Below are 60948 nucleotides of genomic sequence, written 5' to 3' on the forward strand. Positions count from 1 at the left end.
CTGTCTTATTTTTGCATTATTTCCCTTCATTAGAATATAAACTCCAGAGCGGAGCAAGATGGTGGAGGATAGGAGACCTGGATTTCGTCTGGTCTCAGGAATTCAGCTGAATAGGGATCAAACCATTCTGAACACCTACGAACTCAACAGGAGATCGAAGATAAGAAGAGTAACAACACTCTGAACAGAAAAGCGACCACTTTCTGGAAGGTAGGACGTTCGGAGAAGTGAATCCGAGGCGATATTCGGGAGGATAGAAGGCGGGGGAGGGGGCCTCCGTCGGCCGCTTCTGGCAAGTGCTAGAGCCGCGGAGCACAAAATCAGAACTTTCAGAAGCGGGCTCCGCTGAGGGACGTCGCTCCAGTGGCTAAGCGGGGGGTGGAACCCTCGCAGGACAGTGTGGTCTCAGGACCCTCAGGGTCACAGAAAGACCGGGGGTGCCTGAGTGCAGCAGAGCTCCCAGGTATTGGAGCGGGGAAGCCAGCTGCAGAGACGGAGCCGAGGCATGGGTTCTCAGCTCAGGGTGGCCATAAACTGTGATCCGCGGCCCAGTCGGGCTACTGCTCCTCCAGCAGGGACCCAACAAGCAGCAGAGCCGGGGAGACTCCCCTTCCTCCTCCAGGAGGAGCGGTGCGGGAGCCCACTGCAGGGATCTGCTGGGTTTCAAGACTCCACACGGGGTCGGGTGCCAGAGATAGAAACGCTCGATCACAGGCCAGGTGAGCACGGAGTGCGGTCGGAGACCGGGGAGACGGGAGTGACTGCTTTTCTCTGGGGGCACACTGAGGAGCGGGGCCCCGAGTTCTCAGCTCCTCCGGGCGGAGATTGGGAGGCCACCATTTTCACCCTGGTCCTCCAAAGCTGTACCGAGAGCTTGCAGGGAACAAAAGCTCCTGAGAGCAAACCGGAGCAGCTTGCTTAGCCCGGACCAACAACGGGAGGGCAATTCTGCCTCCGGCAAAGACATTTGGGAACCACGGCAACAGGCCCCTCCCCCAGAAGATCAGCACGAACAGCCAGCAAGCCAAGACCAAGTTTACTGATCAAGGAGAACGGGAGAACTCCAGCGCTAGGGGAATACTGCACATAGAATTCATGGCTTTTTTACCATAATTCATTAGTTTTTCAAAGTTAACTTTTTTAACTGTTTTTTTTTAATTTTTCTTTTTCCCTTTTTCAAACAACATCTTATCAATCCCTTTTTAAAAAAAAATTTTATTTTTCATTTTTAGAGTCATATTTTTATCCCTTCATAGTAGTTACCCTTATTTTTGGCATATATATATAAGTTGTCCTCTCTTTAAAATTTTGAGATACAATTTCTTCTAACAGATCAAAATATACCCTAAATCACTAATGTATGGCTTTGTTCTAGTCTCCTGCCTGATCACATTCTCTCCCTTTTTTTTCCTTTTTTTTCTTTTTTCTTTTTCTTTTTAAATCTTCTTCTTTCTTTTTAAAAACAACTTCTTATATTATCAATTCCTTCTATAAAATCTTTTATAATTTTCATCTTTATAGTCATCTGCCATCCCTTCATTGTATCGACCCTTATTTTGTACATATATAAGTCTTTCTTCCTTTAAAATTTCAGCAGGCACTTTCTTCTAACAGACCAAAATATGCCCAAAAGCTAGTGTGTGGCACTGATCTATGCACTAGCCTGATCATCTTTGATCATATTCTGGTTTTTTTTGTTTTGTTCTGTTTTTGTTTGTTTTTATCTTTTTCTTTTTCCTTTTTTTTTCCCTCTTCTTTCTTTCCCTTTCTTGTCCCCTGGTTTCAGGTCTTTTCTGATTTGTATAGAGTATATTTGTTGGAGACGTTGTTAACCTGTTAGCATTCTGTTCTCTCATTCATCTGTTCTCCTCTGGACAAAATGACAAGATGAAAAAAATCACCTCAGCTAAAAGAACAAGAGGTAGTACCGTCTGCCAGGGACCTACTCAATACGGACATTAGTATGATGTCGGACCTAGAGTTCAGAATCATGACTTTAAAGATACTAGCTGGGCTTGAAAAAAGTGTGGAAGTTATTAGAGAAACCCTTTCTGGAGAAATAAAAGAACTAAAATCTAACCAAGTTGAAATCAAAAAGGCTATTAATGAGGTGCAATCAAAAATGGGGGCACTAACAGCTAGGATAAATGAGGCAGAAGAAAGAATCAGCGATATAGAAGACCAAATGACAGAAAATAAAGAGGCTGAGAAAAAGAAAGATACACAACTACAGGATCACGAGGGCAGAATTCGAGAGATAAGCGATACGATAAGACGAAACAACATTAGAATAATTGGGATCCCAGAAGAAGAAGAAAGAGAGAGAGGGGCAGAAGGTATATTGGAGCAAATAATAGCAGAGAACTTCCCTAATGTGGGGAAGGAAACAGGCATCAAAATCCAGGAGGCACAGAGAACCCCTCTCATAATCAATAAAAATAGGTCAACACCCCGACATCTAATAGTAAAACTTACGAGTCTCAGAGACAAAGAGAAAATCCTGAAAGCAGCTCGGGAGAAGAGCCGTGTAACCTACAATGGTAGAAACATTAGATTGACAACAGACCTATCCACAGAGACCTGGCAGGCCAGAACGGACTGGCATGATATCTTCAGAGCACTAAAAGAGAAAAATATGCAGCCAAGAATACTATATCCAGCTAGGCTATCATTGAAAATAGAAGGAGAGATAAAAAGCTTCCAGGACAAACAAAAACTAAAGGAATTTGCAAACACAAAACCAGCCCTACAAGAAATATTGAAAGAGGTCCTCTAAGCAAAAAGAGAGCCTAAAAGCAGCATAGATCAGAAAGGAGCACAGACAATATACAGTAACAGTCACCTTACAGGCAGTACAATGGCACTAAATTCATACCTTTCAATAGTTACCCTGAATGTAAATGGGCTCAATGCCCCAATCAAAAGACACAGGCTATCAGATTCGATTAAAAAACAAGACCCATCAATATGCTGTCTGCAAGAGACTCATTTTAGACCCCAAGACACCCCCAGATTGAAAGTGAGGGGGTGGAAAACAATTTACCATGCTAATGGACACCAAAACAAAGCTGGGGTGGCAATCCTTATATCAGACAAATTAGATTTTAAAACAAGGAATGTAATAAGAGATGAAGAAGGACACTATATCCTACTTAAAGGGTCTATCCAACAAGAAGATCTAACAATCGTAAATATCTATGCCCCTAACGTGGGAGCAGCCAATTATATAAGGCAATTAATAACAAAAGCAAAGAAACACATGGACAACAATACAATAATAGTGGGGGACTTTAACACCCCCCTAACTGAAATGGACAGATCATCTAAGCAAAAGATCAACAAGGAAATAAAGACTTTAAATGAAACACTGGACCAAATGGACTTCACAGACATATTCAGAACATTCCATCCCAAAGCAACAGAATACACATTCTTCTCTAGTGCCCATGGAACATTCTCCAGAACTGATCACATCCTAGGTCACAAATCAGGTCTCAACCAGTACCAAAAGATTGGGATTATTCCCTGCATATTTTCAGACCACAATGCTTTGAAACTAGAACTCAATCACAAGAGGAAAGTCGGAAAGAACTCAAATACATGGAGGTAAAGAGCATCCTACTAAAGCATGAATGGGTCAACCAGGAAATTAAAGAAGAATTAAAAAAATTCATGGAAACCAATGAAAATGAAAACACAACTGTTCAAAATCTTTGGGATACAGCAAAGGCAGTCCTGAGAGGAAAGTATATAGCAATACAAGCCTTTCTCAAGAAACAAGAAAGGTCTCAAATACACAATCTAACCCTACACCTAAAGGAGCTGGAGAAAGAACAGCAAATAAAGCCTAAACCCAGCAGGAGAAGAGAAATAATAAAGATCAGAGCAGAAATCAATGAAATAGAAACCAAAAGAACAGTAGAACAGATCAACGAAACTAGGAGCTGGTTCTATGAAAGAATTAACAAGATTGATAAACCCCTGGCCAGACGTATCAAAAAGAAAAGAGAAATGACCCAAATCAACAAAATCATGAATGAAAGAGGAGAGATCACAACCAACACCAAGGAAATACAAACAATTATAAGAACATATTATGAGCAACTCTATTCCAGCAAATTAGATAACCTGGAAGAAATGGGTGCATTCCTAGAGATGTATCAACTACCAAAATTGAACCAGGAAGAAATAGAAAACCTGGACAGACCTATAACCACTAAGGAAATTGAAGCAGTCATCAAAAATCTCCCAACAAACAAAAGCCCAGGGCCAGACGGCTTCCCAGGGGAATTCTATCAGACATTTAAAGAAGAATTAATACCTATTCTCCTGAAACTGTTCCAAAAAACAGAAATGGAAGGAAAACTTCCAAACTCATTTTATGAGGCCACCATTACCTTGATCCCAAAACCAGACAAAGACCCTATCAAAAAGGAGAATTACAGACCAATATCCTTGATGAACATGGATGCAAAAATTCTCACCAAAATACTAGCCAATAGGATCCAACAGTACATTAAAAGGATTATTCACCACGACCAAGTGGGATTTATCCCTGGGCTGCAAGGATGGTTCAACATCCGCAAATCAATCAACGTGATACAATACATTAACAAAAGAAAGAACAAGAATCATATGATCCTCTCAATAGATGCAGAAAAAGCATTTGACAAAGTACAGCATCCTTTCTTGATCAAAACGCTTCAGAGTATAGGGATAGAGGGTACATACCTCAATATCATAAAAGCCATCTATGAAAAATCTACAGCGAATATCATTCTCAATGGGGAAAAGCTGAGAGCTTTTCCCCTAAGGTCAGGAACGCGGCAGGGATGTCCACTCTCACCACTGTTATTCAACATAGTATTAGAAGTCCTAGCCACAGCAATCAGACACCAAAAAGAAATCAAAGGCATCCAAATCGGCAAAGAGGAAGTCAAACTCTCACTCTTTGCAGATGATATGATACTGTATGTGGAAAACCCAAAAGACTCCACCCCAAAACTGCTAGAACTCATACAGGAATTCAGTAAAGTAGCAGGATATAAAATCAATGCACAGAAATCAGTGGCATTCCTATACACCAACAACAAGACAGAAGAGAGACAAATCAAGGAGTCGATCCCATTTACAATTGCACTCAAAACCATAAGATACCTAGGAATAAATTTAACCAAAGAGGCAAAGGATCTGTACTCAGAAAACTATAAAATACTCATGAAAGAAATTGAAGAAGACACAAAGAAATGGAAAAACGTTCCATGCTCATGGATTGGAAGAACAAACATTGTGAAGATGTCAGTGCTACCTAGAGCAATCTACACATTCAATGGAACCCCATCAAAATACCATCCACCTTTTTCAAAGAAATGGAACAAATAATCCTAAAATTTGTATGGAACCAGAAGAGACCCCGAATAGCCAGAGGAATCTTGAAAAAGAAAAGCAAAGCTGGCGGCATCACAATTCCGGACTTCCAGCTCTATTACAAAGCTGTCATCATCAAGACAGTATGGTACTGGCACAAAAACAGACACATAGATCAATGGAACAGAATTGAGAGCCCAGAAATGGACCCTCAACTCTATGGTCAACTCATCTTTGACAAAGCAGGAAAGAATGTCCAATGGAAAAAAGACAGTCTCTTCAACAAATGGTGTTGGGAAAATTGGACAGTCACATGCAGAAGAATGAAACTGGACCATTTCCTTACACCACACACAAAAATAGACTCCAAATGGTTGAAAGACCTAAATGTGAGACAGGAATCCATCAAAATCCTAAAGGAGAACACAGGCAGCAACCTCTTCCACCTCAGCCACAGCAACTTCTTCCTAGAAACATCGCCAAAGGCAAGGGAAGCCAGGGCAAAAATGAACTATTGGGATTTCATCAAGATAAAAAGCTTTTGCACAGCAAAAGAAACAGTCAACAAAACCAAAAGACAACCGACAGAATGGGAGAAAATATTTGCAAATGACATATCAGATAAAGGGCTAGTATCCAAAATCTATAAAGAACTTATCAAACTCAACACCCAAAGAGCAAATAATCCAATCAAGAAATGGGCAGAAGACATGAACAGACATTTTTCCAAAGAAGACATCCAAATGGCCAACAGACACATGAAAAAGTGCTCAACATCGCTCGGCATCAGGGAAATCCAAATCAAAACCTCAATGAGATACCACCTCACACCCGTCAGAATGGCTAAAATTAACAAGTCAGGAAACAACAGATGTTGGCAGGGATGTGGAGAAAGGGGAACCCTCCTACACTGTTGGTGGGAATGCAAGCTGGTGCAACCACTCTGGAAAACACTATGGAGGTTCCTCAAACAGTTGGCAATAGAGTTACCCTACGATCCAGCAATTGCACTACTGGGTATTTACCCCAAAGATACAAATGTAGGGATCCGAAGGGGTACGTGCACCCCAATGTTTATAGCAGCAATGTCCACAATAGCCAAACTGTGGAAAGAGCCAAGACGTCCATCGACAGATGAATGGATAAAGAAGATGTGGTATATATACACAATGGAATATTATGCAGCCATCAAAAGGAATGAGATCTTGCCATTTGCAATGGCGTGGATGGAACTGGAGGGTGTTATGCTGAGTGAAATAAGTCAATCAGAGAAAGACATGTATCATATGACCTCACTGATATGAGGAATTCTTAATCTCAGGAAACAAACTGAGGGTTGCTGGAGTGGCGGTGGGTGGGAGGGATTGGGTGGCTGGGTGATAGACATTGGGGAGGGTATGTGCTATGGTGAGCACTGTGAATTGTACAAGACTGATGAATCACGGATCTGTACTTCTGAAAGAAATAATGCAATATAGGTTAAGAAAAAAAAAAGAAGATAGCAGGAGGAGAAGAATGAAGGGGAGTAAGTCGGAGGGGGAGACGAACCATGCGAGACGATGGACTCTGAAAAACAAACTTTGAGTTCTAGAGGGGAGGCGGGTGGGGGGATGGGTTAGCCTGGTGGTGAGTATTAAAGAGGGCACATTCTGCGTGGAGCACTGGGTGTTATGCACAAACAATGAATCATGGAACACTACATCAAAAACTAATGATGTAATGTATGGTGATTAACATAACAATAAAATTTATTAAAAAATAAATAAGAATATAAGCTCCATACAGGCAAGAATTTTTGTATATTTCGTTACCCATTGTATCTTAAGCACAAAGATTAGTTTTTATAATACATTAAGTACTCAATAAATATATAATGGATGGATGGATAGATGGAAAAAATCACCTCTTTCCCAAAACTTTCCTTAATGCATCTCTATTTTTTCTGCATCTTGTGTCATGGTACTGATATACCTTTACTGTTTATGTGTCTGTTTCTCTTTCTCTCTCTCTCACTGTGTGTGTGTCTGTCTCCCACTCGCACTCTCTCTCTCTCTCTCTCTCTCTCACACACACACACACACACACACACACACACACGCGTGCATATACATCAGGAGTTCTTGAATAGCAGAAATGTTTGTCTATCTGTGAGTTTCCAGCTCCCAATACTGGGCTGGTCACAGGAATTAACTATTTTAATGAACGGAAATTGCCATCTCAAAAGTGCAGTTCTCAAGAAAACCAGCAGAGGGCAACACAAGGCCATGCATGTCTTTACTGTTGCATCCCAGCGCATCTTCTCTACAAAGAGATTGGTCTCAGATGGAGCTGGACCTTCAGTCTTAGGCTTAGACGCACAGAATTAGTGCTATTCCCTCAGAAAAGGACTCAGGAGGGCCCAGGAAGCCTCCCGTAGGTTGTCCTGTCACATGGCTTTGCTGACTCACCATCCTCCATCATTTACTCCTTCATCCATAAATATCCAGCCTGATGGAGGAAGCCGAACACACACACACACACACACACACACACACACACACACACACAAAGTTCCTCTTCACAGAAGAGTCCTCCTTCATGATCTCATCACCTTCTCTCCCAGCCTGTGCTATTTAAGTTTCATGGTTCAAATGGTATTTCTCAGAGGTCTGTTTCCTGGCCTCCCCATGCACCCAGTGCACTTAGCAATTCCCTTGAAACTGTTAATGCTCAACATTTAAATTTAATCCTTACCACAGGCACTGTCAGGAGGTAAGTTTTGTTAGTTCCAATTTATAGATGAGGAAACAGGCTCAGAGAGGAAAAGGAACTTGCGTAAGATCACACCTCTAGTGGGTGGAAAGGGTGAGAACTGAACCCAAATGAGCTAGTCCAGGGCTCCTGTGGCCACTTGCAGCCCCTTCTCCAGCTCAAGCCGCAGGGGAAGAGAGTAGGTGGGCTGGAGACCCCAGTGCAGCTTCTTTCCTCTCAGGATTATTGTTCTCATCCTAAAATAAGCCCAGTCACTCCAGACTTGCTTTTTTTTTTCTTCCAGTATAAACCTCTTTTGTGCCATTTACCCCTGGGGGCCATGACCTACTTCCTGGGAACGCTAGCAGGGCAGAGCGTGGGTATTACTGGTGTGTTCCTGAGCTTCCCCTCCCCCGCGCCCCACCCCCCCCGACCCCCCCCCCCCCCCCCCCGACACACACAGCACACAGCAGGGACTCCCTCAGAGCAGGGTTGCTGGATGGATGGCTAGATGGATAGAGTAACCGAAAAAGACAATGCCCGGAAACTCCTTAGGGTTTCCTCTATTCCTCCAATAATTCAATTTAGCAAATAGTCCCTGAAGTCCTCCCAGCACTGGGTCCTGTTTGGGGGGCTAAAGACACAGTTGATAGTGGGGAAACTGAGGCTACTACACAGCCAAGGCACGAAAGCTTGCAGCAACTCAGAGGAGGCTGTGCCCAGAATAGAAGGAGAATCCCAGCGGGGGCAGCTCTCACCCCTGCCCACAATAATGCTGGGAACCAGTTGCTGTTTCCGGCTGCCTGGGAGCCACGGGGACAGAAACCATTGTTGAGCGTGGAGCTTGGCCCCTTTCCTACCACCCAATCCTTCCCCTTCCCATTGTCCTTAGGCCTCTCATCAGGGTACAGGATGCAGCTGCTGGGAAAGCAGCAAAAAGAATGGTGGAAAGGGTTGGGGGAAGCAGATGAGGCCATCCCAGGAGAGGAAAGACACTTACTGGTGGTCCCTTCCCAGATGAGCTGCAGACAAAGGCCTCAGGCAGCAGGCTCCCTGGGTGCAGAACTCAGGCTTCAGAGGCAGACCGAACCAGATTTAGGCCCGCATCTGCCACTGATGTGCTGTGTGTCTCTGGGCAAGACTCTTGTTCTGAATGTCGATTTCCTTCTGTTAGAGCAGGGTACGAGGCTTGCCTACCGAGGATTGGCTTCTTGTGGTGAGGATTAACACAAAAATGCCTGATACCTAAGTATTTATTTATTTATTTGAGAGAAAGACAGAGAGATAGAGAATCAGGGGGGAGGGGCAGAGGGAGAGGGAGAGGGAAAAATCTCAAGCAAGCTTCACGCCCAAAGCTGGGCTCAATCTTACAACACTGAGATCACGACATGAGCCAAAATCAAGAGTCACAAGCTTCGCTGACTGAGCCACCCAGGCGCCACCCCCCAAGTATTTTAAATGTTCATGTGTCTTCCTTCCCCCCACTTTAACCATAACAAACCACCAAGAAATAAGATGATGGCAGAGAGGCTTCTCATAGCAGACGGAAGCAGCACTCTCTATTAAGTAAATGAAGATATATTACCCACTGAGTCATCATCAAAATCAAATTTTAAAAATCTGTAATAAATTACATTTAATAATTAATAATGACCTTAATGGAACAGCTGACATTTATTGACACTTACTAGGGGACAGGCATAGTCTTCACAGCTACTCTGTGAGCTAGGTATTCTCAGGGCCAGCTTCATGGATGTGTGAGCAGTACCGGTGCACAGAGCCTTCCACTCAGAAAGGTGCTCCGTAACTAGGGTTTAAATCTCTCCGGTCACTATCTTGAAATTCTTAACAATTTTATCTTTGAATTTGGGTTTTGTAAGTGAAGTCCAAATGAAATAATGGAGCATGCACTGGGGACTTGGAAACGCAGCTGACACAGAGCTCTGCCTCTCACTGTCTCCCCCCTTCTCCCTCCCTAGAATGGGTTCTTGGCTGCCTGTTCCCTGGCCTCTGGCCGAGGCAGGGGCTTGGATGCAGGCATAGGGAAAATTGGGTTGAGGATGCCTGCCAAGTCATGAGGCAGGGCCCCATGCCCCTGTGAGTATCCCCATGCCCAAAGGAATGCAACATTAAATAGTGAATAATAAACAGACTGAGTGAGAAATCATAGAAGAAAGGAAAAAAAGAAAAAAACACCTCCTTTTCCTGCTTTTTGAACAAGGAGCCCTGAATTTTCATTTGCACTGGGACCCATAAATTATGTAGCTGGTTCTAGTTACTATTACTATCACCATTTCGCAAAAGTGGAGGCCCAGAGAGGCTTAGTAATTTCCCCGAGATCACACAGCTACCAAGTGACACAGTTTAGGCAAGGACTTAGCTCCCAGAGGAAAGGATTCTGAGATCTTAAAGAGCCACAACACAAGAAGGGTCTCAAGATTTGGCTTTGTCACTTATACAAGTTGGGATTTTGAGCACAGGAATGTCATCTGTGTCCACCTTACCCACAAAGCCACTAAGAGGATTTAGTGGGCATCACCCATCTCGAATGATCCTTCAGAGTATATCAAGCATTTTCATGCCACTTCCTCCCCTAAAAAGCACTGAGCAGAGAGCAGGGAAAGGAATATTCTTACTCCCATTTTACAGACAGGTAAGTTGAGCACCAGAGCTGCAGAATGACTTAGCCAAGTTCACACTGCATTTCGGGCAAGTTTTGGAAGGGCTCCACAGACATATGAACATCCCTAAATGAAAAGATGGATCACAACATTGGGGAGTCCTGGTGTGGGAGCGCACCATGGGCTTCTCAGTGCAGGAACCCTTGCTCTGAGAAGGTTGGCTTCATCTCTGGTTTTCAGGGTCCCAGGTATTAGACAGGAGGCCAGAGAGAAGACACCTGGCCAGCAACTTTAAAAGGTCCTCAGAATCCTTTGGGTTGTTTACCCAACACAGGAGGGCTGTTATCCATGGATCAACAAACAGGCAGACAGAGGGACAGAATGACAGATGGAACAGAAGCATCCCCTTAGCTCTCAGCCCCACTCCTCAAGCCTCCCTGCCCACGACTAGCCCACTGGCCAGTCCTGTGGGAGGGCCCCATCTGCAGAGAGGCCAGCGTCTGACTGACCAGAAGTCATTGCAGCTAGGTCATGCATCCTTGGCCCTGCCTCACTCCCCTGAGTTCCTCAGCCCCTGGTTCCCTGGATGAGGATGTGACATCTACAAGGCAGGAGGGCCATGGAAAGGGCTGTCCTGGGCTATCCTGGGCTAGCCACCTCTCTTGCCTGGGGCTTTGCATGGCCCCAGAATGTATTTGTGAAGTGGTTCCTGAAGTCAGGACCCTTCCTGTCCACCCCCAGACCTTGCGGAAGGCACTAGAACGGCGTTGACCAATAAAACCTTCTAGAGGAGGAAAATGCTCTGTGCTGCCTGGTAACCACTAGCCACATATGACTATAGAACACAGCAGCCAGCGAGACTAAGGAACTAAAAAAACCTTTTTATTTAATTTTAATTAAGTTAAATGTCAGTTTAAATTGCCATGTGTAGCTAGTGGCTACCATATTGGGCAGCGTGGTTCTAGAAACAAAAGGAGACAACAAAAAACAGAATAACTGCACCCTAATCGGAGCTCCCAAAATACTTTCACAAGCATCTTCTCATTGTCTGTCCTGTGAAACAGATGTTAATCCCCATTTTGCAGAGGAGAAAACTAAAGCTCAGGGAATGTAAATAGCTTTCGTGCTGACAGAGGTAGTACTGGAAGCATGATTTCGTCCCACATCTCTTGATTCCAAAACTCTGCTAGTACCTCTACTCAATGCGGTCCACTTATGTATGCATTGCATATTTATCGGGTCATTGTTGTTAGGTGCCTAGCCCTGGGCTAGACACAGACAAATAAGAGGCCCAGGCTTTGGTTGGGTATCCCAGACAAAGACAGATTTTACTGTGGGCATATAAAATGTGGATATAAAAATTACTTCAATAAATGTGGGTTTAAAAATTACTTCAGGGGCGCCTGGGTGGCTCAGTCGTTAAGCGTCTGCCTTCGGCTCAGGTCATGATCCCAGGGTCCTGGGATCGAGCCGCACATTGGGCTCCCTGCTCCGCGGGAAGCCTGCTTCTCCCTCTCCCACTCCCCCTGCCTGTATTCCCTCTCTCGCTGTGTCTCTCTCTGTCAAATAAATAAAATCTTTAAAAAAAAAAAAATTACTTCAAATGACTTTTTTCCAAGTAGTTCAAAGCACTTTGCTTTATTTTTAAAGATTTTACTTATTTATTTGAGAGAGAGAGAGCATGAGCAGGGGGAGGGGCAGAGGGAGAAGCAGACTCCCCACCAAGCAGGGAGCGCCCCCGCAGGACTCCATCCCAGGACCCGGGGATCATGACCTGAGTCGAAGGCAGACGCTTAACCGCCTGAGCCACCGAGGTGCCCCAGCACTTTGCTTTAAATCACCTACATTTGATAGCTCTCAGATCTACATTTCAGGCCCCAGCCTCCGCCCAGAACTCCAAACGGACACAGGCATACCTCATTTTATTGTGCTTCGTGTTTTTGCACCTCACAGGTAGTGCATTTTTTACAAACTGGTGTTTTGTGGCAAGCCCGAGTCAAGCAAGTCTGCCGGTGCCATTTTTCCGATGGCATTTGTTCGCTTTGTGTCTCTGTCACATTTTAGTAAGTCTCACAGTATTTCAAACTTTGTTATTATTATATTTGTTATGGTGATGGTGATCAGTGATTACAATCACCGAAGGCTCAGATGATGGTTAGCATTTTTTAGCAATAAAGTACTTTTAAAGTATGTAGACTGTTTTAGACATGCTATTGCACACTTAGGAGATGTCAGTATAGTGTAAACATAACTTTTATATGCACTGAGAAACCAAAAAATTCGTTTGAGTCACTTTATTGAGAAATTCACTCTATTGTGGTGGTTTGGAACCAAGCCCACAATATCTCCAAAGTATGCCTAGATACCAAACAGCTCATTTGAATGTTGAATTGGCTTCTCAAGTTTACCCCAAACTGCCCTTCCCCATCTAGTAAACAGCAATTTCCTACTTCCATTTGTTCCACGTTCAGCCTCTGGAGTCATCTAGTATTCCTCTCTTTTTCATAACTTGTATGTAATCCATCAGCAAATATTGTTAGCTCTGTCTTCAAAAAGCCAGAGTGCTCTTTTCAAAATCTAAGCCAGAGCATGACTCCCCTTAGTTTTTAGAATCAAAAACAAATAGAGACCAGCCTTGAAAATTCCCTGAGCAGACAAAACCAGTTTGATCATACAAAGTTTCAATTAGCTTTAAGTTAGCAAGGTTAACTTGACCTGTGTTGTTTCTTGCTTGTGCCTCTGGAAATCATAAGCAAAACTTAAATTGTTTCCCAAGTTTGATATGAGGTAACCACTGGCCAATTCCCTATCGTTTAAGGAAACTCAAATATTATAACCAATCACTGTGAAGAATAAGCAGTCACTGCTTTCTTAAATAAACTGCTCTATGATCACATAACCCTGAGCCTCATTCCAAGTTTTGGTCTGAGTGCTCCCAGTTTGCAACATGTGTTTTTGGTGTGTGCACCATACATTTTTATTAATTACTGCTTCGATGATCCATTGTTTTTACTTCTGTTATTTCTGAATTTTTGACATTTCAGGTCATCAGAAGTGGGTCCCAAAGACCTCCAACAATTTCAAAGCTGGTAAAGCAACAGGTGCTGGTACCACAGAGCCCACTGAGCTCAATGCTTTCTCACCCAGACTAGAGCTTGAGGATGAGTCTGTTTTGGATCCAAGCTCCACTCTCTGTGTTTTGAGCTCTCCAACTTTACTGTACATACTGCATTTTGTTGAAGCTTCTTGGTAAGTCACCCTATTGTGTTCAAAAGTGGGGGGTGGGAAATACATGATTCCCTGTGTTTTGGAACAACTGTTGGAAAATATGGCACCTCGTAGTTAGGATGTCTTAGAGAATCTAAAGCAAAGATGATTTCCACCTGATCTACGGACCATGATCTTGTGCCATTTCAAAAAAATGGGTGAACTTTTGGAATCTTGAAAGCTTTCACTTAGGTAAGTCCACCTTAAAGGGGTACCCTTAAAAGAGATGATTCCAAACCTCTCAGAGTCAGTAGGATGCATTCTTTAATTGATATGTAGAAGCTTCTAAAAGACAAAGACTCTAAAAACAGCTCTAAAAGGATTCTTATAGCACGCAAATAAAAAATCTTTACTTAAAAACTCTTTGGCCATCTGAGCAGATAGCCTTAACTTAGTCCATCTGCCAGAGACACAATTTGGATCCAACTATTCTTTTGAGCTCTGTACCTGAGACATGCCTAAAATATTTAAAACAAAAGTGATAAGATCTCTGTTTGTGTCTGTCTGTATGTTCATGTATGTCCATATATGTATGTGATATTTTTCTAACTCCGGATGATATTACCAAAATTAATTTGTAGAGAGCTCTATTTAATTGGCTTAAAGAAAATTAAGCATTTAGGGGTGCCTGGGTGGCTCAGTCAGTTAAGCGTCTGCCTTTGGCTTGGGTCATGATCCCAGGGTCCTGGGATCCAGCCCTCATCTGGGTGTGTGTGTGTGTGTGTGTGTGTGTGTGTGTGTGTGTGTGTGTGTGTGTGTGTTCCTGCTCAGCAGGAAGTCCTCTTCTCCTTCTCCCTCTGCAGCTCCCCCTGCTTGTGCTCTCTTGCTCCCTCTCTCTCTCTGTCAAATAAATAAATAAAATCTTTAAAAAATAAAATAAAAGACTGAAGATCACATATTGAGCAAGATTTAAAAAAAAGAAAGTTAAGCATTTATACAAATCAAGTATACTTTCAGAAATATAGAAACAAATCCAAATGTCTTTCAAGTTCATGTGATTTGAGATAATTTTGGTAAATAAAAGCTAGTTTAAATTTGTTGGTTTAATAAAAGCAGGCCTGTCCTCAAAATTTGTCAACAAGAAAAATAACAGGATGATTAGTTGTTTAATGTTTAATCCAAGCATAATTGTTAAAAGCAAGTAATTGAAATAAACATAACTAAGTTTATACAAAATTAAGCTAAATAATGGATATTCAGTTGAATATATAAATCATCTACAAATAAGCATTAATGCTAAACATAAGTTTATCTACTTTTGACTTTTTAATTTTTCAGAGAGGCAAAAGATATTTATTAACCATGTTTTGTGCCACATTTAAAAATTTACTATGAGGAAGAATATACTTCTAGAAGTTTATGAAATGTGTTTACAAATTTGTTAGTCCAACAATTACTTACTTCTTAGTTTTCACTAGGAATTAAGGATCTAAGGGTTAAGAAATTTAATTAATATATGTAACGAAAACTGCTAGAAATAATAAGGGTTAAGGAAAAACAACTGTCTATGGAAAGCAGGCAAGGAAATTGGAAGGATTTTTTTGGATAAGGAAAGGTATGAAGGACATGGGGGTTTTTTTGGTTTGGGTTTTGGTTATTTTGTCTTGTTAAAATAAAAAAGAAAGTAATTTTGTCCTAAAGTAAAACTATTATTCCTGATTAAGAAAGGAAAAAGATAAGACCAAACCTGAATGGATACAGGAAGTTGTATAAGGTTTGTGGAAAAGAAATCTTGAGAAGAGAATTTCGGTCAAGCTGATTAAGATCAAAACGGATTTATTTATGTTCAAAAAAAAGGAGAGTTTTAATATCAAAAGTACACTGATGCAAAATTAGAATTTAGTTTTTTTTCTGTTAAGAGGACAAAGATTTCTTAGATTATTAGTCTGCTCTTAATAAAAAAATTATAAACAAAGGTTTTTCTTTACCTTCAGTGTAGTGTAATTTGCCTAGAAAAGATTCTGTGTTTTGTCTTTATCAATTCTTTGATTGTTTAAAAAAAAAAAAACCTAAGCCTTCTCTATTAAAAGAGCTAAGGTTTTTTGTTGTTTTTTTTTTACAATTGTGTAACTTATGTTTTTGCTTTTTAAATCTTTTAACTGTCACTTTGGTTTAATGGATAACTAAGTATTGTTTCACCGTGATGAAACAATGAAATTCTGAATAAAGTGATAAGAGAAATGTTACTTTATTTAGGGTCATTTGAAATGTTAAATTACATGGGAAGCATTGTAAAATAAGAAGTAATGCTAAACTTTCTTTAGCTTCTACTTATATATGTTAACACAAGTGTTCCAGAGATGGTGTGAAGTTCCTAAAAGTCTAGTGTGTTCTGGTATAATGTTATCAATCATGATTTTAAAATGTATGTGACAAAAATAACCAAATTTAGTTGTCAATTTCATCACTCTCTTTGTGTGTGCATGTGAAATCTCACCAGATCTTTTAAGGTCTTTTGTCACTTATAACCGTTATTGTTTTACTCTGATGCTTTCGCAAAAGTATTCCTGCATGCTTCATCTTCAAAGAGATTTATGGAAAAGACCCTGACAAGTACTCTAAAATTCAGGTTTCTGACATCTTTAAGATCATAACACAACATAAGGTAAGAATCTCTAAAGTTCCAATTGAAAACTGATTGATTCATAAAGCTGCCAACTCAGGATGAAGCAAAATAAGGATTACTTACATAACACAGAATGAACTGATGAGATGATTATAATTTTTATGATTTCATTTAAAACATTGATAGTTCTTTAATGTTTTATTTTCCAGATTAAAGGGCCCCTTTTTCTCCTCTCTTTTATGCTATCTATAATTTAGAGCAATTTGGTAAAATGTTTTTGTGACAAAGGTTAAGAAATTTTTCTTCCAACCTGATCCTTCCAGTATTCAGAAACTCTTATTAGATATTCTTTTTTTTAAATTATTATGTTATGTTAATCACCATACGTTATATCATTAGTTTTTTCTTATTAGATATTCTTATTTTTATGATAAAATATGTATTTGTATAAGTTCAATAAAAATCTGTTCTTCTGGGGCGCCTGGGTGGCTCAGTCATTAAGCGTCTGCCCTCGGCTCCGGTCATGATCCCAGGGTCCTGGGATCAAGCCCCACATCGGGCTCCCTGATCTGCGGGAAACTGCTTCTCCCTCTCCCACTCCCCCTGCTTGTGTTCCCTCTCTTGCTGTGTCTCTCTCTGTCAAATAAATAAATAAAATCTTAAAAAAAAAAGAATCTGTTCTCCCTGTAACAGGACACAATTGGACAAATCCTTGGCTTGGTTTCCTAGCTTCCAGAGGCTTTGGAAAGTCCACTCTGAGATTCCTTGTGACAAGTTCTAACAAAGCAGATTTAAAAGAGCCTATATGGTCAATCACTACTCTTGTTGCACTTATTTTTTTAAAATATTTTATTTATTTATTTGAGAGAGAGAGAGAGAGAATGCGAGCGGAGGGGAGGGGCAGAGGGAGAGGGAGAAGCAGACTCCCCACTGAGCAGGGAGCTCAATGCAGGGCTCCATCCCAGGACCCTGAGATCATGACCTGAGCCAAAGACGGATGCTTAACCGAGCCACCCAGGCACCCCTATTATTGCACTTATGTAAATAATCAGGCCCAGTTTATAGAAACTACTTAATTGTAAATGAACTAGTTTTACTGTGCTTATCTTTGATAGAAATGGGGATGATTATAGAGAGAAAAATTATGTTTCAGTAAACATCTTTGGGAATATCAAATTCTAGTGCTGTTGTCTTTGAAGTTTTGTTTTCTATCTGTAAACTGGATCCTGAATTCTTCCATTTTCCTTCAATATTTGGCCAGAACTCTCCAGACTAACATTTTCAATTTTCTCCTACTCTTTTTGACTCGGAATCACTATGAAACGAAAACTGCCCTTTTCCCGAAACCATGCCGGCTAAAGCAGGACAACTTGATCTAAACTTCAGACAAATCAGCACAACAGCTCATGTGTGGACAATCTTTGTGCCTGTTCCTATGTGGCCACTCAGAAAAATCACCAGAGACATTCACACTGCAAACCAGGAAAAAAACCCTTCTGATGGCCATGCTTGCCCTCACTCCACCTGAAAATGCTTCAAACCTGACATCTAGAAATTTTCTCAACTGGCTGCTCTCCAAACTCAGAAACAGTACTTACAATTTGCTTGAGCTATTAACCTTTGTTTTTCTTTTGTTTCCATAGAAATCTCTCTCGTTAACTTATCTGATTGCTCACATTAATAGAAGCCAAATTTAGGGGGAAACTCACCGGCAACATCACCTTCTGAACACCCTCAAGTTTAACCTGTACTAACTAACCATGAGGGTATGCGTTTGCTAATATGTCATGTTGTACCTATGTAAATAAATAACTCAGAAAAAACTGAAACCCAACTGCACATTATTCAAAATGTAGATAGGCTTAAGTAAAACATGAATCTGATTATAACCCATTTGAGTTATTTAGTTGGTTAAATCTTTGCTCCTGGGAATCTCTGCTCCGGGAAATTTCTCAGTCCTTGGTTATGGTTTTCCTTACAGTCATCATATTAACCTCCCTAGTGTGTTGTATGCTCTAGAGGGTTTTAAATGCCTGTCAGCAGCCACTCACATGCCAAATGGTAGCCATCAGGATCAGACAACTGGATGAAATCAGCAATAATCACATAAATGATGAAGATGGGAACTACGTGGCCCTCCAGCCTGATGACTCAACTAGTGGAAACACAGAATGTGTGATTTTTCGGCCTGACTACATCAATGGTGGTAACAGAAAATAATGCTATACTGATTGGTCATACTCTCAGCACGCTGAGACAATGGCCGAGGGGGGCAGATTATTAAAATAAAAAACAAATGGAGACCAGGCTTGAAAATTCCCTGAGCAGAAAAAGTCAGTTTAACATACAAACAAAGCTTCATTTAGCTTTAAGTTAGCAAGGGTAACTTGACCTGGGTTGTTTCTTGCTTGTGCCTCTGGAAATCATAAGCAAAACTAAGACTGTTTCCCAAGGTTGATATAAGGTAACCACTGGCCAATTCCCTATCACTTAAGAAAATTTTAGTATTTATAATCAATCACTGTGAAGAATAAACAGTCACTACTTTGTCACTATTCGAGCTTCTCTTTAACAATATACCCCTGAGCCTAATTCCAAGATTTGCTTTGAGTGCTCCTAGTTTGCAAACTGTCTTTTTGGTGTGTGCACAATACACTTTTACTAATTACTACCTCTATGATCTGTTGGTTTTACTTCTGTTATTTCTGAAAAAAAATTATTTTTAAAGATTTTATGTATTTATCTGACAGAGAGAGACACAGCGAGAGAGGGAACACAAGCAGGGGGAGTGGGAGAGGGAGAAGCAGGCCTCCCGCTGAGCAGGGAGCCCGATGCGGGGCTCGATCCCAGGCCCCTGGGATCATGACCTGAGCCGAAGGCAGACGCTTAACGAATGAGCCACCCAGGCGCCCCATATTTCTGAAATTTTGACATAGCTTTAAGCACCAATGGTTTCCCAAATTCTTGGCCTATGGTCTATGGTCCATAAAGCCCCACAAGATCTGGCCCCTGATGCTTGTCTGCCCTTATTTCCTACCACTCTCCTTGTTCTTCAGGTCCGGCCACACCAGATCTTCCAGGTCACTTCTTCCTCAAGGCCATTGCACAACTCCTTCCCTGCCTTCCTCCTAGTATCTGACCAAAAGTCCCCTTATCGTGAGCCACTCCCTATCCCCTTATCATATTTCAATTTTCCTCATAACAGTCATCACCTCCTGACATTTAATGTATTTGCCTATTGTTGCTCTCCTCCTACTAAAGTATAAGCTGCAGAAATGGGGTTGACAGATAAAATACGGGACGGGACACCCAGTTAAATTTGAATTTTAGATTAAAAAAAGAATTAACTTTTCATTATGAAGATGTCCCAGATGTTGCATGGGATATACTTATACTTCAAAAAAAAAATTCGTTGTTGATCTGAAATTCAAGTTTTCCTGGTGTCCTGTATTTTTTTTTAAATGGGGCAATCCTACGCAGAAAAGCAGGTGGTTATTTAGTTCATCACTGTCCCCAGTGTCAGAGCTGCTTCCGACAAGTAGTAAGCTCTCAATAAATATTTATGGAATGAATGAATGTGTTCAACTGGGTCATTAATCTGTACCACGCCTAAACTTTTCAAAAACAGCAAGCGAGTCAGAAGGGCGGAGCTTCTAGGCTGTGTCAGCCCAGATCACAACTGCGGGTCTGGCGGCTGAGGAACTTTCCAAGCAGGTCGAGCAGCTGGGTGTTTTGCCTGCCAGTACCCCTGCTCCTGGCGAAAGAAAACTCCGCCCCGGCACAGGTGAGCCGCAGATCCCAGGTGGCCTTCCTGGGGGCGAGGCTTCCCCAACCGGTAGGCGGGACCTAGCCCCCGCCGGAGCCACGGCCCCTTTAACGCCCCGCCTCCCGCCGCCACTCCTGCCCCTGGTGTGACGTCACCCGGCGAACGGCCAATGGAAGCGCGGCTTACTGGCAGGCGGCGCCGGCGGCTGCTGCCAAAGGGGAAGTGAGCTGGGGCTGGAGCGATGGCCTGGGTTTGGAGCCCGCGGCCGCCGCCGCCGCCACCACCACCAGCAAGTTGGGAGCAGCTGCGGCTGCAGCCGGAGCGGGGGCCGGAGTCGCGGCTGGAGTGGAGGCGGCGCGTGTGAGTTGCCGAGAGTAGCCAGAACACCTCAAACTCTGGGCGGGAGCGCTTCAGGTGGGCTGAGCCGCCGTCGCCGCTCCGCACCGCCCTACCCCCCAGGCCCAGACAGCAAGGCTGGGGTCTCCCAGGTGCGGGACTGGCACTTGGCAGGCTGAGCCCTCTGAGCCGTGCTCTAGGCCTTCCTCAGTCTCGGGCCCCCTTCAAACTCAAGGCGGAGGCCGGAGAGCGGTGATCACACCAAGACACCGTCATTTTCTTGGCGCCCAAGTTGTGTCGGGGTTGTAGCGGCTGCGAGCCCCTTTCTGCTGCCTCTTCTCCAGCTAGGGAGCGACTAGCGCGTTCTCACTGTCTAGCTCTGCACCCACCCCCCCTTCTCCCGTTCAAGAACAAGTTTCTTTTCGCTCTCTACTGGAAGTCCTGCCCCGGAAGGCCAAAACACCCATCTGTGTGTCCTTCCTCAGCTCCTGGAGCACACTTAGAAATATTACATACCTATCGGAAGATAAAGGTTGCTCCCCTTGCCATCCTCTTATCTGAGACTCCATGCCCAGAGCCTTACCCATTTTTATCACCAGCTCCCTGGCCATCTCTGTGTGACATCCCCCACCCATCTGAGTTCCACTTTCCTCTGGGCTCCAATCTCTAGCCCCCAGTGGATCTGGTCAGTCCCACCCCTGGGTGGGAGTGACCCAGGGCTCTGGCCCAAATTCCCCACCCTGGAAGGCAGCTCCAAGGTAGCGAGAGAATTGGGCATCGGGTACGAACCTGGCAGCTCAGGGGTGGGTGCACCACTCACCCCACACAAAAAGATGAAGAAGCGCAAAGAGCTTAATGCATTGATCGGCTTGGCTGGGGACAGTCGGAGAAAGAAGCCCAAGAAAGGCTCAGGCCACCGCCTCCTTCGCACTGAGCCTCCTGACTCAGACTCTGAATCCAGCTCTGAGGAAGAAGAGGAATTCGGTTTAGTTGAAAATCGCTCTCGTTTTGTCAAGTGAGTGATGCAGTGGTGAGGGGTGGGATGAGGGAAAATGCATTTCCTTATACTACCAAGGGGGAAAATTGAAAGGAAGAAGAAGGATGTACTTAGAAAGGAAAAAGAGTGTAGACCTTGGACGGCAAACAGGAAGAAAAGATGTTAGGGTGATGAGCTCAGGTTCTGAATGAAGGATAAGTTAGAGATCTGTCTGTAAGTGTAGGAAGAACTCTGAATCTAGGGTGGAGATATTGACTTGGGGAATGTGCCAAGAGCCCAGAGAGACCAAGTTGGGAGTGGCAGAAAAGCTAAGAAGAGTTACCCGGGAGCAAAGAAGCTTTTGGGACTAGACCATTTTTAAAAGTGTAGTAGAGACAGGGACTTTAAGACTTCAGGTTATTCTTTGCAGTCTTGATGAGTCCAGATCTTGAAGGTGAGGGGATATGGTGAGGAACTTACAAAAGTATGAGCCTTGAGAGTACGTGGAGGGTAGGAAACAAAAAGAAGAGGCAGCTTCTTCCCAAACCACTTTTAGATGATGCAGCCACTAGGCAAATCCAGTAGTGAGCTTTGAGGACATTGGGAATTGGGGCACAGGGGGGCAAAAGGCTGAAGGGAACCTTGAAGGTGTCCTTGGACCCTCTCAGGGAGCACACTGAAAGAAAAGAATATTGTGCTGAGGATGTGGAAGCAAGGGGTAGGCAGAAGGTTGGGGTGCTGAAAGAGATTAAATCCTTTGAGGTTTTTGTTCTTTGAGTGTCTTTATTCTTTCATTTTGTTAAAGGAAGAGTTTGGTTTCTAATGAGCTTTGTCAGGTTAAGTAGTTAAGGGCAATCTTAGATTTGGGATATGAAGGTCTGATGAAATGGAACAGTTCCACGAGGATAGTTGCTCTGTTGAGTTAGTTTAGACCTTGAGTGTTAGTTGAAGTTTGGTGTGAAGTCTAACCCCTTTCCGTGTTTCCTGCCTTCCGTGTTTCCTGCCTTCTAAACCAATAAGCTAGAGTGCACCAGGTGTCCACTTAAACCTACAGTTCCTATTTCTTTCATTCATTTGCAGTAAAACTTGCTCAAAAGTTTATGAAGTTTCAGTAATCTGAAACAGGCTCCCCAGGAGGGGATACATGTTGGAAAGCAAGAAATAGGTAAATTACAGTGCTGTAATTTATTGCAGAGAAGATCTGGTCTTGACACTTTCCTAACCTGAACTTGTCCCCAAAGACCTGAATGAATCCATGATGACGGTTGTGGGCTGCTATTCCCACAGAATCTCTTTCTCTGTCATGTGAAGTTTGAAACCTTTGTATCCAAAAGATGAGCTCTTCATGGGTCATGTTATTTAGTCACTTTCAGTCTGCTGTTCAGATTTAAGAATGTGGTACCCAGTGTTCCCTTGTAAATAGCTATATGGTGACACATGCATGCTATTTCTAATACAGCTGTACTCATAATCACTCTTGTATTCCTGGTTGAATTTGTTCTTATGATCAGGGGAGACTATTTACGATGCTGCAAGATCTGTTATCCCCTCTGTGCTTTTGTCATCCTTGCCGCCTGTGTTGTGGCCTGCGTTGGCTTGGTGTGGATGCAAGTTGCCCTGAAGGAGGACCTGGATGCCCTCAAGGAAAAATTTAGAACAAGTAAGTGGTTGCCCTTTTCAGAGTGTTACCTTGTTTCCAGGTTCTAGGTCCACAAAGTGGACCATGCTGAATAGTTTTGCCCACTCTGATGAAGCAATTATATATTCCTTCCAGCCTTCTTATACTCTTTCTTAGCTGTCAGCTGGAATGTGGGAATAGTTGTTTGTTTGTTTGCTAGTTTTTAAACCTACAAACAAAAAACAATGCTTATGCACCATCAGGACAAATAGCATCTGAAATAATGACATTGCAGTCAACACCTAAGGTGCAAAAAGGAAGTGCTAAGGTCCAGGAGTCTAGAACCTTGGTTAACCTCCACCTGTGCCACTTTATACTTCCCCAAGTTTGAAATGGCAATAGCAACATTGGGCTATTTCCTTCCTCCTCACAGGGCCATTTGAGAAAGAATGTGGGAGTGTCTGTCAAACAATTTCCTGCTTAAGAAAAACTGTATGGAATGGACAGTAATAATAGCTAGCATTTATGGAGTGCTTACTGTGTACCAAATGACAAATAAATATTTGTCTCATGAGTTTTAAAGCTTAAGAGACTTTTTAAGTTGAGTTTTATAGTTTCTAAATTACAAAGTTGTATTTTGCCACATCCACGGTACTTTATCTGAAAAGTGTGTTTGCAGAGTAGCTTCAGCTACATTTGACCTATCTTCCTTTAGCAACACAGATCTTTGGTTCTAGGTTTCAAGGGTTAATTTTCGAAGCTAAAGAACCAGTTTCAAGTTAATCACAAATGCCTTAAACTTAGCAGCATTAACACTTGGGGAAACTGACCATTAGGCTTTCTCAACGTCATAACAAAATCTGGCCCCAGAACTGGAATTAAAGTTGTGTCCTCACTTCCCATCTTAAGCCTTAGAAGATCACAACTTCCAGGCTTTCCTTCACCCCAGCTTCTCTTTGCTGCCTGCAGTTATTCAAGTTCCGAACCTGACCTAGGGACAGCTAATCCTTAGTTACTGTGTTAATGATGTTCTTAGTAACGTTGCTTGAAAAAAATATTTTCTTCTGATTCAAGGAAAGGAATAAGGTAAAGCACAATTCTCTGCCAGAATCGTCTTGACCTATATGTTTAATCAACTGGTGGAATCGGGAGTACAGTATAAGAAAGAATGAGATTTTGTATTCTAGTTAATTTTCTTCCTCAATGGTTGTCCATACCAGTATTGCAAAATGTTTTTGAGGCCATGTTTTCTTTGTAAGTGGTAATCATAACTTGGAAATGAGGTTCTCAGTAACAATGTTTAACTGTAAATAATCACTAAAGACACCTGTCTGTGCCCTTAGCTCTCTGTAATTAATTGGGCCTCCTCGGTTTGTGCTACAGCTTGTTTTGATCACATATAGCAATTATTTATTTATACGTTTCAAAACTTTGCTCACTTCTACCCTCCAGGGATTCCTTTCCCTGACTGCTCTCTACCTGTGTTTACAGGACACCCATGTAATTTATACCTTAGCTGAGCTTTTCAGGGAATTTCTTTTTTTAGAAATGTATATCTTGGGGCGCCTGAGTGGCTCAGTTGTTGGGCGTCTGCCTTCGGCTTAGGTCATGATCCCGGGGTCCTGAGATCGGGCCCCGCATGGGGCTCCCTGCGCGGTGGAGAACCTGCTTCTCCCTCTCCCACTCCCCCTGCTTGTGTTCCCTCTCTCGCTGTGTCTCTCTCTGTCAAATAGATAAATAAAAAATCTAAAAAAAAAAAGAAATGTATGTCTGAAGTGTATACAGGTAATAGACGTGACAATCAGTCAGCAAATATTTGTTGAATACTTGTTAATACCAATCTCTGGAAACACTATATTGAGGAGATGCCAGGACTTGTACCCTGAACTGTGAGACCTGCTTTCTACCACTGAGCAACAGTCCCCTGGGATCCTGATTACATTTGTCATCTAGCTGAATGAAGCAGATTTGGAATTGTCAGTCCAGCTGCTTTGTCATCTTTCGTTTGCTGCAATAGAAATGCCAGCCCTGTAATGTCTAAAGCAGGATTTCAAGGGGGTGGAGCCTGGGGCATAGTCAGTCCATTGGCTGAACCATTGTGGACCACGTGAACGATAATTTTTTGTGAAAACGATCATCTTGAGTAAATGAGGTCAGTCTTGTTAAGCTTAAATAGTCTTTCTTTGAATTACATTTCTACTTTAGATATGTTTCAATAAGTTTATTTTTATTTTTTTTTTAAAGATTTTATTTATTTTGAGAGAGAGAATGAGAGAGAGAGAGAGCATGAGAAGGGGGAGGGTCAGAGGGAGAAGCAGACTCCCCTCTGAGCAGGGAGCCTGATGTGGGACTCGATCCCGGGATTCCAGGATCATGACCTGAGCCGAAGGCAGTCGCCCAACCAACTGAGCTACAGTGAAGTCATGGATTCAAAGAAGACCACCTGCTGGTCTGGCTTTAATACCTTTTTGAGAAATTCGGAGCCCTTGTTCTTTATTTCAATAAATTTTCAAAGGCACTTGTCAGGAAAGGAGGCAGGATTGCTGGAATATCTGAAATAGAAAGCAAAGCAGATAGACTTGGTATTTTTCCTTGTGGTCAAGGAATAACTTGATCCTTAAGCTGAAGGTACTCACTGGTCTTGAAACTTAGTATTCTTTCCAGAACCAGGTACTTCCGAAGACCTCCACAATTATTCTAAGGAAGACTCTGTTCTCAACCATCTCTCCCTATGACTCAACAATGAAATGCTAGGTGGGGGAAGAGAATTTAGAAAAGAAGGAAAGAATAAATCAGGCCGTTTCCTTTTCGGTCACACAGGCAGGGTAGCAGTTGGTCATTTAGTACAGAACTTAAAAATTGTGGTAATGAGGGCATTAGGGTGTAAGTGGCTGACAGCTGGAGTATACTAGAGAGAGTGCTGGTCCTAAGAGCAGAAGGTTTGACTGTCGAATCCTGGGTTGCTCATTACTAGCTGTAAAATGTGGATAAGTCACTTCTTTTTTTTTTTTTAAAGATTTTTATTTATTGAGAGAGAGAGAATGCTAGTAGAGAGAGAGCATGAGAGGGAGGAAGGTCAGAGGGAGAAGGAGACTCCCTGCTGAGCAGGGAGCCCGATGCGGGATTTGATCCTGGGACTCCAGGATCATGACCTGAGCTGAAGGCAGTCGCTTAACCAACTGAGCCACCCAGGCACCCTAAGTCACTTCTTTTTGAGCCTTCATTTTCCCATCCATAAAACCCAAAGACATATTTATGCTCCCAGAGCACTTTGGGCATCTCTCTGTCATACCATCCATTCCACTGCATAGTAATTCTGTGATGACATCTTGCCCCCCATGCCCCATCCCACCCAGACTGAGAGCCTCAGGGTCTTCAGCGTGCACTAGTGCTGAGTGCAGGGCTGGGCACATGATAGGGACTCGATAACAAGTTGAATGATTACATAAAAGTTTATTGCAAACTAAAGGCGTTTAAGTGTAAAATATTGCTGTTAGCATTGTATGTGTTCTGTCTAAAGAGTGTATGCAGAAATCTCTACTTCCTGGTCTTAGAGATCAGGAAAAGAACTAGGTAAGTTCTTTTGAGTATTAATATACTAGATTTTAAATGAGTTGCTTTCCATGTTGAAAGAACATAAATTATGATAAGTTGTTTGCTACGCTTCCTCCCATTTATGTAGCCAAAGTGCCTTGACTAGGCTACTCTCTCCTAAAAAGCCCCAAGTCATATAATGAAAATGATCCTCTCTTGGCTCATACAATCCTAAGTATCCAGAGGGTTTTCAGGGCTTGTTAGCTTAATATGTTTGTTAGTTAATAACTGCAACCCAGGTTATTTATGTATTTGTCTTATTTCCTCTTCTACTTCTACCTTCTACTTCTTTCGTATAGACCATGGGACAGAAACCCCCACCCCCACCCCCATTTGGGACATTTGACCACCTGAGAATAGCAGAAATGTGTGGGATAAGTTTTACTTTACAACCTCACTGAAAATGTAAAAGAAAATCATTTTTCTTTTCTTACTCTTTTTTTTTTTAAGATTTTTTTATTTATTTGACAGAGAGAGAAAGAGCACAAGCATGGGGAGTGGCAGAGTAAGAGGGAGAAGCAGACTCCCTGCTGAGCAGGGAGCCCGATGCGGGACTCGATCCCAGGATCCTGGGATCATGACCTCAGCCGAAGGCAGATGCTTAACCGACTGAGCCACCCAGGTGCCCCTTTCTTTTCTTACTATTACAGTATTAATTTATACTGACAAAATTCCTGAAACCAGTGTAAATTTATAAAGAAATCCTTTCGTGCATATTTTTGAAAAATTAATAAAAATATCTTTTTTTTTTAAATAATTCTAGGGGTACCTGGGTGGCTCAGTCGTTAAGCATCTGCCTTTGGCTCAGGTCAAGATCCCGGGGTCCTGGGATCGAGCCCTGCATCGGGCTCCCTGCGCAGCGGGAAGCCTGCTTCTCCCTCTCCCACTCCCCCTGCTTGTGTTCCTTCTCTCCCTGTGTCTCTCTCTGTCAAATAAATAAATAAAATCTTAAAAAACAAAAAAATCTGAATTTTGGGAGAGTGGGCTTATTTCTGGCAGGGATACCTCCACTACCCCGCCCCTGAGTTTTGCGGGGATTTTTTGTCGTTGAGTTTGTTTGATTGAATTTTCTTTGTTTAACTTAATAGGACAACATTAACTGCATTTCATACCCTACAGTTATTTCCCAGAAAGGCATTGGAGTGCTTCTATATACCTGGCACTGTGCTGGGCCCTGGAAATACATGACAAATAAGTCCTGGTCTTTGTCCTTAAGCAACTCTTTCTCTCTCTTACTCTGGTAAAGGAGACACATGAGTAAATAGTTATAGCACAGTGTGTTAAGTGCTAGATAGAGTTTGGAATGGTGAGTGGTGGTGGGCATCCAACCTGGGAACCCAGCTATTTGCGGTGAATCTTAAAAGGAACTAACTAGGCTAAGGTAACAGAAATGGAGAAGGGGCAAGCCAAGGGCATCTAGGCAGAAAGAATAGTGTGTATAGAGTCACTGAGATTTAAAAAGGTTGGTGTGTCTGGAAAATCCACTTTACCAGAAAACAGATTGAAGAGGAAGGTAAAGTGATGAGAAATGTGGTTGAGAGGTAAGCAAAGGCCAGATTTATGCAGTCAGTGATACTTACTGAGTGCCTAAAATGTGCCAGGTGTATTCCAAATGCTGACCCCACAGAGAGGAACAAAAAAAAAATCATGGCACTTAAATTTTAGTAAATTGTTTTATATCTGTCCTGTATGCCAGTTTTTTTGGTTTTAAAGAAAGTATATAACAACTAATCAGGCAATCTGTAGCTTTAAAAAAAAATGATGTGGGTTTTGGGCGCCTTGGTGGCTCAGTAGGTTAAGCGACTGCCTTCAGCTCAGGTCCTGATCTCAGGGTCCTGGGATCGAGCCCCGCATCGGGCTCCCTGCTCCGCGGGAAGCCTGCTTCTCCCTCTTACCTTCCCCCTGCTTGTGTTCCCTCTCTCGCTGTCTCTCTCTCTCTCTCTGTCAATTAAATAAATAAATAGAATCTTTAAAAAAAAAATGATGTGGGTTTTATTCTGGAGGACCAGCTATGATCAGTATTTTATTTTTCATAAAAAGGAAAAATACTTTTTAAAGACAGAAGAGAAAGCACTCTTTCAGGCCTCTGCCTTCAGGCTGGCAAATCTCTAAACCAGTCAGGAGATACTGTTTTCCAAAGGAAAGCCAAATATCAGCCTACACTTCACCTAACATGTTCCTTTATCTTCTATTTCACTTTGAGCTTTTGGGTTGATTTAAGATCTAAGAAAACACTGTTTGCTGTTTATGAAAATTTAAAATCATAATCCTCATAATAGCACTTGAAAGGTGGTTAAGAACCCATCTTGCATTTTACCAGTTTGAGAGAGAAAAAAGTTAGATTTAATCATTTAGGGATATAACTTTTGACATCACCTTGAGCATTAATGGAGTAAGGTTTATAAATCTTCACTGACTAATCACAAGGCTCCTTAATTGCTCTGGTTAATAATTAGTATTTATTTATCACTTGTTGTATGCCTGCTCAGCCCTGTTTAGTACTTTACAACTATTCTTTCACTTAATTCTAAAAATCCTGTAAAGTATATTTTATCTCTGTCATACAGATGAGGAAACTGAGCTCAAAGAATTTGAGTAATTTACTCAGGATCACAGTAAATTACAGAGTCCAACTCTTTCTGCTGATACTTTGTTGTCATTTTTAGCCATCTGACTTTTAAAAGTTGTACCCCCAGTAGTGAAGTAGCCCCAGTTAAAATGGTGCTTTAGTATTAAAATTATATATTTACATAAATTTTAAAAAACAGTGTAGCTGGTAGATAGGAATTCAGTCATCCTACCAGGATTGACTTCTATTTCCTTCCTACTGTAAGATCATTTTTTCATCTTGGAGTCAAGGGAGTAGTATGTGGTTATTTATTATAATTCTTATTTTTGCTTTTAGTGGAATCTAATCAGAAAAGTTCATTCCAAGAAATTCCCAAACTTAATGAAGAACTACTCAGCGAACAAAAACAACTCGAGAAGATTGAATCTGGGGAGCTGGGCTTGAACAAAGTCTGGATAAACATCACAGAAATGAATAAGCAGGTAGCAAATGTGTGATTTTATTTCTGTGTAAGCTGTGAATGTTTAGTTTTGTTCAGTATGAATTTATAGGTATAGAGCGCTCACCTCTGATTGTTTTACTTTTTGAGATGTTTTGCATACTGTGATCCCAGCACATTAAGGTCAGGTAAAATGGGTAATAGTATGCATTTACCAAATATATAAGATGTTAGCCCTTTCTGCAAAGAACAGTTTTATCAAGTAGAGTAGTTTGGAGGGAGTTGGAAATTCTTGAGTCAGTTTTTCCTAAGGAGCAGTGTAAGTATCAAATAAAGAGTGTCATTCTAACCTCAAAGAAAAATGGGTAGTCTACTTATATTAGACAATGAGAGCTTACTTTGTTTAATAACGTTCACAAACTTACAGATGCAGCCTTGGGTGTAGTGCTATACACTGTAGTAAAACAAATCTGTAAACCATCTGTAGCTAATGATAGTTATTCTAGACTAGTACAGGAGGAGGTAGCAGAGTTGGTTAAATACCTTGGCCAGGCAAGCAAGCCTAGAGCAAAAACTTTTTCAGCCCCTAAGTTGGCCAGATCTCAGTAGGCATTGATTCCAAAAGAGGGATTCTGCTAGAGGGAAAGGGCTAATGCACACGATGTTAATTGAGCATCTCCTGTGTATAAGGTGCTAGAGTTGTCACTAGGTACTGTAGCCTCTGTCCTCAGTTTTTGCTGTTTAGTTAGAAAAGATGTGCACTGGCAAGAAGACTCAAGTACCAAATGAATGCTACACCCTCAAAGTGCTTAAAAATAGATATACCTTGGGGCACCTGGGTGGCTCAGTTAAGCGTCTGCCTTTGGCTCAGGTCATGATCCCAGGGTCCTGGGATCGAGCCCTACGTTGGCATTGGGCTCCATGCTCAGTGGGGGGCCTGCTTCTCCCTCTCCCTCTGCCGCTCCCCCTGCTTGTGTTCTCTCACTCTCTCTCTCTCTGGCAAATCAATCAATCAATCAATCTTTAAAAATTGATATACCATTTTCGTTGGGGCTAAGCAGATATTCTCTTCTTCGAAATGGAGTCCCAAAGTTCAGAATCAGCCATTGGCAGGGAGCACTGTGCTTGAATAAAAGTGCTTACACACATTTCCGAAGCTACCATCAGCTCTCAGCAGCAGTGGGGGGCGGGGCAGGTCAGCACTTAAGATCAGGGATCAGGGGCTACAACAGTGGCTTTCAGATTTTGCCCGAAACCCAGAAAAAGAAATGTTTTATGTCATTACCCACTAAACACATCCCTACATACATATATGTGTAACTAAAATAAAAGTTTCTGAAAACCATAATTTACCCTTAGTATGCTTTATGATATTTTCTATTCAGTTCTATTGCACTTTTTTAAATTACTGATGAAATAACTGGTGGGTTATAGCACCCAGTATTTGCTCGTTATCATTTATCTTTGGACTCTCAGTAATTAGGGAAAAGTCAGTACTCACTCCCTTTTGTAAAAAGAATAGGATAAATTGTGGCCTTGCTTTTATTGATAGAGCAAATGAGCAGTTTGGTCAGAGATTATATCAAGTGAAAATAGACTACAGTGAAGCACTGAGAAGTAGTTCATTAGCATCTCTCACTGGGGCAAACCATGGATTCCACTGAGAGAGTCCATCATGGAGATTGCTGTTCTGAGGTAGGGATGAGATCTTTCAAGATGAAGAGTCAATGTCAGCTCTTTCTCATCTCATTCATGTAAATCAGCATTATTGTGGGAACAATCAAAAGGGGAAGTTGGTACACTCGGTGTGAGAGGACATACAGGTTTTCAAATCTTTGCTATATATTTTGGCTTTTGAATCCTCTTTAACCAGGAATCTAGCAACAAAAGAATCATTTTGTTCTTGGTTTGGCTCTTATTTTTAATGCAAGAAGGACCTGGGAAGGCAGGTATGCAGGAAAAGTTTACTCCAGTCCCAGGGCTTCATATATAAAACAAGGAGAGACTGAATTGAAACCCTTTCCATTTTAGTCTCTGTAGATCTTCAGAGATGAGGGGAATGACTGTGCAGGAGGATGGTGGTAGTGAAGTGAGCTTTATGTTGGTCCAAGGGGAGCTCATCGGTCTCTGAGTGATTTTCTAAAATTAATGTTATGCATATCTGATGGTCTGTTCAAGTAAAAGGCATTTGTCCTAAATCAGAATAGCTATAAAAATAAAATCGGTATTTCTATGTTTTTATGTCTAAGGGTAACTGTCAGTTAAGATGCTCTTATTGGCAAATTATTTTTTAAAAAGCAGTTCAAAGTGGCTTAATAAGAAAATGGATCATATCACTTAACAAGAACTGTCCTTATCACAATGTGAGTTGAAGTTAATGCCACCTGGGAAAAAAAAAAGCCATTAGTTTGAAATAAGTTAAAATCAAATTTTGCATTGAAAGCCTTTAAACTAATAGTTAAAAATTCACTCACTTTGCGGTTTTATTCATGAAACCTCTGATTTCATACCCATAGCCATTCTCAACCAGTATAGGGAGTGTCCTCCCCCTTCTTTGAAGACTGTTAATTCAACAAATGTTTAATGAACTGCTTTTATAGAATTAGGCCTTGGATTCAAAACCAAAAATGATGATTCCTGCCGCCAAGGCTCTTACAGCCAAACGGAGGTGACAGAAAAATAAACAATTGTAAAATAGCCTGATGAGCAATAAGAAGCAGGTCCAGAAGCTAGGGGGGCATTTTTAAGGATTTATCTAACCAGAATGGCTGGGGCCAGGCAAGGCTTCTCACATCTTAAGCTGAGTCCTGAAGGGCACATAAGAGTTGGCCAGGTGAATTCTGAAGAAAGAGAAGGGCGTCCTAGGTAAAACATTAGTAGAGTTGATCCTCATTTGCAGATTCCGTATTTGTGAATTCGCCTACTTGCTAAAATTTGTTTGTAACCCCAAAATCTATACTTGTGATGCTTTTGTAGTCCTTCACCAACTGGTATACAGTGGCAGAATAGGTGAGTCACCCAACACAGGTGTTTCCAGTTGATGTCAAACAAGATGACACTGCCTTGTTTCTGCTCTCATACTGTAAACAGCTTTCCTTTTTGAACGATATTTATTACTGTTTTCATACTTCCTGGGGGCTTTTTGGTGATTGCACTGCTTGTAGTGTCCCCCTAGTAGTATAGTGCTGCAGTACTGTCTAGTACTCCTAAATGCAAGAAGGCTGTGATGTGTCTTTTTTTTTTTTTTTTTGGTCGGAGAGAGGGAGCACGTTAGCGCATACAAGCAGTGGGAAGCAGACTCTCTGCTGAGCAGGGAGCCCATGCAGGACTCGATCCCAGGACCCTGGGATCATGACCGGAGCCGAAGGCAGAGCCACCAACTGAGCCACCCAGGCGTCCCAAGGCTGTGTTGTGTCTTACAGAGAAAATACATGTGTTAGATAAGCTTCAGGTATGAGTTCAGCAATATATATTTAATAAGACATCTTTAAACAGAAACGGCTATAAAACAAGGTTATATATTGTTTTGACCAGTTGACAAAAATGTGACCAGACAGCTCTCAAGAACCTAACCCTGTATTTCCCTTAGGAGCAGTGGTTCAGTAATCACTAATTCAGTGTTTGCTGCAACTTTCCAGAGCATAACTATTGTGAATAACAAGAATTTACTGTATGTCCAAAAGAATAGACAAATGACAAACACAGTGCATTCAGGGAATTTCAGTAGTTCATTATAGCTATAGTTTGGTGCAAAGAGGCCAGAAGTAAGGATATGTCAGCAAGAGCCATATCAAGAAGGACCTTGAGTGCCCTTCTATGTACTGTCTATCTCTTGGCACTCAGTCCTGATACCTTGTATGATAGTTATTTATGTATGCATCTAATTACACTAGAAGGTTATGCACTGTACTTGGAGCTTTAAGCATGATGATGGCAGTGATGAGGACGATTGAGATGATAAGCTGCCATTCATTAAATGTTTTCTTTGTGCAGGCATAGTTAGATGCACTACATGTGAGATCTTTTTTGCTTCTATAGCCCTATGAAGTAGGGGGTGGTATCTCCACTTTACAGATAAGAAAACTGAGGCTCAAAGAGGTTAAGTAGTTGGCTCAAGGTTGCACGGCTGTGTAGCAGTGCTAATATTAAAACATTTAAGGCCCAGGAGCCTGTTTTCTTTCCAGTTTTCCATTCTGCCTTACATCTTTATATTAAGGATGCAGTAAGTGCTCAGTAGATCAAGTTGAAAGGCTGTGATGTCAGGTCCCTGGGGCTCATAATCATTCATCATTGATGATTATCTGTTTTAGTAACTCTTTTACTTACTATTTAAAGAATCCTTAATTTTAATCCCGAAGTAAAAAAAAAGTGGCATTTCAGACTTTATAGTATAAAAGGGTCTAATAAGCAAATGGTCTACAGTAGTTATTTTTAATGCTGCTAATGAAAAGTCATGTAATATGCATAAAAGTCATGATTCATCTTTTGGCTGGAATGAGGGTTTTTTTCTTAATGGTTTCTATTTAACTTTTCAACTTTTTAGACTCTTTGAACTATATTGTGTGACTTTTAGAGATAAATTCTATAATGCTTGAATCTGATCTGACATTCTAGAATGTTTATCAGAGACTAGAGCAGTCCCAAAGTTAGTAAAAGGAGAGTGCCCCTTGTCTCTCCATTATAGTTACACATACAGCTTTGCTGTACTTTTCCAGAGATACTGACACTTCTTTGCTCTTACAAGAGGATTATGCTGAAAGATGGAATCCAGCCTTGCAGTTTATGGGAATGTGGCTGAGTCCTAGTGACCAATGTGGGTTCAGGTCTTATAAATGAGTAAGAAGTCCTAAGTGATGTTTGGTATTTAGAGAGTTAATGGTCTGCTCTCCAGGGCATACTCTTTCAGGGAAGCAGCTGATACCCTAGGCCTGGGGTGTTTGGGGGATGGGGAGAACTGGAACAGTACTTCACTTTATCCTACTTGCATTGACTTGCACCTGCTCCTCTGGTTTTGCACCTGCCTCCAGCCACACTGGCCATTTGGGAGGCCATACCGTTCTTGAGATGCTTCTGATTAGCCTCAGGATATTGTAGTACCTGGAAGAATAGTTTCTACCTAGATCACTCCACCCAGAACACAGCTTATGTCTTTTAGGATCTGGCCAGTTGTCAGTGGAAGCAGTTTGTTCCCTTGGTGGCCAAAAGATAACCACACAATTGATAGGGCTTTTGGAATAACCGTATTCTTGCCCATCAAGTTGGTATTGAGTCAATTGTATACATACTTTGGGGTGCTGAGTAAAACATACCTGAGGGAAGGCCTCCTTCCTCGAACTTTATGATTGAGCACTTTAAGATAGCCTTAGAAGGCCCAGTGAAGGTCATGGAAGAAAGGGCCAGCCTAGAAAATCTGTTAAATGCTTCTGGAGTTGTGATGTCTTTTTCCTATGTGTGTATTTCTTTCCCATCTTTTGTCTTTAAACTTTTATGAATAATACGTGCATGTATTCTTATATAAGGTTTAAACAATAAAACACATAGGAACTTTTATGAAAATTCCCCTTCAACCCCCATCTCTGTATGTTCCCCCATTACACACACATCGCCAGTCTCCATAGATGTCCACTGCCATTGTCTGGGCTGCATTCTTCTAGCCCCCTTTCTATGAAAATCTTAATAGCTTTAATAAGAATTAGCTTATGCATTAGTGTGTGTGTATGTGTGTGTGTGAGAGAGACCAATGGCTGGAGTCATTCAGTGTATATTGTTCTACACAATAATATATATATGTATATATATTCAATATAATATATCTAATATATACATGTATAATAATATATCTCCTCATCCTTAGCAATAGACATTTGGATGGTTTCTAGTGTTTTGCTATTACACATAGGGAAGCAGTAAATACTCTTGTGCATACATCTTTGTGTACATGAGCAAGTAATGTGTAGATAGATTTCTAGAAATGAAATTGCTAAATTAAAGGATATAAACACTCAAATTTTTATTTATTTATTTTTATTTGCCAAAGAGAGAGAGAGAGCAAGCAAGCACAAGCAGGGGGCAGGGAGAGCTGCAGACTCTGCTGCGCAAGGAGCCTGATGCAGGACTCAATCTCAGGATACTGGGATCGTAACCTGAGCCCAAGGCAGATGCTTAACCAACTAAGCCACCCAGGCGTCTCTAAACACTCAAATTTTGACAGATACTCCTACATAACCTTTTACAGGTCTTCTCCAATTTACATTCCCGTTAACAATGCATAAGAATGCCTGTTTCCTGGGGCGCCTGGATGGCTCTGTCATTAAGCGTCTGCCTTTAGCTCAGGTCAAGATCCCAGGGTCCTGGGATCGAGCCCCTTGTCCGGCTCCCTGCTCGGGAAGCCTGCTTCTTCCTCTCCCACTCCCCCTGCTTGTGTTCCCTCTCTCACTGTCTCTCTCTTTCTCTCTCTCTCTCTCTCTCTCTCTCTCTGTCAAAAAATAAATAAAATCTTAAAAAAAAATGCCTGTTTCCTTTAAGTCCTTTTTTTTTTTTTTAAGATTTTTATTTATTTATTTGACAGAGAGAGACACAGTGAGAGAAGGAACACAAGCAGGGGCAGTGGGAGAGGGAGAAGCAGGCTCTCCACTGAGCAGGGAGCCCAATGTGGGGCTTGATTTCAGGACCCCGGGATCATGACCTGAGCCAAAGGCAGACACTTAACAACTGAGCCACCCAGGCACCCCTCCTTTAAGTCCTTTTCAAACCTCAGTATTATTCATATCTTTTTAAAGGTATGGATTAAAACAATCTCTGTGATGTAATTGATACTCTTAAGAGGTTTATAGTTTGCTGAGAGTATCTCTCTGTGGGCTGAGGTTTCTCACCCATTTTCATTTTAAATAGAGTTGGAATGTTGAAGATTCGTCTGAATATTTTGGAGCATTTATAGAGAATGACATATTTAAGTGCTTATTAAATTTCACAGTTAAAGAGCTAACACTGATTTGGTATTTTGTTTGTACTACGTACTGTACTAAGAGCTTTAGTTATAGGGGCGCCTGGGTGGCTCAGTCGTTAAGTATCTACCTTCAGCTCAGGTCATGGGATCCCAGGATTCTGGGATCCAGCCCCGCATCAGGCTCCCTGCTCCACAGGAAGCCTGCTTTTCCCTCTCCCACTCCCCCTGCTTGTGTTCCTTCTCTCGCTGTGTCTCTGTCTGTCAAATAAATAAATAAAGTCTTAAAAAAAAAAAGAGCTTTAGTTAATATATCTCATTTAATCCTCGTTGCCTGTATTAGTCATCTTTCGCTGTGTTAGATTTGTCCCAAACACAACAAGCATTTATTGCCTCAGAGTTTCTCTGGGTCAGGAATTTGGGAGCTGCTTAGTTCAATGGTTCTGGCTAGGATCTCTCTAAGGTTGCCTTTAAGATCTAGGCCAAGGCTGCATCATCTGAAGACTTCCCTGGGACTGGAGGATCTTTACTCACATGGCTGTTGGCCACAGGTCTTAGTTCCTCTCAACATGGGCTTTTCCACGGGGCTGCTTGCGTGTTCTCACAACAGAGCAGCTGGCTTCCATGAGTGAGTGATCCAAAAGGGAGCAAAGAAGAAGCCCTAGTTTCCAAAGTTGCCCATTGTCACTTCCACTTTATTGGCTGCAGGTGAGTCACTGGGGCAGGCCACATTCCAGGGAAGGCGATTAGGTTCCACTTGTTGAAGGGAAAGACTATCAGAAAATTTGTAGATATATTTTAAAACATTCATAAATCCCTATGAGATGATTGTTGTTAAACAGTTTTTATTGTTTCAGCCATTTTAGTGAGAAAAATTAGTTGACTCCTTATTTAGGCTTATCTCCTCCTTCCTAGCCTCTACCCTCTACTGTGCTTGGACTAGTCTTCTCACTGTCCCTCCTAGACAGGGTATTCTTTCTCAGCCACACCTTCATTCAGTGAATACTTACTGATGCTTGTCTGTGTGCCAGGCATATTATGGAAAATGCTGAAATAGACATGGTCCGTGATGTCATGGAGCTTACAGTCTAGTGGAAGAGAGAATCCTTAATCAAGTCATCACACAAATAAATAAATCATTGTCACTTCGAAAAAGGCCATGAAGAAAAGGTATTCCTGGGCCTATTCATGCTGTTGTTCCCTACCTATTTCCTAATGCCACACTTACCTATTTAACCTAGAAAGAAAACCTGCTTTATTTTTATATATAAAAGGCTTACTTCTCCGTCAGAGTCTAATTTGAGTCCCACTTCAGTGAAGCCTGTCCCTTTCAGCCTACACAAATATTCTTTTCTTTGAACTTTGTTATTATCACATCTAGTAATTATTTCTTTAATGTTACCTACGTACCTCCACCCCTCTACCTCTCTCTCTACCTCCCTCCCTCCGTCTCTCCCTCCTCCTCCCCCTTTCTCACTCACATTATATGTTCCTGCCACCAAGCCTTCTTTCTATTCTTCAAATATGCCAAGCTCTTCCCTGCCCTGGGACATTTGTCTTAACAATTTTCTCTGCTTTGAAATGTATTTCATTCAGTCTTTGACTAAGTCCTTGTTACTAAGATCTCCGTTCAAATTTCACCTCTTTTTTTTTTTAAGATTTTATTTATTTATTTGAGAGAAAGAGAGAGAGAGAGCAAACATGAGATGGGGGAGGGTCAGAAGGAGAAGCAGACTCCCTGCTGAGCAGGGAGCCCAACATGGACTCAATCCTGCGACTCTAGGATCATGACCTGAGCCAAAGGCAATAACTCAACCAACTGAGCCACACAGGCACCCCAAAATTTCATCTCCTTATAGAAGCCTTCTCTGATCATCTAATCTAAAGTAGCTCCCCAGTCACTAATCAGATCACCTTATTTTAATTTTCTTCTAATGCACCCCACCATCCAGTGTTTTTCTTATATAAAATTGTCTGTCTCCTTACACTAAAATGTAAATACCACAAGATCACTGGTATGGAATAGGGCTCATTTGTTGCAGTAATGAATGAATGAAAAATGGCCTGAAGCTCGTGAACGTACCCCTCCTAAAAGGAAAGAAGGAAAGAGGCCTGAGTTATTGAGCTCCTGGGCTTCTTACCGGACTCCATGGTTCAGAACACGCTGCTGCTTGCTCCAGGAACTCTGTTGAAATTCTTTGCTAGTAGTTAATCTGATACTTTCCTTGTTTTTCTTTCACCTTCTACTAGGATGTAAGCTCCTTGAGAGCAAAACCTCGTGGTCTTGTTGGCCACTGTCTCCACAGTGCTTGCAGCAGTGCCCAGCACTGGTCGGAGGGAAGAAGAAGGGATCAGGTTTACTTTGTCTGCTATCCATCTGCTGCCCGCCACAGTGTTAGGCAAATAACAGGTGCCCAGAAACTTCACTGGTTACTCTGTGAGGCCGTTCTGAATATAATTGCTATTAGTAGATCTGTGTCCTTATCCTAGAATTTGGGGGCAGGAAATCAGTTTGGAATGAAGAATCTTTTAAGAATGTTTTGAGCCACACTGCAAAGGTGTTAGAATATGATCTCAGCCGCCTGTACAAGTTCCCCCAGTCCTCATTCAAGAGAGAAGTCCAGCTATTTAGAATTCTACCCCTACATAGCAGAAGGGAAGACACATTTTATTTTTATTCAATTCCTATTTTAATACGTGTACTGCATCAGTCAGCGCGTCAGTGGGTATTTATTGAGTCCCTTCAGATACAGAGTAGTACTTTGGTTGAGCTATTGAGTTTGAAATATTAATCACATTGTTAAACCAAAACCAAATCCCCAAGTAGTTTAAAGTGTTGTCCAAGTTCCTGTAGACTGTATTTTGTGATGATGGGCTTTTACTTTATAATGTATGTTCCCACTTGGTCAGGAACAAAAGTTCAGTAAATAACCAAGGTGTTATTTTTTACCAAAATGAAATCTTTCAGGGGTCCTTGATCATTAGCTTTCTCCCTGTCCAGTTGTTGAGGAATTGTGTTGTAATCACTGCAACTTGTCAGTAACTTAAGATTTTGGATCTTGTAGCTGCCAGGAGTAGGGTAAAGAATAATAGTTCCCTTTCCCTCTTTGGCACTAGTGTTTAAATTGGGCAGGGAGACAGGTGCCTGGGTAGCACAGTTGGTTAAGCTTCAATTCTTGGTTTCAGCTCAGGTCGTGATCTCAGGACCCTGAGATTGAGCCCTGCATCGGGCTCCGTGCTCAGCATGGAATCTGCTTAGGTTTCTCTCTCCCTCTTTCTCTACCCCTCTCTCCCCCCCTTCTCTCCCTTTCCCTCAAATAAATAAATCTTTATTTTTTTTTTTAAAGTGAGGGCAGGGAAGGAAGAGGTATTACTGCTGCCTTCCAGATCTCAATTCTATCCAATATATTGTAGTTCCTCTACTCTTGTGAGCAGACAGCATATAATGTCTGGATCACAGAAACACATAAAAGCCAAGGGCGGCTTGATATTATCATCAGCTTTGGAGTCTGTGCAGGAAGCATTCATTCCAAATTTTCTTTTCATTGTTACTCTCTTCCTTTCAGATTTCTCTGTTGACTTCTGCAGTAAACCACCTCAAAGCCAACGTTAAGTCAGCTGCAGACTTAATTAGTCTGCCTGCCACTGTAGAGGGACTTCAGAAGGTAAGTGCTACATGTGGGCACTGAGATTAACCTATTCCTGTTCCTTCTAACAAGTTTTCTTTGAAAGCATGGCATTTGAAATCAGCTACTCCAAGAGGGCAATAATAGAGTGTATCACTGTGTTCTAAACAGTTCAGAACCTCTCTGTTTTGGTTTGGTTAGTTGGGCCTCTAATTTGCAACAGGTGAGTTTAGTTGTGGTTTTTATGGATTTACACCTTTTTATTTGGCTCTCTGAATCCCGAGATTGCTCTTCTGGGGCTCTTAAAGGTTAACATACGTGGGTTTGCTTCTCATCACTTGTATTCTCAATTCATCATCCACAATGTCTTCATGAAAGCAGACCAACTGTAGAAGAAAGTTGCTCTAAATTGCTATTTTTTTTCATGGTTGAGAAAGGTTTTTAAAAAATGTAATAATAATTGGGGAAAATGCAAAAATTCGAAGTTTAGGATATGATAAGTGTTGGCAAGGATGTGGAGCAAAGGTAACTTTCAAAACACTCTTGCTGGGTGTATAAATCCTCTCAGCAATTCACTCTTATGTGCCCTAAACTCTAGGGCCTAGGCAGAAAATAATTTGGAATTCCCATTTACTTAATCCCTAGGATTCAGGCCCAGAGCAGAAGGGAGTAACCAACCAGCTGAATAATATGCAGCAATCTGTAGAGCTGGATGGGAGAGTGGTTAGGGGTAGGAACGAAAAAAGGGTACCTAGCTGGAACACAAGCAAATCAGACCCTGCAGCAGGAAATGGAAGAAGGGATTCTGGGGCTTCAGGGAACCCTAAAGAATGGGTGTCAAATCTAAGATCTTTGACTTTTCAAAGTTAGTGTATAAGAAGTTTGATTTGACTATATGCCAGGCTCTATAAACATATAAATTGTTTCCATAAAGGAGTGAAAAAGTCATCTGCCACTTGCAGAAACAGAACTTGCTATTTTGTAACCATACCACCTGTGTGTGCTCAGTCTCCACAGTTTGCTAATTATCCAAGATGGTCATCTCAAAATTTAAAAGGGGAGGGTGGGGGAGGGTGAGGAGAGAAATGTGATGAGCCAGATTCTTGCCATTTTTCCCAGCAGTCAAGTGGAAAAAAGGTAGGCCTCTGTGGTCTTTAATACAGAAGCAACTCTTGGGCACCTGGGTGGCTCAGTTGGTTAAGCGACTGCCTTCGGCTCAGGTCATGATCCTGGAGTCCCGGGATCGAGTCCCACATCGGGCTCCCTGCTCGGCAGGGAGTCTGCTTCTCCCTCTGACCCTCCCCCCCTCATGTGCTCTCTCTCTCTCTCATTCTCGCTGTCTCAAATAAATAAATCTTAAAAAAAAAATCTTAAAAAAAAATAAAAAAAAATACAGAAGCAACTCTTGCAGTCTTGCATTAGAAAATGACATTGGTTTATTGCATTAATTCAATAAACATTTGTGGAGCTTCCTCCAGTTTGTGCCAGGCACTTTGCTGTGAGTGAGAATACTAGTTTCACGGTTTTGCTCTAGAATTCACATGGCTCTGTCAGCTGCTTCCTTAAAAAAAAAAAAAAAAAAAAAACTTAAACAAGAGCTTACTATCTTGCATCCTAATGGGCTCATACATCCAGCAAGGGAGGATCGTCTAACAGTAGATGTCTTTGAATGCCCGTAGCTTCTGTAACAACAGAGCTCACATAGATAACACCCCAGCTTAAAGACTTTTACCCAGTGTGTTTTCTCTTTGGAAATCTGTGCGCTTATAATATCAGATACTACTTTTAATACAAGTGGCTCCATTTTGAAGTAGAAGGTCATCTCAAATACCTGACTTCAATATATCTCATGATTTTTTTTAATTTTGAAAATGTCATCTCTTGGTCTTTTGGGTTCTTGGCTGTCTGTATAATAAAAACAACCTTGGTTTAAAAAAACTAATGTATTTACTATAAAACTGGGGCGCTTGGGTGACTCAGTCGGTTAAGCATCTACCTTCGGCTCAGGTCATGATCCCAGGGTCCTGAGATCGAGTCCTGTGTCAGGCTCCCTGCTCCGCGGGGAGGATGCTTCTCCTTCTGCCCCTCCCCCTTTTCATGCTCTGTCTCTCTCTCTCTCTCAAATAAAAAAATAAAAATCTTGAAAAAAATAAAACTATAAAACTGTCAGTATATCTTAATAAGAGGACAGCACCCACCAAATAGTAACACTCTTTTGGATATTCCCTTAGGACAGGCCTTTTTAAAATGTCCCATATTTCCCAAGTCTCAGTCCACTTGGGCTCCTTAAGCCTAAAGAAGACTCGCATCTCATTCCACTCAGCAGTTGCTGATGGGATTCTAAAGCAAAAAAGGAACAAATGCTGCCAAATGGAATTTTTCCTTCATCTCTGCAACACTGGGTTTCCCAAAGCCAAAAATGGTTCCACCCATTGTCATTCAAAAGTCATCATTTGCTCCTGACACAGTGGCAGGCTACAGGGTTAGCTGTGGCCTTCTGCCACCTACTACAGGGCTTGGTAAGGGCAGTTTGTGGGAGACCCTTATCTGTGGGTCCCAGATTTAAGAACTAGTTTTTGTTTTTTAAGAAAAAGACTTGTTTTTTATCTAGGAAAAGTCCTTTAAATTGGGAAAATTATTTGTTATATATATATAATTTTATATATACAGGTGACCCTAGAACGATGCAGTCCACTTACGTGGAATTTTTTTTTTTTTTGTAAATACTGTACAATACCGTAAATGTACTTTCTCTTATGATTTTCTTTAGCTTACTTTATGGTAATAATATACTATATAATACATATAGTATAGAAAATATGTGTTAACTGTTTATGCTATTGGTAGGCTTCTGGTCAACAAGCTGTTAGTGGTTAAGTTTTGGGGGAGTTAGAAGTTACATGTAGATTTTCAATATAAATCGAACAACTGTGTTGTTGAAGCAGACAGCATATATATATAAACATAAACTGTATATAAACATAAATGTGTAGTTTCCTGTTAATTGTGTCTGCATAAGCTACATGAAATTCAGTTTGAAGAGACTTGAAATAATTAAAAACACTGAGCTTCATTAGGTCAGTGTTTAATGTAAAATAAAATCACAGTGATAGACCACTGCATTCCTAAAAGAATGGCTAAAATGAAAAAGACTGAGAGTAGCAGTACTGATGAGGATATGAAGGAACTGGAATTCTCCTACACTGCCAGTAGGAATGTAAAGTGGTATAACCATTTTAGAGCACATCTTGGCAGCTTTTTAAAAAGCATATATCTACCATATGATCAGCCATTCACCACCTAGGCATTATGACGAAAAAGCATACAACGAAGGGAAATAAAAATGTATGCCCACATGAAGACTTGCACATGAATGTTGACAGCAGCTTTATTTGTAGTAGTCAAATACTGAAAACAACCTAAATGTCCATCAACAGGTAAGTAAACTGTCTTGTATTCATATGATGGAATGCTTCTCAGCAACAAGCTCTGGCTACAGCATGGATAAATTTTAAAAAGGTGAAGCTGAGTGAAAGAAGCCATACCAGAGAAACAAGACCAAAAAACCCCACATACTCATTCACTGGTCCTATTTATACAAAATTCTAGAACATGCAAACTGATATGTAGTGGATCATTGGCAGCCTGGGGGTGGGGGAGGAAAGAATCACAAAGGGGTCTAAGGAAACTTGGGGTGATGGATGTTCATTATCTCGATCATGCTAATGGTTTCCCAGGTGTATATGTCAAAACTTACCACCTATACATTTTGAATATGTGTGGTTCATTGTGTATCAGTTATATTTTAGTAAGGCTATTAGAAATTTTAAAAAGGAAAAGATGCTGGCCTTACAACATGTTTCTGTTCAGAGTGTAGCTACCATTGGCAACACTTTAAACAGCGTCCATCTTGCTGTGGAGGCAATACAGAAGACTGTGGATGAACACAAGAAAACCATTGAGTCACTGCAGAGTGACATGGTAAGGAAATTTACAAATGCTGCGGGAAGTCAGCATTCTGCCTACCCTCTTCTGTGTAATAGGAGTGATGCCATCTTCCCTTTCATCTGAACAGACCTTACTATGCACCTTTTTAAAAGATGTAATCTGTAAATTACGCAGTTAAAGAGAATAAAATTAAAAGCTGAGTCTTTTGCAAATATACTAGAGGAAATAACAGTAAGAGACAGTTCCTGGGTGGAATGGGTAGGAAGGAAAATGGAGAAGGAAAGGGAAGTGTCACAGGTATTGATTGCTACATAACAAATCACCCTAAACTTAGTGGCTTAAAACAACATGTTATTACTTCTCACTGTTCTGTGGGTTGGGAATTTGGATGGAGCTCCCAGACTGAAATGGTGAGAGGCCAAGTGAAGAGGACTCTAGAAATGAAAGGCCATCTGGGATGTTCCGGCTCCAGCCAGATTCCCAGTTGGATGCAGTCGTGAGTGCTTGCGCGTGCGTGTGTGTATGAAAGTGTGAGAGAAAGAAAGACTTTAGCCTGCACCATGTGAAACAGAAGAATACTCCCATACCTGCTGAGCCCAGTCAACCCACAGAATCATGGGAATAATAAATTGTTTTAAACCACAAAGTTTGGGGATGATTTGTTACGCAGCAGCAGATAAGTGAGACAGAAGCAAACCCCTGCAGTGCTCAGGAATTGTCTTCAAATGTCTCTTCATGTTGTGTGGGTGTAAGTGGTCTACAGTCATTCTGAGGCCTTAATCAATCACCTAGTGAGTAGTCTGCTCCATGAAAGATTTACGAAGGGAGAAAAGGATGGCATAGCCCTTGCCGTCTTGCTGGGGAGATGAGTTATATGTACATGAAATCAGGACTGTTCAAGGCACACAAAAGTTCCCCAGCTTTTCTACTAATTTCTAGGTCTATCCCACATGCTCTTTTCCAGCTTTGGAGTTTCAGGTTTAAACTGGGCAGTTTGTACCAAGGAGACCAGGGCTATATTAGAGCTCTAGAAGGGGACGGTTTTTCATTTCTTCAGAACAAGTATTCCTCACTGGTATTTAATGGGGCTGACCCAAAGGAACAGTTGTTGAGCTGGTGTTCAGACACTCTGGATTCCAGTTCCACCTCTGCTGCTGAGTAACTGTGGGATCCATAATAATAAACTCAACAATTCTTTCATTACTCTTATGTTAATATTTTGAGCATTTTCTCAAAGTAATAAATATTTTCCAAAATACATGTTTCTTAAGTCAAAAATTCATGCTTTAGAGAACCATGGGGTTTTTTTCTCCCATCTCTCTATTTTCTTTATTGTTGCCTTTTGTTTCTTCTAAAAGCAGGGTTGATAAATGTCTAGGATTTCAAATTTCAGGGAAAACCGTTTATTTTCCCTAATTGCAATCTGTTGTAATTAAATCTGCCTCTTTTAAACTTCCATGGTTGCCAGTGGTAATCCTCCCCACTGGCACGTTTTATACTAAGTCATAGATATGAGCCCTGAAAGATTAAGCCATGCAAAGTTTTTCCACTAGAGGGAAAAAGTGTATATATAAATGTGCTCATTCTCTGCAAAGAGAGACTTGAGCGGTGGGAAGGGGATGGGAAGGGAAGGGTAACCTTCAGACATAAATCTTGGCATGTGCTATTAAAACTGGAAAAATGAATAATGTGCATGCTTCGTTGTACTCAGTGCCCGAGGCTAGTGGTTACATGACTGGCTACTCTTTGAGTGCACAAACCTCTTCAGTCCTGGGGAAGTGATGACACTAGCCAGGTCCAGACTGAGTTGGCCCCTGAGAGTGTTAGTGATTCTGTGGTTTCTCTGGGAGTACAGGTAATGGAGGAGAGGAGGGCTGGTTTCTGGGGAGTTCATTCCATTCAGAGACAAGAAACAGACTGGGAGGATCTCAGTTCCCTGACGAGTCTGCGTGCTGCTGGTCCAGTCCATGCTTCAGGCTGGCATCCCCAAGAGTACCTGGTGCCCTTGGGGCCTAGCACAAGACTGGTCACACTGTAGGCTCCTGGGAAGTAATTGTTGATTAATCTGTGAATGCCCCCTCTGGGAAGCTAGAATGTTTTAGGACCATCCCAGATGGTTAAGTAGACCTGATAATTAGTTGTTGCCTATACTAAACCTCCATTTCTGTTAACAGAATTGGCACTTCTTGAAAGAGACCAGTGGAAGCAACCAGATCATTCCATCACCTTCAGCCACATCAGATTTTGACAATAAAACCCACAGTGAGAATTTGAAACAGGTACTTTCTGTCTCTGGCTTTACTCCCTGTGCCCACAGTGGACTCTGGGGGCCACCTGAATAGTTGGGCTCAGTGTTGTCGTGCCTCATCCCATGCATATATTTGCCTGCCTGAGAGCTGAGCAGATAGCAATGTGTGTTGCTGTCTTAGGAATCCAAGATGCTGTCCTGGTTCTTCTTTGGCACTCTGCTTTTTTTCCCTGCATGTCAATCAGTGGAGTAAATTCCTTTTCACATCTTGGAAGACATAGAATAGCCAGATTATCCTGAAACTGTTTATGAAAAATAGCAATCTGGGCAAGTTTAACATTTCTAAAATGTTGGAAAGCATATCCCTGGAAGTCAAGATTTTCTAAAGACAAGAGGAGGGAAAAGGCTATTGAGTTCAGAATCACATTAAAGAAAATAAAGGAAATCTTCACTAAGAAGAATTCCTGTCCTGAGTTTAATGCCCTCTAAAACCTGTAGTCATCATTCCTTTTTAAGTAGCAATCAGTACTGGAGAATGTCAATAAAAATAATTGAATCTTGTACTAAATAATGCACTACTTGTTATGGTTTTGCTACATGAGCCAATTCAGTAATTGGTATTTTTCCTAAGGTAGTTTTGTTCTGACAAATTAGGTTAATAGGCGTTTCAGTTAATAACCCAGCAAGCTTTCCCGCCAGCAGGTGAGGTAAACATTGGGAAATCAATTCCCAAGCTCTCAGCTTTCTGGGACCAGAAAGTGAATCATGTAGGTAGTCCCCTTTCCCCTCTTGTCTAGCTGAGGTCAAACAATTCCAGAGGGAGTGAACTCGGAGCAATTTAGAGTGGAGGGACAAACCCAAGACAGACAATCAATGGTCTAAACCAGGAAAAGGCGTTTACTTCAGTAACGTGACATAGTAATAGTTGTTTAGTGCTGCTGGCCTGCTTGTCTAGTGTATGTCTTTAGCTGGATTCCACAGTTTGATTTATTTCCACTCCAGGATATCCTGTACCTTCACAACTCTTTAGAGGAGGTAAACAGTGCCCTAGTGGGGTACCAGAGACAGAATGATCTTAAACTCGAGGGGATGAATGAGACAGTCAGTAACCTTACCCAGAGAGTCAACTTGATAGAAACAGATCTGGTTGCTGTGAGCAAGGTAGAAAAGCAAGCGAACCTGTCCCTCAGCATGGTAAGCCTTTTTGGATCTTTTGTGGTATGTTCTGTGTTGCAGTGTGTTTTGTCTACATGGATGACACTCCACAGATTTTTCAGATCCAGTCCCCTGGCATATTTGAGAGGCTATGCATTCATACCATGCTTCACACTAGCTTTGTGATGTGAGTGGCACAGGCAGAGTTAGCCCCGATCTGGAAAAGGGGGGGTGTAGAGGAGTTAGTTGCTTGCCAGGGCCTCACCCCAAGCCATTGGCAGAAATGGCAAGCCTCCTATCGTATTACCAGTGACCCGTCTGGTAGGGAAGCTCTGGCACATATTTCCAGGGGAGGTCTTCTTGCTCTTTTTTAAGTTGGTAAGGGTGGGAGCATTGACAGTAACAATGACTGAAGAATCTTTTGCTGTCTCTTTAAGCCTGAACTTTCAAATTTATCCTGCTTGGTCTGCATGTTTGGGTGAACCTTTTGCATATAACGCAGGAAAGCCATTTAAAACAGACCAGACTAGATCAGCTCCTCAACTTGAGAGATCATTGAGTCCATCCTGCCATTTTATGTGAGAATACTGAGTGACCTAAGTCATTGATGCTGGCAGACCATGTGTTTTACTGGTTTTCATGTTATTGTCAATAAAATGTGTGCTTTTTAATCCCCTTCATATAGACGTTGTGCTGAGATCCATGGGGATTATTTTTTAATAGCTACAAGCCCCACTCTTAAAGATTTCATACAATGAAGACACAGGCATATGTAAAGAAATGCAAACCTAAAACAGGAAATTATACCATAAATTGACATAAGCAGCAGAGCTAGAAACAAGCCCACAAGTAAAGTTGAACTCTGGCCCCCGGACATCAGGTTTTGAACCGGCTCTGCCACAGTGGAGCCTTGGCAGCTTGCTTGATGTGGCTTGGAGGGTGACAGATCAGAAGACCTGTTCCCCCTCCTGCTTTACAAGGGTGTGTAATTTACTACAAAGCTGTGAAGATTAAAGGAGCCTTATTTTAAAAAGCCCTTTTGAACTCAGCTAAGTAGGGGCTAGGAATTTGGGGTGCTTTGATGAGTAGTAGGCCTTAAAGGTTTTCAAGGCTTATAGTGAAAACTTTCTGCCACAGACTCCCCATACTGTCCCTCTCCTCTCCACTTTCTTTTCCTCCAGAAGAGGAAATTGTTAGTAGTACCATCTGTCCTGCTGTGTCTTCCAGCAGCATCCTACCAAGCATGCTTCTGGGTGTTAAGTCCTCTCACTGTTTATGCTTCAGAAGTTTTAAGGTTTGTGAAGCCTCAGGTTCAGCTTTGTATCTCAGCAAACTTTCTCCCTCTCCTCTCGTTCTCCTACTGGAATTTCTGTTGAAAGTGCTCTAAGAGCCTTTAAAGAAGTTTGACCAATTTGTTTTAAAAGTGTTAGAGGTTGTTTAAGTTTTATTTTTTTATTAAATATTATTTATTTATTTGACAGAGAGAGAGACACAGCAAGAAAAGGAACGCAAGCAGGGGGAGTGGGAGAGGGAGAAGCAGGCTCCCCACTGAGCAGGGGAGCCCGATGCAGGGCTCGATCCCAGGACCCTGGGATCATGACCAGAGCCGAAGGCAGACACTTAACCGACTGAGCCACCCAGGCGCCCTGATGTTGTTGAAGTTTTAATGTTTGCCTTTAATCTTGTTGTTTTTACCCTTTAAGATGGATGATAGAGCCACCGCTCTGAAAAGAGAGTCCTTGCATCAAGTGACCAACAGAACAGATACATTAAAAACCCAAAGCATAAAGATAAATAAGGGGGGCTTATTTTGAGGTAAAAATAATACATCAGCATCTTTGTGCTTTTGAAGGGCACCTGGCCACTCCAATCAATAGAGCATGCAGCTCTCAATCTCGGGGTTGTGAGTCCAAGCCCCAAGTTGAGGGTAGAGATTACTTAAAAACAAATAAACCACAACAGCATATTTGTGCTTTTGAGCTACTGTTTCTTTCTCAAAAGGAGCACTTTAGTCTCCATTTGCTGCAACTTCAGGACAAAGTGATTAGTAAATTAGTATATTAGTGAACAAGGGAGTACTTTATCAGGCATCTACCTTGTGCAAGGAGTTGGGGTGACCACAGTGAGCAGGACAGACATGTGACCCTTATTCTGGTGGAGCTCAAAGTCAGAAAATCATTAATACATAATTGAACAGATAATTAAGCACAAGTATGGTAAGTGCTACAAAGAAAAACTATAAGGTATGATGAGGATGTTAGCAGAGATCAGGAAAGCTTCCCTAAGGAAATGAATTTTCTTTTTTAAGATTTTTTATTTATTTGTCTTAGAGAAGGAGTGTGCAGAAGCAGGGGGAAGGAGAAGCAGGTTCCCTGCTGAGCACGGAACCCAATGTGGGACTCGATCCCAGGACCCTGGGATCATGACCTGAGCCCAAGGCAAATGCTTAACTGACTGAGCCAGCCAGGCGTCCCAGGAAATGACTTTTAAGCTAAGACAATAAGTTATCTGTACTCATGACAGAGAACAGAGGCGGAGATCATCGAAAACTGGTGACTAATCAGCATTTTTTTTTTTTAAAGATTTTATTTATTTATTCATGAGAGACAGAGGGAGAGAGAGAGAGAGAGAGGGAGAAGCAGGCTCCCAAGGAGCAGGGAGCCCGATGCGGGACTCGATCCCAGGACCCTGGGATCATGACCTGAGCCGAAGGCAGACGCTTAACCATCTGAGCCACCCAGGCGCCCCAGCATTTATTTTTAGATTGCAGTCTCAGTACATACGTAGTTCATTTAAGGCCCAGCCCGTTCCTTTCACCTTGTCTCTTCCCCTGTTTTTTTAAGTTCTTCCCTGACATATTGTCAAGGTAGGACAATCTGTGATATGCTTTGATATCCCAAGAAAGAAAGTTTATTTGCAACATTCTATGTGATTAGACTGTTAATATTATAAGAACCGGAGTAAGATAAAGTAAAAGCCCAGAAGATTGTGGCTGAGTGGCTAAAATACCATCTGAGATGCCCATTGTGTGTGAGGAGCTCAAGGATATGAGGTTCAGAGGAAATGCACTTGGAAATGAACCATACATAGTACAGGCAGTTTTCGATGTAATACTTTCCATCTATATTCGTTCTTCCCTGTTTCATATAGTCTAGCGATATTAAGATTTTAATGCTTTGTGAGCTAGGCTTTTGTTGAGTTTTCTAACTGCTTTTGGAAAAAATAAATAAAAATAACCCACCTGGGGAATGACAAGAAAAACCAAAGATCCAGATATACATGTTGAACACAAAAAGTCAGGTGGTTACTGCTGGAGATTCATTGTGATTTCAGCAACAGTCCAGATTTTAATAGTAAACCTCAGAATCAAATGCAGCTCATGCACATTTTTTGCCTAAATTTCCTGGTTTTGTTTTCAGACCCTTTGTGTTTTAAACTGTCATCCCAGTGTGTTGGTCCCTTTGTCCTAAGCATCCCTCATCTAAGCATCCTAACCAGATATAATTTCTCCCTAATTTCTTTGTAACTCAAGTATTTAGTACCTAGCTTTAGTCACCTGTGTCCATATATTAGCTCTATAATAAACCAAGAGCGATCTTCTATATGGTAACTATGAGAGTAGAAATAAAGATGAGAAGGAAATAACTGAATACAAGAAAGTGTAATAAGTTGGTGCTGTCACTGAACATAGGATTAGGGCCTTTCACACTAGGCTAAGCAGTTAGAAGAGCCTAAGCCTCATAGAAATCAGACTTCTCGGGGCGCCTGGGTGGCTCAGTCGTTAAGTGTCTGCCTTCGGCTCAGGTCATGATCCCAGGGTCCTGGGATCGAGCCCCGCATCGGGCTCCCTGCTCCGCGGGAAGCCTGCTTCTCCCTCTCCCACTCCCCCTGCTTGTGTTCCCTCTCTCGCTGTGTCTCTCTCTGTCACATAAATAAAATCTTTAAAAAAAAAAAAAAAAGAAATCAGACTTCTCTTTTTTTTACAATTAAATGTATTTTTTTATATGCCACTATGGGTCATCCTGGGAATGAGAAAGGGCATAGAGAAGAAACTTTTAAAAAGATATAAGTAAGTTAATGAATTAGGAATTTTGCAGTTCCTTCTGTGTGTTCCCAACAGTTCCTGCCACCAGTTGAATCCTCACATAGGAGGGAGAGAAGGAAAAGCCAGGGTTGGTTGCTTTTTTTTTTTTTTTTAAGGTGATAAGAGCATAACACTCTCCCTAAATTTGTCTAGTCACAAGGTGAAGTACGATATCAGGAAAATTATTTAGTGTGAAATAGTTCCTAGAAAATAATATCTACTCATTTAGGAAATTGGTGTTGCATGGGCACCTGAGCAAGGGTACATTTCGTTTACTGCTGACACATGCATACCTTCCCCCATCAACCAGATGTTCACAGTGAATCAGGTCATCTGTTGCATAATGTTCCCTTTATGATCTAGCCTCAAATCCCACTAGACCCTTATCAACTCTGAGTACCAAAGGTATTTCTAGTATTTGTTGATTCATTCTTTTATTACTTTTAATAGGGAACATACTGGAAGTCAAGCCCTACATGCTAAATAGGCTCTGGGAATATAATGAGGAATCAGATAAGGTCTCACTTCCACCTTAAGCCTTCTGTGATCTTTGTTTTGGGCAGAAAGAAGATAGTTCAGATTCTCAAGTATCCAAGCTAAGAGAGAAACTGCAGCTGATCAGTGCTCTCACAAACAAACCTGAGAGCAACAGGCCTCCAGACACCACTGACAAAGGTGAGATACTCAGGGCTGGCTTCTGAATATTTCACGCAGGCTTGGGCAGCCTGCCTCCCACACAGGGAGTGGGGAAAGGTGTTCCAGCAAGACCAATCAAACTGAGGGAATGATGCCTGAGTGCATCGAGATGAAGCTGATACACTTTGGTTTCATTTAGAAAAAGCCCATTTTGTACATGATTTGTATTCCAGACTATTAAGGAAAGAATGGGTAATGTTTAGCTTGAAATAGACTTCTCCATGCTGTCTGCATCCAATTATAGGCAAAAATGTAACTGTCATAGTGTATATTAAACCAGCCCTAAATGTTGTTTACGGAGTCTTTTCATTACTCTAAGTGCATAAAATTTACTTAAAAATAAATACTAGTCCTTCTGAAAAACCATTAACAAATGATAGATAGGATCATTGAGTTGGAAAGGCCCTTGGCTCTAGGTAGGGATATACCTAATCAATATTAGCAGATGCCACAAGGATGTAACCAAAGCACTGAACTGGGTTGGCTTTGACCCCTACTCCCCACAAATATTTTTTCATTTGGGGGAAAGCATTACAACCTCTCTTACTCTCTTTCGGATGGGGGACAGACTACAGTGGGAGGCTTTGTCCTAACATCATGCTGCATAATCGTATGAAAGCCCTCTTTCAGCACCAGCTGATCTGGTGGCACATACCCCAGGTCAGGCTTATAGTATGGCTCCTAGGATATCAGATATCCAATGCTGTTCTTACTTGCAGCTTAAACTCTTAGCATCTAAACCTATATAATGTACTATATAATAGTACAAGGTACTATAAGAGCTTCCCATGGGCTTCCCACAACTTAAACCCTAATGTTATCTGATACTGATTGATCTTCACTTGCCTACACAACATATCTCAGTCCATGCCTTTAACTTCAGGTGGTCACTGTGCTACTTAATTCTGAACTGTTTCTCTTAAATTAAGTACATATGCAATTGCCCTAAAAAGTGACTTTCAGTACTGGTTTAATTTGGTGTCAGATTCGATAATACTACAACGGTATGTGTTTGTTACAGAGCAAGTACAGAGTTTCACATCAAAGCCGTCGGCATTGCCAAAATTTCCACAGTCTCTTGGAGATCAAACTGAGAAAGCTGTGCAGCTGAGACCTATTGCCCTACCAGGAATTTCTAGCATCAAAGGTAAATTTTTATACCATGGAGTAATAGGGAAAATGTTCAAAGCTCAAATTTTGTAATTTTTTTAACTTGTAAGAAAAAGAATCCCATCTAACGTTGAGCACTTCCTGTGAGCCAGATACTTGATATGCTATGCATTACATCATATAGTCCTGTTAACAGTCCTGGGAGCATAAATATTCATGTGTTATACCCATTTTCTCAGTAGGGAAACTGCCTGAGGCCACACAGCAAATAATGGACTGAGGCAGAAAGGCAGTCTGACACCAAAGTTTGCACTCTTAACCAACGCACTATAGAGCCTTCGTTCATTGAGTGCCTAATTAGACCCAGTGCTAAGCAGTAAAAATACAGTGCAAGATACGATCTCACTTTCCTCAAGGATATGACGGTTTAGTGGAGAAGGCAAATAAGCAACCACAATATTGTGAGATTAGCAAAATGGAAGTTGACCCTATTTGCTAAGGTCTTCCAAAAATGAGGGGTCCTTTGGCTGAAAATCAACAAGATAAACTTTAGTAGGAAGGAGATGATTCCCAGTAAAACGTGTTTGCCTTGCTTTCTTCAGCGTATATGCTGTTCTTCATTGTGATGTTTAGAGTCACCTGATCCTGCATTCGATAACTGCCTGGAAAATCAGCCATTCCCACCCACCTACCTTTGTCTGGCTCTCCACCTTAACTTAGATACTGTTCCACCAGGAAACAATTTCCTACCTCCTAGGACTGGATTAGATGCTTCCTCTGTATGCTCTGTATAATATTGTATATTTGCCCCTGTTTAGCACATGTCACTCTGTTGTAATTTCCTGGGAAGATAGAAAATTAACTTTACTCCCAGCCCCTAGCATAGTGCCTGGTACAGGTGAATATCTGTTAAGTGAATGAGTTATCTACGGTCTATAATTAATGCTTAAAACATTAAGACTTATATAGCCATATAAATGCAATTCCTTTTTCCCCTTATCCCCAGTTTTTTTTTTCTTTCTATTTTCTGGGGAGACAGGAGAGTGTTAAACTGTTGATTGGCAATACAAGTGCCTTCTCCCACTTGCCATTTATTACATCAAAAATTGAGAATGAATGGAGGAAAGACTGTTAGAGCAGATTAAGAAATAGCCATCTTAACATTTGTACTTCAGTCTCTAACATAGGCCTTACGTACTTTGGATGACTACACTTTTGAAATGACCCAAAGCAGCAATAAGATTTTTATTTGAATACTACTAACAATTTTATAAGCTCATGCCCTATACACACAAAAAACATTTTCCAGCTAGCCACTTGGTGGCAGACATTGAGAACAAGCGTCCCACCTGCTTTTTCTGGCTTTCAGAGCTTTTGAGATTCTCTAGCTGCTTCACTGGATCTGTCTCAGGACTAAAGTAGGGCCTTCTTCGAAAGCTCAGAACTCCTTGATTGACCTTGTATTGCAACAGCTTTCTGTCCCTTCAGGCCATTTCCATTCTTCCTAAGTACCAAACAGCAGGAGGCCTATAGAATCTAGGTGTGGGGTTGACTAAATGAAGAGAGGAAAAGGATTTAGGAAGACTTCTAAAGAAACAGAAGCCTCTGACTGTCTTCTGGTATTAGAGACTAAATCTATTAAGTCATTCTGTGGGGACACAATCAAGTCCTTTTAAAACGTTATGTAAATAATCAGTCCTCCTTATTATGGGCCTTTGAGAAAATACCAGAAGAGACTGTTGATAGAAACTGTCCAATCCTTTTGGCTCAAATAATACCTTCAAAATTGAAAAGCTATAGATCAATGGGTGATACTACTCTCTCTCTTAGCTGGAAGAGAGCACACAGGTGCCTGATGCTTTATACATACTGTATATATCGCTTCGAAAAGATCTGTAGTCTTTTGCTTTTTTTTTAATTGAGATGAAATTCACATACCATAATATTCACCCTTTTAAAATGTATAATTAAGTGGTTTGTAGTATATTCACATGTACAACCATCAGCACCATCTAATTCCAGAACATTTTTTTATCATCCTGGAAAGAAATCCTGTACCTATTAAATAGTCACTCCCTGTTCCCCCACGCCCTAGCCCCTGGCAACCACTAATTGGTCAACCAAAATCTTTGGATTTGCCTGTTCTGGGTATTTCATATAAATGGAATCATATGATCCATGGCCTCATATCCATGATTCTTTCAACATGGCTTCTTTCACTTAGCATAATGTTTTCAGGGTCCATCCATGTTGTAGCATGTAGTGGTATTTCATTCCATTATATGGCCAAATAATATTCCATTGTATGGATATACTACATTTTATCCATTCATCAGTTGGTGGACATTTGGATTGTTTCTACTTTTTGGCTTTTAGGAATAATGCAGCTATGAACATTCATGTACAAGTGTTGGTGTGGGGATATGTTTTCATTTCTTTTGAGTATATACCTAGGAGTGGAATTGCTGGGTGATACAGTAACTGTTTGACTAACAGTATGCCATAGTCTGTTTTACGGGCTCAGCTCCTATCATTAGCTCTTAAGGCCTCACCCGTCCTTTTTACCCATTCAACATAAGAATAGAATCTGGTAAATCTAAAAGGAAAGCCTTGGACACAGAGAATGCCAGCCCATTCATTTCTCTGTGATTATCTGTTACTGCTTCTGTTTTGGAAGGATAGTGCCAGTGTTCCTCTCATTCTTAAAGGGTCAAGAATTGGTCTTTCTGATTTAGTGAGATAGTAAGTCTTACCTTTTGGAAACAAAGTCCGCAAAATAGCTTTTAGTACTTTGCATTCAGCTGAGGCTCCTTTTTAAACTGTTGAGTAAATTTAGTTATATGTATAGACATACTCATTTTTTTGTAATTCCTTTTTAACAGATCTTCAGGATTTATTCCACAAGACTGGCCAGGACATGGATGGGAAACTGACCTATCAGGAAATCTGGAACTCTTTAGGTTCTGCTGTGCCAGAACTAGAGACTTTGAGAGCATTTGATTCTGATGGCGATGGAAGATACTCTTTCCTGGAGCTAAGGGTAGCTTTAGGTGTCTAGCCTCATCAGGCATATTTTAGAAATGGGTACATACCCAGGACTACCTAATATCTACTCACCTAACACAAACAGCCCATCGATCCTCCAGTCCTCCAAACTACTGTAGCAGACACATTGCCACCTTTTAACTTGTTTGAAAAGGCTATAAAGAAAAGTTATTTTTTTAAAAAAGAAGGCCATTTTACCTATATGATATTCAGAAATCTATGATTTCCTAAAACCAATAAGATCTTAATTTCAAAATTGCCAGGAAAAAAGTCAAGCCCTCTTTTTTTTCTCTTTCCTTTTTTTTTAGGGAAGGAAACCTTATCTTTTAAAACTGGAAAATGTGTATATAGAGAGAATAAGCCACCTTTTATATTTCACATAAATTTGCCTTAAATTAGCTGCACTTTATACAGACTCAGAAAATGTCTTTCTTTTAAAAGCTAGACCTTTTCTGTTTGTAAATATTTAAAATGAAAGAAAGAATTGTGCATATTTTGTGGGAAGTCGGAAGAATAGTTTGAAACAGGCTGTGAACAAATGACTTGTTATTAAAAATCACTAATGTTGGTAACAGCTGAAACTATGTCCATGTCTCCTTAAGACACCCTTCAGGTGCTGCTGTGGGGTTTGCCTTGGAGGCTGGAGGAATAGATTTGGGGAGGTGACCCTGTAAGGACAGTGCTGCCTCCTGGCTCAGAAAAGTAAGATTCTGGCTTTTTGTTCCTGTCCCCTCAACTGATCCCAACCTGTGAACCAGAGAAGCCTTGTTGGGGGTTTTTTCACTTTTAATCCTATTTCAGGGTTTATGAGCATAAACAGTTATGCAGTGGGGAGCTACATTTTCTGCACTGAGTGAGCTAGATTATCTTCCCCCACCCACCTACTCAAACCTCTCTTAGCTGCAGCTGGCTGCTGCCTCTGATGCAGGCTCCATTCTGAATGGGAGGGCTGCGCTCCTCGGCTCACTGTCTCTGCCCAGCTACCCAGGAGGGGCTTTAGGGGATAGCTTTGCCCCTCATTGTGACCCAGGAAACTCCTTGACATTTTATCTGGAGGCCTACCAAGAACGTAGTATGTTCCTCTGTGCCCTAAAGCCAAAGGGGTTGTGAAGTGCAGCACATGAAATCACATCAGGTTCCCTTACAGTTGTCAGCTCAGAAGTAGCTAGAGGCATTGTGTCCAGAGGATGCCAACCCATATCAAGTAGGCCTGGAGCAGGGGGGCACCACATGATGGCAGCAAGTTTTTTCAAATCTCTTAACAAGCAAGTGCAATACACTTCCCTTTAAATATTTCCGTAGGCCTGGTATGAAAGGTCTCCAGACTGGAAGGAATCACATGTCCGTATTCCCTGTGTGTGTGCTGTGCTGTTCTTAGACGCAGGCTTTGGGCAACACAAAAGGAAGAATTCTGTGAAACTTAACTGTTCTGTAGGCCAAGTCAGGGAGAAACTAGAGCTTTCATGGCACAGACTTTAGTAGAGCTCGTTTCCATTTTCACTTCATCCTAGTTGCCCTGTTACCCAGGGATGCCATCGAGCTCCTTTAAACATTTAAGGGCTGTTTTTTTTCTTTATGTAGTCTTCAGTTTAGTGTTGGCTAACTTTGATTTTTTTTCTGAAAGTGTTAACATTTAGTTAAAGCAAGATGAAGTCTTTTCCCATGAATGTGTCTGCTTACCTCATTATGGCTTGTGCTTCTCTTTTTTTAAAGAAAACAAGATTTTTTTGCCTACCTGAGCTATTTCTCTTTCTTGGAAAGGTTAAAATATAGCATAAAGTTAGCCTGGCACTTTAGGTAACTTGAAGACAACTCTTTTTCTTCTGGCTGCCTTCCTTGCACCCCCCCCCTTTTTAAATGTATATACCCTTATAGATTTTGTAACAACCAAATAAAATTCTAGCAATAAATTGACCTATACTGCTATATTTGTATATACTGTACCATAAATAATATGTCTGTACCTGGAAGGTATTTTTTTTGAGAACTGATTTATATGAAATATACTTGAGGGTAATGTAGCTTGTCCATTTTAGTTTCAAATTCTTAATTCATGGGCAGATACTCCGAGGACCCCTTAAGTCTTTGTTGTCTGTACTTTTCTTTTGTATCAGATAGCTACACCTGGAGAAGGCAGTTTTGTTTTTCAGTTTCTCACCTGTTTGTCCCACCTCAAGCTCAGCTGGCTCGCATCATCCTGGAGCTAGCTGGATCGTACCACTTGCTGTCACATCAGGCAGAGGTGTTCTGGCCACACTCTCAGACTGACTACCCTTGCTGTGCTGCTGCCCTAGCTCCCAGGCAGAACGAGGGCATCAGGTTGAGATTCATTGGCTTAAGAGTTTGATGAGCCTATTCTTCAGTGTTAATTTGGGAGTTTTATTTGCAAGTTGTCTGAACTTCCCCAACCTGTGACTTTTGAGCTGTACTCAAGCCTCCTTGCCTCATATCTCAGCTCTGAGAGGAAGATTGGGTTTTGGTGTTTATTTCAAATACTTTCACCTTTTCACCCTGGCAGCTTCTACTGAGGCTTTCTTAAGTGACCCAAAGCACAGCTTCTCGGTTCTTCTTTGCTTTTGCCTGTACTATCTGGGATAATGTTTACTTCAAGAGCCTCCCTAGAAATCAGAGGACCAAAAACATGTTCTAGGAAGAGAAGAATCAAAGGAATAGAGAACCTGGCTTAGGGATAAGGGTAATGTCCTCTTAAGGGCAGAGAGGGACCTGGCACTTAGGACAGTACACCCCTCACCTGCTGCTCGCTACTTTTCCTGCCAGTGGTGTTTCCTCACTTTACGTTGCTTTGCTGGACGTAACTCCGTTGCCCCCACCTCCCACTGCTGGTCTTGTGGTCACAGTTGAAGACTTTGACTGTGATGGGCTCATACTCATAATGGCCTGCTGTTGAGTTGTTTTTAGTGACAGCTTTTGTTTGCTACACACCTCATTGGCTTACTTACCAACACCAGCTAGATGTGGTCCCTTCTTTCATATCCTAACCAGAACACATTTGGGTATTCCTGAGACTTTATAGAGTGTGTATTGTTTGTTATATGAACCTAACCTACCTTGTTGTTTTCTCATATTAAGAAATGTAAATCTACTTTGCTTTAGTGGAGCTATTTTCGTAATGTATGAGCAATTTTGGTTCTGTTTGGAGAGTGAATTCAAGGTCTCTATGACTTGAGCTTTGCTTATTTCATATCAGTAATACAGCTATTTTAATTTATCTAAATAAAACATTTCCTTTTTCTCCCACAGTGTCTGTGATTAAAGGTTCCCCCCTCCCACGCCATACCTTCAGTTACTAAGAAAACAAAAATCTGCTTTGATCCCTATTTGTATAGACTCCTTTCTCCTTTTGAAAGCAAGAACTAACAAATGGTGAAGAATCTGCCTTAAGAACTGCAGCATCTAGCCTGAAGAAGTGAAGGCTGCTGCTTGGGCATCTGCAGGGTTGGGCGGGGTTGGTAAGGGGAGAGGGAGTCCCTTCCCTTCTCTGTATCAGCCAAGCTCCACTTGGGTCTCCATTGGTGTTTTGCGTTTTGGGGTTTTTTTGATTTGGTTGGTTGGTTGGGGTTTTTTTTTTTTTTTTTTTTGGTTCTTGGAGGGTTTTTTTAAGATTCAGTGGAAGAGCGTGTTGACAAGGAATGTTCCACTGCCTTTTTATACAGGGGGTGGGGGTGGTGACACCCATTCCAAGAGAAAGGTCATATAGGGGCTGGGGCTTTTACACACACAGAAAAAAAATGAGAAAAATTACACGTTTGCTAGGGTTCTAGGATTACACACACGTAAGCAAACATACACGATCTGGGTGGCCTTTTCCTTCAGGGAAGACTACATAAAGCTTAGCTCATTTACAAATATGATGGCACGAGCCAAGCTACTCATGCTGTTTGACAAAGTCCAAGTATGAGGGACAATCCTGAAAATCAGGAGATTCCACAGCTGGCTCCTGCTACTTCCTCTCATTTTATTTGCGGCAAACTTTATAATTATGGGATTTTTTCTGGGGTTTCATGATAAAATTATTTATAAATTTAGTTATGCCTATGCAAGCAATCATAATGAAACTGATTACAAAAAGGCCGACGATGGGCCAAGAAGTAAAAATACCCAATGTCCTCCAATCTGTAAGGGAGCTATTGGATCCAGGCCCAGTAAAAATTCCAATTGATGAGATTCCTCAGGCACCTCTGAAACATCAGGATTCTAGGAAAGGAAAATCACATTGTCGTTCC

At 41.5% G+C, this 60948-nt stretch overlaps 1 protein-coding gene across 2 annotated transcripts; it reads left to right on the plus strand.

Annotated features, from left to right (window-relative positions):
* Window positions 1-20518: 20518 nt before the first annotated feature.
* On the plus strand, window positions 20519-59962 carry EFCAB14 (EF-hand calcium binding domain 14). 2 transcript variants are annotated; one of them, XM_028123267.2, is made up of 11 exons: window positions 20519-21668; window positions 23141-23289; window positions 29747-29892; window positions 40359-40457; window positions 44289-44399; window positions 46541-46645; window positions 47617-47808; window positions 49473-49557; window positions 52415-52528; window positions 53571-53696; window positions 56542-59962. In XM_028123267.2, the coding sequence occupies exons 1-11, from the start codon at window positions 21487-21489 to the stop codon at window positions 56715-56717; spliced, it is 1485 nt and encodes a 494-aa protein (XP_027979068.1). In that variant the 5' UTR covers window positions 20519-21486; the 3' UTR covers window positions 56718-59962. The 2 variants fall into 2 exon arrangements, with proteins under 2 accessions (XP_027979068.1, XP_027979067.1); XM_028123266.2 differs by lacking the exons at window positions 47617-47808; window positions 49473-49557 and having other exon boundaries at window positions 20520-21668; window positions 52417-52528.
* Window positions 59963-60948: the final 986 nt, after the last annotated feature.

This window comes from Eumetopias jubatus, unplaced genomic scaffold (assembly GCF_037043125.1).
Source record: "Eumetopias jubatus isolate StellerSeaLion01/CBP00866 unplaced genomic scaffold, mEumJub1_p1.0 scaffold_4, whole genome shotgun sequence".
Classification (NCBI taxonomy): Eukaryota; Metazoa; Chordata; class Mammalia; order Carnivora; family Otariidae; genus Eumetopias; species Eumetopias jubatus.

What these genes read in the sequence shown, in the direction of transcription:
- EFCAB14 (XM_028123267.2), top strand. Translation starts at nt 21,487, where the DNA reads ATGAAGAAGCGCAAAGAGCTTAATGCATTGATCGGCTTGGCTGGGGAC. An exon ending in CGAACCTGTCCCTCAGCATG is followed by an intron (nt 47,809 to 49,472) that starts GTAAGCCTTTTT and finishes TTACCCTTTAAG; the next exon opens with ATGGATGATAGAGCCACCGC. An exon ending in ATTAAAAACCCAAAGCATAA is followed by an intron (nt 49,558 to 52,414) that starts AGATAAATAAGG and finishes TTTGTTTTGGGC; the next exon opens with AGAAAGAAGATAGTTCAGAT.